General features: G+C 33.0%; 2 non-coding genes across 2 annotated transcripts; both read left to right on the top strand.

Annotated features, from left to right (window-relative positions):
• Positions 1 to 39,354: 39,354 nt before the first annotated feature.
• LOC141503786 (U2 spliceosomal RNA) lies at positions 39,355 to 39,540 on the top strand. The gene has a single exon (XR_012473094.1). It is a non-coding gene; the product is annotated as a U2 spliceosomal RNA (small nuclear RNA).
• An 8,220-nt stretch (positions 39,541 to 47,760) lies between these two features.
• On the top strand, positions 47,761 to 47,865 carry LOC141503788 (U6 spliceosomal RNA). The gene has a single exon (XR_012473095.1). It is a non-coding gene; the product is annotated as a U6 spliceosomal RNA (small nuclear RNA).
• Positions 47,866 to 72,089: the final 24,224 nt, after the last annotated feature.

Genomic DNA, 72,089 nt, shown 5'->3' with positions numbered 1-72,089 from the left:
GTGGCCTTGGGCAAGTCACTTAACCCATTTGCTTTGAAAAAAAAAAACTAAAAAAAACTAAAGCAAAAAAAGAAAGGTAGCCAAAAAACTGTCAACCAACAAAGAAATATTAATATACTATTATTTTATGGTTGCTAAACACTAGCTACATCTTCACTATCGCTTATTTCAAAGGACCGTAAGCAATAAACTGCAAATAGTTAATACTTCAGACTTGCCCATAGGCAAACCTTGAAAAAATCCATCTGTTCTGGTTTGCCTTACTTTGGTAGATATCAGTTTGTCTAGGTTGTCTCTAAACTGGTTTTTCTTTAAATTGAGTTGTTTCCAAACTCTCCAACCAAATTATATTTAATAACTATTCTGAGATTCACAATCTTTCCTTGAGGACTACACACACACACACACACACACACACAAACATATATATGTATATACATATATACATATATATATATATATATCTATATATATCTTTGTTCTGATGTTCTAATAGTACTTTTGCTTAAAGGAAATTTTGTAAATTCTACAGTTTTATTTTCTAATATTTTCTTATATTCTTTGCATTGATCTAGCACATTTTCCTAAATATTTTGATAACATTTCATTATATATTTGATAGAAATACTTATTCTTACTTTAACTCAAACTCTGTTTCATACCATTCAAATATGAACTGATCAAAAACAGTGAAAAAATTTAATATTTACTCTTAAAAATTGCCATTTTTGTATTGTTCTTGTGATTTCCCACCTAAGAAAGCAAAAGTCACACACTTGAAGATTAATCATTACTAAGTATAAATCAGATCACATTCATTTAAAAATATCATTTTTCATTTCAATTACTTTGAACCCAATAATATTAAGTTAAATATAATTCATTAAATGAATAAGTAGAAAAAATATTTGTACCAGTAGTTCTACTGATTAAACATATTCAATTTAATATACTGCTTTCAAAGGCACATTTAAAAAGTCATACAAATATTGATAACCAAAACCCTCCCTGAAAAAGAAATTTCCTTAAAAATCTCAAAAATGTTATTTAAAATTATGATTCAAGATAATCAACTGTGATTAAATTGAAAGTCATTTAATTCTTGAGTACAGTATAAATTTTGAGATATTTTATAAATATATAGATTATATATAATCTATAACTTATAAAACTATATTTTAAACTTTATATAATATTCAATAAAATAAAAATTTCATCATCAAAATAGAGTCAGACCCTTGCATTCATAAGCTTTGAGGTTTTAATGAAGATTAAAAATCCTCCTCTCATTATCTAATGGATATATTTTTCTAACCCGGGCACTTTTATGTATATTTAATAATGATTTATTTTACAAGAACTCAATGGTGAAATAGTTCTTTACTTTACTGAATAAAGCCATTTGGAGAGCATAAAGAACTTTGCAACTCATATTTCCAGCTCAATTATTGCAAGCTATCTTCAGCCCATGTAGAAGCTAATTATAAGGCAGCATGAGTCAACAGATTGAGTATAAATAATATCAATGGCTCACAGCATGATTCAGCTTAAACACATAAACTATGAACAACCAAAGAGGATTTTTAATATATATAAATATAAATAAATATATATATATATATATACATATATACATATATATATATATACACATACATATATATATGTATGTGTATATGTATATATGAAACACCAGAGAAAGGGTAACATTGTTTATAGAATTACTTCCTGGTGTAATAAAAATTCCATCTAAATCATATTACCCTTTCTGTACGCTGTATTACAAACATTCTCCCCATATCAAAGCCCTCTTTCTCCACCTCTTGGTAAAGCACAAAAATTTATACTTATCTTTACACCAAAGAAAAGGTGTAAGTATTCAATACGTTAGACATTTTAAAAAATACTAGGAGCCTGAAGAAAGATATCCTGATGAATAATAAAAATGTTTCTTCAAAAATCCTGAAAGTTATAAAATTTGAAACATTTTAAGATTAAATAAATGATTATAAAAATCTTTAAAAATGTATATATTTTATGTATAATTTGAATATTTAGCCATGCTCATTATTAGATATAGTGTTGTTCTGGCAAGTTATTTGAACAGGGATTTAATTCTAATGTTGCTATCAACCTTTTATGTTATCTGAAGTAAGCCAGTGGCTATGAGTGACTAATTATCTGATTTCAAAAATAAGAGAGTTATACTAGATCATTTTTGTCAAATTCACATCTACAAATTGATATTATCTATGTTTAATTACATTTTATTTATTTTATTAGACCTTTCTCAAGTACATTTCATTCTGGTGTGGCAATAAGTTTTATTTTTGCAGACTAGATGATCTCAACTTTTTTTCCTCTAAAATTCTGGAAATCTAACTTTATCATTCTTACTAACTGAGGAAACAAAATATTACTAGGCATAAGGGAAAAAGTTGAAATTTTTAAATGTAAAATAAATGGTTTTCATTTATGTCCTTATAATTGATAGTGATCTCACAGAGTTTCCAAAAGAATGATGAGATTTCAGTGCATTAATTGAATGGAATTTCAGGACAGAATGAATAGTTGTAATATAAAATTCAAATAAAAATTTCCAAAGCCTATTTGTCCCAGATGTTTTAAACTCAGAACTTTCCACAGATTCTAACAATAGTTTAGAAAAACAAATGCTAAAAAATATCAGAGAGTAAAACAATAAAAACAAAAAGCATGGGAAATAACATTTTCACAGAAATGAACATTATCTGTTTGTCTCTAAATATATTTTAATCATCTTTCTTTTTTCACAATTTGAGGAGAAAATCTTTGTTGTCATTAACTATTTAATTCTCTGGAAATTATGGTCTCAAAACGTTATTCAAGTTTTCTTTTGGAGTTAATCCTGTAACTGGGAATACATTTTGGACCTTGGAAATTTGGAAAAGACACACAGACAAACATACACACACACACACACACACACACACACATATACAGACACACACAGAGACAGATAATTATCCACCAATTGACCTAATTTATTTTTCAAAGACATTAAATTAAGGGCTACTTAATTCATCAATTGCAATGAGAACTTTCTGTGTTTTTTAGGAGTTTCAAAGGAAAGAGATAATACATTTCTTCTAATTTTTTCTCCTGAAACTGGTTACAAATTCCTCTTGAAATGCATAATTATAGAATTATACAACCTTCAGCAAGAGTGAAAAAATGAGAAGAATCAATGACTCTTCCTACATATTTGCAGTACATTTATTAGAATATATTCTTTGTAGTGAATTGGAGGTGAGAGTCGTGGGGAGAGAATTATGCTTTGCTGCTCCAAGGTTGTGGATAGATTGTAACTAGAGTGGAGTGAAAGTGGGGTAGTTTTTCTAAGATGGTTTTCCAACATTTAGAACTAAAGTGCTATTTTAGATAAATATCTATTTTGGGGACTGGTTCAATGATTATAATAGATAGGGACTGAAGTTACTTATCTATCACTCTTTTTGGATTGCAAAGAGCAGTAATTGAGTAGGATGAGCAATTGGGAGTGAAATTTTTTCCTTTCTTTGAAGTCAGAAAACAAAAGAAAGAATAGGAACTTATGACTATATATTATGGATTCATTGGTCCAGTTGGAAAACATTTTTATATAAATTAATAACATAGAAAAGCAGGTAGGGAAACATTCTTGTTTTCATGATAAAAGCAAAAGAAAGTAGTAACAATGAAACATGTGTATCAAATAGCAGCCAATTCGCAATTGTTTGCCCACTATCAGTAAATTAACCTCAGTTTATGGATCAAAGAATTTATGAAGATTTTTGTGGCCCTCTTCAATCTAATCTACCACCTCCACATTGGAATTAGTCATATTAATGCTAACTCAGAATTTTTTAGGGGAAAAAGGAATAACACAACAATCAGAGATAACCAAAAAAATCAGTAGCCACTATTTGATTACTTCTTATCATTCATTATCAAAGATGACAAAAATGACATCACTATGTTAGAGATAACAGTGGGTTGGTCTGTGACTGATCAAACCTATAGAGCTTGGAATACTGTAACATAGATGGGGCATAAGGAGCACATGTGAACACTTCTAAACTTACTTTAAACTTACATACTCTAAGTTTACATATTTCATCTTTGCTTTGAGTTGCTTCAATTCTGCTTTGCTTATGGAACACAATATTTTTTCAAATGAGGGCACATCTTGCTGGGTGGTCCTGTGCCTGTATCTTCCATGCTGTACAATTAATTTCAAAGTTCTTCAGAGAGACATTAAGGGTGTGCTGATATCACTTCTTCTGACTCTCCTGTGAGTGCTTGCTTTGGATGAGTTCTCCATAAAATAGTCCTTTTGGCAAGCATACACTTGGCATTCAAACAACATGGCCAGAACATCACAATTGTTCTTTGCTTGGAAGTTTAGCCTGAGAAAGGATATCAGTAGCTGGTTTCTTTTTCTTCCAGGTGATCATCAGAATCTTACAAACCAAATTTAAATGGAAGCTATTGTTCCCTGGCATGGTGCTGATAGACTTTCTGGGTATGAAATGCATACAGTAAATGAGTTTAGCACAACAGCTTTATAGACCTTCAGTTTGGTAGTTGGTCTAATACCTCTTCTCTCCCACATTTTCTTTTGTAGCCTCACAAATACTAAGCTAGCTCTGGCAATAAGCATGTCAATCTCATTTTCAATGTGTACCTTCCTGGAAAGTACAGTGCCAAGGTAAATGAACTTATACTGAAGTTATTCAGAACGAACTTGAGTACATTTTTGTACCACTTCGGAACTCCACATGAGCACTTGCCTTAGGTGAGTTGTTCATAAGATAATCTTGTACCTAAATGCATTTGGATTACATGGCCAGTTCACCGGAGTTGCTTTCTCTCTTGTAGTTTGAATGCTTGACAGTTGAGCTCAAAAGAGGACCTCAATTCTTTATTCCTTATGTGCTGTATAATCTTAGAATCTTCTGAAAGAGAATTCAAATGGAAGAAATTTGATATTCTTCCATGCTACTGGTAGATTGTCCAAATTTCACAGATATACAACAATAAATTAGCACAATGACTATGAGACCTTCAATTTGATAGATAGTCTATTACCTCTTCACTCCCATATTTTCTTTCAGAGACTAACAAATGCTGAGTTAGCTCTGGCACCTATCCATATTATTCAGAATTTCCCCATTTGTTAAAATCTATAGTTCCATATGTGAAAGGGACAACACTGGCTAATGGAAATTCACATTATTCTTGGTATTGATTGTCAGGTCAAAATTAGCACAAAATTAATGCTAATTTTGAGCTATAATCTTTTGTTTTTCAGCCTCAGAAGCAGCATATAATTTACAATGCGTCTGTAAACCAAAAATCACATAATAAATCTCCTTCCACTTTAGTCTTTTCAGATTAAACATTTTACCATCAGTGCAGTAGCTACCTTGACATCATTCTCATCCTCACTAAAGGCACCTGTTTATGTTATATAAAACATCCTGCTAAAAAAAGCATGAGAACAAGGGAACAGTGCTACTTCATTCCATTGGTGACTGGGAAAGTATGAGTGAACTTTTATCCAGAACCTATCTTGGAAGTGAAGTACAATAGTAAAAAAAAACAAAAAAAAAAAAACAAAAAACTTCAAGTGATCAAATTTTTCCATGATCTCCCACATGCCCTCAAAACTGACAGTATAAAAGACCTTGGTTAGATCAAAAAACAATGTATATGAACCTCTATTCTGCTCCTGCAATTTCTCCTGGAATTATTGCTTGACATATGTTATATTATCTATTTCTTAATCTCTCTGAAGTTGCACTGGATCTCAGGTAGCTAGCTATCTTCCAGGTCAAGAATCAGATGATTAAGGATGGCAAGAATTTTTGCAGTAAAGACTGAAAGAGACATTCTGCCCACCCCCAGTGGGTGTCGCAGAACAACCTACTTAAATTTCCTTCATAATGATGAAAAATGGAGGCATCCTTGATCTTCTGGGAGATCATTTCATCTGGCTAGATAATCCAGAATATTTTAGTCAACTTTTGTATGAGCAATGGAGCTTCTGCCTTATAGATCCATGCTGGGATGGATTCAGTGCTAGATACTTTGCCATACATGAATAGCCTAATTGCGCTCAATGCCTCTTCTTCAGTTGGATATTTGGTTGGAGATTGATATTGAGCAAAAGGATATGGAAAATGTTTTTAACATTTTTGATGAAAATCTGTTGAAAACAATAGGGCAGTGTTCACCCCATCTCTCCTGAATCATTTCTTTATCATTTATTAATGTGATTCCATCAGTACTGACTAATTTTGATGTAACAGAGGCCTCTGACCCATAAATCATCTTACACCATCATATATTTTCGATCAAGAATATCAACATAAAACTTAATTTAATGTTCCTTCTTGCTAAGCTAAGAATTACTCTATTTCTTTTAGAATTTCTTTTGGAATTAAATGCTTCCTTCTTAGAGAAGGATAAACTATCCTGCTATAAACCTTATGGAATTATTATTCATGTCGAAATTTCTGAATTCTCCCATCATTTTTGTCAAACTAGTAATGCTATTTTTAGTGTTCTGTCCCAGATGAGAAAATGCAATGCCAATGTCTCTGAAAACTGCCCATACTACTTTTAACATATTCCATCCCACACTTACCATTTCCTTTTCTTGTCATATTAGTCAGTCTGATGGTAGTTACATGGTACCTCAGAGTTGTTTTAATTTTATTTTCTCGAGTTTATAATGATATCTAGCATTTTTTCATTTTCTTTTTTATTAATTTTTCAACTATATATAAAGATAATCTTCAACATTCATTTCTATGTTCAACATTCAACACTCATTCATTTTTGAAAAATATTATCTCTGAACCTTCCCTCATCCCACACTAAGATGTGTTATACATATGAATTCATGTTACATATTCTTTCATAATGTGTCATGTTGAAAGAAGAACCAGAATAATAGATCCTGGACAATACTCTAGGTAAAATTTCCTATTACCTTCATAGGGCCTTAATAAAATAGAAATGTACACTTTGACCTAATTACATCACCTGGCCACTTCATCATGTTTAGACATGTGGCAGAGGTCAGCAAATAAGAATTGAACAAAAGGAAATGGACTCAGTCTCAGAATCATAATTCCCAGAAAGGACATTCTCTTGATTATAACATACATACCATTCTTCTTTGCCATCTTTGGGTGAACTTATGACAAAATCAAAATAATTATAATATCATTATCAAGCATATAATCCCCTCCCCCTCAGTGGAATTTTTTTTAGGTTTTTTTTTTCAAGGCAAATGGGGTTAAGTGGCTTGCTCAAGGCCATACAGCTAGGTAATTAGTAAGTGTCTTGAGACCAGATTTGAACCCAGGTACTCCTGACTCTAGGGCCAGTGCTTTATCCACTGTGCCACCTAGCCACCCCTCAGTAGTATTTTTCAATGCATTCTGTGTAGCCACATGTGCATTTCCTCCTAACATGGTATCCTGAGAGCAAAAAACACCTCCTTCTGTTGTAAAATTTACATATCATAAACACAACACTTCTTGCCCTATATAAGCCCCTAGTTTCACACAGCTCAAAACCTTGTCCCCCTTAGGAAGTAGAATATGTTATGGAGCATGAACCTCATCTCTTTCTCCCCCAAAAGGTACCAACCAAAGCAGGGATAGCACCCTACCTCTCCTAGGAAACAGAATCCACAGTGGAATTCATGTGGGAACGTTGCAGTGAGACTGGCTCATTGTGTCCCTTGCTACTGGACAGAATGTTATGAGGAGAGTGGCTATAGAATGGATTCCTCATACTCAAGGCAAAATGCGTCAGTATTCCTTTATCCCATGGAAACACTCCACTATTTGAAATGGAAACAGCAAGTTTTAGGGTTATTGTTATTGTTGTCGTTGTTTCTCTCTGAAAATATTCTCCATGAATAATAAAACCTGAGTTACCCTGAAATCTACAGGTATTTCTGTTTATGGTTATGTATCTGTGCCATTAATTCTCTCTCTATGTATGTTTTGAGGGTTAAATTTTGAACTGTGGTTAAGTACAGGTAGATAGATGAAAGTCATTTCATTAATTATAGAGAGACAGATTTGGGGTTTTTCCTACTGCTTGCACTTCAACACTCAGGTAGTCTCTTCACTCCTTCCTAGCTTATGAAAAGCAGGGCAAGTCTTCTATGAAATCTAATAGGGTGATTTGTACTAAAAGGAATTCAGCTAATAGGATCTGCTATTACTTATGAAAATTATGAGGTATTTAAAACTGACATTTTAAAGAAATTTCATGCTTAATTTTTCTGTTTCTGTAGACCATTCTTAAATACATATATTGAGAGAAAAATAATAAACAGTCAAGGAAATCAATAAAAGTAAAATGTTTGATCTAAGGCTAAAAATCTTGGTGTTTCATCTGATTTTGTTATAAATCCAGGATTTAAATAATATTAAAATTAGTGCTTGTAATTATTACACATATAATTTTGAATTCTTGAAGAAATTCATTTTTCTGAATGATATGAGTTGCAATTAGAATATATGAAGTAGTAGCAGCAGTAGTTGCCACCTAAAGATGTTCTTATTGTGTAAAGTTATTGTGAGAGTAGTTAATATTTATGTCTATTTTAATATAATTAATAACTGAACATGTTTTCCTACAGATAATCTTTTTAAGATCTGTTCTCAATATGCAATTTGAGATCATTGTATTTTATGTAACATCTTAAAACAAGATAATTGGGTTAAAATTGACAAGATAAAATGAGATTTTTCTGTGAACCTCAGGCTGTTACTAATGTTAGATTATAATTACTCTCTTGGATATTTGATTCTTGTGTACTGGAGTCATCTGAACGATTATTGTAACTTGATATTTAAGACCTTATGAGGTTAGACTTCCAGGGTGGAGCCAAGATGACTATGTGAGGCTAACATGCTCCCAGAACTTTCCCTACCAGAGACAAATGAAGTCTCTTCTCTGACATTTACACTACAGATCCCACCAAATAAAAGAAAAGATTCAAAAATATTTTCAACTGTAGACATCATGAAATATCTTCATTAAAGGTCTATCTCTTTGGGGCAAAAGGGGAATTAAAGGAATCCAGAGAGAAGGAAAGTCGGCAGGAGGCTCTGAGTCACAGTGCAATACAGGTCCAGACAGCTTAACAATAGCAGAAATTCCTGCAACTAGATAGAAAGTCAGCAGGGAGACTCCCAATCCCAAACAAATTCTGAATCCTGAAAACACCAAGGTAAAAGACAGTACTGGGTTGGGAACAAGCCACTGTTAAGTAAGAACCTGGAAATAAAGGAGAGAAAAAACTTCTGCAAAGGCAAGGCCAGGACAGCATGGGCAAAAAAACCCCCAACTTGGATCTATACTCCCTACAACCCAGGAATATAACTAAAACAACAAGGATGAACAAAAAAATGAAAAGAACATTCATTATACAAATGAAAGTCATGTAGGAGAATTATGAAAAATTGACCAAAGAAAGCAAGTCCATTAAAAGTAAAAATAACCAACAGGAAAAGGAAAGACAGAAGCTAATTAAAGAAAATAAAACTCTAAAAATTGGAATTGAACAAATAGAAATCAATGAATCCACAAGACTACAAGCTTCCATCAAACAAACTGAAAAACCTGAAAAAATTGAAAAAATTTAAAGTACATTTTAGGGAAAACAAATTAGGTGGAAAATAGATCCAATAGAGACAAACTATGAATCATCAGTCTACCAGAAACCCTGGACCATAAAAAGAACCTAGAAAACATCATGCAGAAAATTATAAGGGAAAACTGACCAAATATACTAGAACAAGATAACAATATAAGCATTGAAAAAATCAACAGCACCCCTCTAGAAAGTGACCGCAGAATTAAAACTCCAAGGACTGTAATAGCCAAATTTCAGAGCTCTCAAATACAGGAGATAATATTGCCAACAACAAAAAGATAACAATTCACATTCAAAGGAAACACAATAAGACTCACATAAAACTTATCAGGGTCAACACTGAGGGATAAGAACAAGTGTAATATCATATTTCAGAGAGCAAAAGACATGGGATTTCAAGCTAGAATGTACTACCCTTCAAAATTCAACATATGCCATCAAGGGTAAAGATGAATGTTCAACAAAATAGAGGACATCCAGAATTTTCTGACACAAAGACAAGAACTGAACAGAAATTCAATTGCCAAATACATGACTCAAGCATTGCATAAAAAAGTTGAATGAAAAGGAGAAGGTTAAAACAAAACAAAACAAATGTTCAGGAACATCAAATTGCATAAAATACTAAAAGGAAGAAATAATACTTCTAATTATTTAGAAATTTACTACTTTTAGGATAATTAAAGGGTAGAATATACCTGAAGAGAATGAACCCAAAGGTTATGGGTATAATTGGATCTTATCCCTCCATTGAAGAGGTCCAATATGGTATCACTTTTTGTGACAAAAAGCCCTGAAGAAAAACAGGGGTGTTACTTTTAAACTTAAGTGCCTCCTTATCCTTTGCCCCACTTTAATGCTACTGTGCTTAGTACCTTATCTAATGAGGGCATCATAAACTACAAGGTCCTGAATCAATGTCTCTGTAACTTACAATCTTTTGTAATGCTCTCAGCTGAGACCTCCAGAGCCTCCCAGTACTTAAAGCACTTTAGGTATCATAAAAGTGGAAGACCTGAGTCAGGATCTCTGTAAATTGCATCATTTGTAAAGCTCTCAGTTGAGACCTTCAGAACCTCCTGGTACTTAGAGATCTTTAAGATTTTTGTAGTTAATCAGATCAAGATTGGACTTAACCCTTTCCTCACATAACAAAGAGTTAAATACACTGGATGGGGGTGGAGAGGGTAAAGTGTGAGAGAGAATAGGCCTTCCTTCACTTAAAGAGGTGGTAGTACCCTGGAGTGGGAGGTTTACATAAAGTGTGAAAGAAAATAAGCCTTGTATCACTTAATAAAGGGTTAAATACCCTGATCCTGGGTGGGGAGGGGAGAAGGGAGGTAATGTGTCTCTCCCTGGGGGGGGGGAGGACACAAATGGTTAATCTGAATAAAACAAAGAAAGAAAATAGTCAATTTGACAGTATCAAAAATAAAAAGGGTGAACTAATCATCAATGAGGAGGAAATTAAAGCGATAATTAGGAGCTACCTTGCTGAAATCTATGTTAATAAACTGGATAACCTGAGTGAAATGGATGAAGTTTTATAAAAATACAACCTACTCATATTAATAGAGGAGGAAATAAATTGCTTAAATAACCCCATTTCAGAAAACGAAATCAAAGAAACCATCAATAAGCCCCCTAAGAAAGGTCTCCATATCCAGATGGATTTACAGATGAATTCTACCAAACATTTAAGGAACAATTGATTCCTTATTATTCTGTTATTATTACAATTATTCTCATAAACTATTTAAAAATAGGAGTGGAGAGAGATCTGAAAATTCCCTTTTTTATGATACCAGCATGATGGTGATACCTAAACCATGAAGAAGCAAAGCAGACAAAGAAAATTATAGACTCATCTCCCTAATAAACACTGATGGAAAAATCTGAAATAAATTTTAGCAATGAGGCTACAGCAAGTTATTACTAGGATACTACCCAAAGCTAAGTTAGGATTTCCACCAGGGAGGCAGGGATGGTTCAACATTAGGAAAATACTCAAAATAGCAAAACCAACAGAAATCATATGATTATCTCCATAGATGCTGACAAAGCCTTTGATAAAATATAACATCCATCCTTTTAAAAGCACAACAAAGTTTGGTAATAAATGGAATTTTCCTTAATCAATAGTATCTACCTGAAACCATCAACAAATATTATATGTAATGGATATAAACTCAGAATATTTCCAATAATATCAGGGGTGAAACAAGGTTGTCCATTCTCACTATTAATATTAAATATAATATTAGAAATGCTAGGTGTAGCAATAGGAGAATAAAAAAGAAATGGAATCAGAGTTGGCAGTGAGGAAGCAAAACTTTCACAGTTTGCAGATGATATGATGGTATACCTAGAGAACACGAGAACATCATTTAAGAAACTACTTAAAATAATTAACGTATCCAGGAAATTACAAGGATATAAAATAAATCCACACAAATTATCAGCATATATATATATATACATAACAAAAAGCCCAAGAGCAAGGGAAAAAATTCCTTTTAAAAATAACTATAGACACTATTAAATACTATTAAATACTTGGTAATCTACCACCCAAGACAAACCCAGAAACTGTATTAACATAATTATAAAGCACTTTTCACACATATGAAGTCCAGTGGAAATAATTGGAATAATGACAAATGCTCATGCTTAGATCGAGCTAATAAAATAAAAATAACAATTCTACCTAAAGTATATTACTTATTCACTGCCTTACCAATCAAACTACCAAATAACTACTTGGTCAGATAAGAAAAAGTGGTAACAAAATTCATCCAGAGCAATAAAATGACAAGAATAGCAAGGGAACTGATGAAAAAAAATGTAAATGCAGGTGGCCTAGGTCTACCAGATCTAAAACTAATCTGTAAAATGGCATAGATCCACATCTCATACTCTATACCAAAATAAGGTCACATTTTGACATAATGGTACCATATATAAATTAATATAGCAAGAAATATTCTCTCAGGATGGGAGGAGCCAAGATAGTTGTGTAAAGGCAGGAATTTCCACAAACTCATTCCCCAAAAACTCCAAAAGCCATCACATTATGACCCTAGCCAGAATTTAGAGGGGCAGAACCCACAGAGAAATTGAGTGAAACAATTTTCCAGTCCAAGATAACTTAGAAGATCTGCAGGAAAGGTCTGTTTCACCAGGACCTGAGGGTGGAAAGAGCCACAGCCACAGTGTAGCCACTACACAGCACAGATGGGTCGGGAGCCTGTTTCAGTGGCAAAGAGAGCTGTTTCTAGATCTCCTGGCCCAGGAATCACCAGGGACAGCTAGAAGGAGTAATGAGAAAACTGTGCCACACCAGAGTGGAGTGCCAGTCTCAGAGGAGTCCTGAGGTTATAACCTGCAGTGGGAATTATCAGAGACACCCAGCACTTCCAGAGTTCTCAGCCCACAGATGGTAAGGGGAGAGTGAAAAGGAGCAGGATTTTGATGTTTGTTCACCCTCAATCCAGGTCATAGTCTGGGTCCCCATATTACCATAACTGAGCAGGAACTCTCCTTACAGCTCCAAGGCAGAAGGGAGGACCTGTGGTCATCCACATCCCAGAGCATAGTCAAGAGAGCATTCAGAGACTCTGATAAGACCTCGGAGGAATTAAGGTCCTGTAGATTGTTCCCTAAAACCTCCAAAAGCCTTGGAAGTATCGTAAATCAGTCAGAGACTGTAGAAATGAGTAAACAACAGAAAAAGAAGAATCTGATCATAGAAAATTATTTGGTGCAATGGAGGACCCAAATATACACTCAGAAGATGACAAAGTTGAAGCTTCTGCATCCAAAAGTTCCAAGAGAAATAGAAAAATGGCCTGAGACTATGAATGCGGTCAAAAAAAATTTTGAAAATTAACTAAGGAGGGGGAAACAAGGTTGTGAAGTGAATAGAATACCAGTCCTGGAGCTAGGAGGACCTGAGATAAAATGCAGCCCCAGAAACGTAATAATTATCTAGCCATGTGACACTGAGCAAGTCCCTTTGCCTTGAAATAACATAAAAAGCAAAAGCAATTGAGGGAAGTAGAGGAAAAATTGGGAGGAGAAATAAGAACAATTTGTATAAATCATGATAATCAACTCAAAAACTTGGTGAGAGAAATACAGAAAATACTGAAGAAAATAAAAAAGTTAAAACCAGTTTAGGTCAAATGGAAAAAGCCATACAAAAGGCAATTGAGGAGAAGACTACCTTAAAAAGCAGAATTGGCCAGCTGAAAATAATTCCTTCAAATGCAGGGTAGAACTAACAGAAGCAGATGACTTGTGAGAAATCAGGAAACATAAAACTATGCCAAAAAGACAAAAATTAGAAGAAAATTTGAAATATCTCATTGGAAAAACAACTGACCTTGAAAACAGATGCAGGAGAGATAATTTAAAAAAATTATTAGAATACATGAAAGTCATGACCAGGAAAAAAGCCTATATTTCATTGTTCAAGAAATAATACATGGGGTGGCTGAGTGGTGGAGTGGAAAGAGCAGCAGCCCTGGAGTTACGAGTACCTGAGTTCAAATCTGGATCAGAAACTTAATAATTATCTAGCTTTGTGGTCTTGGGCAAGCCACTTAACCCCATTGCCTAGCAAAACCCTAAAGAAAAACACAACAAAATTGTCCTGAGATCCTAAAAGCAGAGGGTAAAATAGAAAATGAGGAAATTCACCAAACATATCTTGAAAGAGATCCCAAAAGAAAAATGCCCAGGAATATTAGAGCCAAATTCCAAAACTCCCAAGTCAAAGAGAAAATACTAAAAGCTGTCAGAAACAAACAGTACAACCGTACAACTACCACAACAACATTATCCAGGGTCTGGCAGCATCTAAATTAAGGGACTGTAGGGCTTGTAAAATGTTAATTTTGGAAGGCAAAATCTTTTCGTTTACAACCTAGAATCAATTACCCAGCAAAACTAAACATCCTCTTTCAGGGAAAAAAGATGAATTTTCAATGAAACAGGAGACTTTCAAACTTTCTTATTGAAGCAACTAGAGCTGAACAGGAAGCTGATCTCCAAGTATAGGACTCAGGTGAACCATAGAGGGGGTAGAGAAGAAAGACTAAGTCTGAGGAACTTAATGATGTTGAAATGTTTGTATTCTTGGATGGGAAAAAGAATATTAACTCATATCATCTTTCTCATTTACAAGAGCAATTAGAAGGAGCATATAAGAGACAAGGCATAGGAAAGAACAGTATAATGTAGTAAAAAGATGGAGTCAATGGGTGATAAAGGAAATTCTGGGAGGAAGAGAAAGAGGAAGAAGAAGCTAAGATATTTCACACAAGAGTCAAGGAAAAAGCTTCTACAATGAAGTGCAACTGGGGAAGACAAGGGGGGATGAGTGGGCCTTCATTCTCATTAGAAATTGTTCAGAGAAGAAATGACATACACACTTAATAGGGTATAGAAATCTGTTTTACCCTAGGGGGAAAAGGAGAGGAACAGGATGGGATAAGGGGGAATGGGGAAAGGAAAGGGGGGGGGAAGTAGATGATAGAAGAAAGGAGACATCATGGGAAATGGTACTCAAACATAACACAATTCTGGACAGGCACAAGATGAAAGAAGAGAGAGAATGGAATAAATGAAAGTGGGGAGGACTAGAGTAGAAGGAAATACAATTAGTAATAGCAACTGTGGATGAATACTTCTCTGGTGGATTTATGATAAAGAAGAAAACTCATCCCAGAGACAGAGCTGTTGGAATCTCAACACAGACTGAAGGACACCGTTTTTTTTTTTTCTCCCTCACTATTCTTGAGGTTCCAGAGGGGAGCGGGGTTTATGTTTGCTCTCACAACAAGATTATTATAACATAAAATAAGTAAACCAAAAAAAATGAAATACTCTATCATATCTAAGAAAGGGGATAAATTTATGACTAAACAAGAAATAGAGCACATTATTAATTGAAAAATGAATGATTTGGGTTATATTAAATAAAAATGTTTTTGCACTAATAAAGTCAATGCTGCCAAAATTAGAAGGAAAACAGAAAGCTGAGAAGCAATCTTCACAACCAGGAGCTCTGATAAAGGTCTTATTTCTAATATATAGAAAATCGCATCACATTTATAAGGTTACAATCATTTCCCAATTGATAAATGGTCAAAACATATGAACGAACAATTTTTAAATGAAGAAATTAAAGCTATATAAAATCAAATTTAAAAATGTTCCAAATCATTATTGGTTAGAGAAATGTAAATTAAAACAACAATTAGGTATCATCTCACACCTATCAGATTGGCCAAGATGAGAAAAACAGAAAATGATCAATGTTGGAATGGTTGTGGGAGGATTGGGATATTGATATATTGTTGGTAGAGTTGTGAACAAACCTAACATTTCTGGAGAGCAGCATCGAATTCTTCCCAAAGAACAATAAGACTGTTCATACCCTTTGATTCAGTAACAGCAGTTCTAGATCTCTATCCAGAAGAAAAAAAAATAAAGAAATAGGGAAACATCCTACATGTTCCAAATTATTGATAGCAGCTCCTTTTGTAGTTGCAAAGAATTGGAAATTGTGAGGATGTCCATCAAGTGTGGAATGGCTAAACCATTTATGGTACATCAATACTATGGAATACTATCATTCTATAATAAACCATAAATGATCAGACTCTAGAGATGCATGTTATGCCTTATAGGATTTGATGCTGAGTGAAGGGAGTAGAACCAAGTGAACATCAACAACATTATGAGAGGAACAACACTGATGGAAATAGTTCCTCTCAGCAGTACATTGCACTAAAACAACGGTATTATATTTGTTATGACTTTATTATCCCCATCCAGACAAAAAAACAAAATAAAACAAAACACAAAAAAATCCCAACCCATCAAAATCTGATCAACACCATAAAAATTTATTCTAATTTGATTATGGCATCACCTATTATGCCTAATCATGTACCCTTTTTGACTTTATCTTTGTTTAGGGATTGAGATATTGATTTGTTTATTTTGTATCATTCAAGTTTCCAAATATCCCAGAAGATTTTTGTCCAATATTGAATTCTTATCTAAGAATTTGGGATCTAAAGTAAATAATATCATAGATCAATATAGTTATTTATTACTGTTTGGTAAATATAACCTATTTTTTCATCCATCAATTTCTTTTTAAATTTGTATTTATAGCTTTATTTACACATTACTAAAGTGGTCTTGTTGTATGAGTAAACATAATTCCATCTCCCCCTGCAAAAATAGAAATCCTCACAAGAAATAAAGTTAAAGAAAGAAAAAAAAAACATGCCTCAGTCTGTGTTTTGATACCATCTGTCTCTGGAGTGGATCACAATCTTGATCATAAGTCCATCAGAGAAGTTACTTTCAAAGTTTTCCACAGTTGCTGTTGCTGATTGTAATTCCCTCCATCCATTCTCCTCACTACCATTTATTATGTTTTTTCTCTGCTCTCATTCTGTCCTTCTTCAAATGTGTGCTATGGGTCAATTGAGTGGTATAGCAATCAGAGCACTGGCCCTGAGGCCAGGAGGCCCCAAGTCCATATCCCATCCCAGAGACCCAGCAACCTCCCAGCTCTGTAGTCCCGGAGATGTCACCCAATCCCACCACTTTGCAAAGAGTAAAAAAAAAATGTATTTTATCTGATTATTCTCTCCCATGAACCCCCCTCCTCTACCCCTGTCCACTTTCTCGCATTCCTTTTCTCTCCATTTTCTTCTAGATTTATATAATGTATTAAGTATGTATGTTGTTTGCTCTCTGAGCCATTTTTGAAGAGAATGAAGGTTCCCTCATTCCCCCTTGCTTTCCACCCTTCTGTACCATAGCAAAAGCTATTTCTTGACTCTTTTACATGAAATATTTTAGTCTATACTACCTCTCCTTTTTCCTTTCTCTCAGTGCATTTCCTTTTCAGCAGTTAATTTCATTTTTACAATATACTGTAACTTCAAATTCAGCTCACTCCGATGTCTTCTCTATATATGCTCCTCCTAATGCTCTAATAAATGAGAAGGTTCATATGAATGTTCTCAATATCATCTTCCCATGCAGGAATACATGCAGTTCATCATCATTACCAATCTTATCTACTCTCTCTATGCTTCAACTGAATTCTGTGCTTGATGATCAAACTTTCTGTTCAGCTCTGGTCATTTCAACAGCAACATTTGAATTTCCCCTGTTTCATCAAAGTCCATCTTTTCCTTTGAAAGAGGGCTTTCAGTTTTGCTGTGTAGTTGTTTCTCAGTTGCATTCCAATGTCATTTGCCTTCTGGAATACTATATTCCAAGCCCCACAACCCCTTAATATGGATGCTGCTAAGACCTATGTGATTCTGATGGTAGCTCCATGATATTTGAATTGTTTCCCTCTGACTACATTTAATGTTTTCTCTTTGACTTGGGAGTTCTGGAACTTAGCTGTAATATTTCTGTGGCCTTTTGTTGTTTTTGTTGTTGTTTTTGTTGCTTTTGTTGTGTTGTTGTTGTTGTTGTTGTTATTGTTTTTGTGTTGGATCTCTTTCTGGAGGAGATCAGTGGATTCTCTCAATTTCTATTTTGCTCTCTTCTGGAATATCAGGGAAATTTTCCTGTAGAAATTCTTAAAAAATGAAGCTAAGGTTCTTTTCCTGATTATGACTTTCAGGTAGCCCAATAATTTTAAATTGTCTCTACAGGATCTCATTTCCAGGTCAGTTGTTCTTTTTTTTTCCATTGAGATATTTAACATTTTCCTCTACATTCTTTCAGTGTTGAATTATTTTGTCTTGATTTCTTGCAAAGTCATCTGCTTCCTTTAGCTCCATTCTATATTCTAAGGAGTTTGTTTCTTCAGAGAGCCTTCTTATCTTCATTTCCAGTAGGTCACTTATGATTTTTAAGGCATTCTTCTCCTCATTAACTTTTTGAACTGCTCTTTCCATTTCAACCAAACTGTTTTTTAACATGATGTTTTATTCATTATTTTTGGGGATCTCTTTAACTAAGATGCTAACTTGGCTTTCATGTTTTCCCTACATCTCTCTCATTTCTCTTCCCATTTTCCCTCTTCCACCCTTACTTCATTTTCAAAATCATTTTTGAACTCTGCCATAGTTTGAGCCCAAGTCCTATTTTTCTTAGATGCTCTTTATATAGAAGCTTGGACTTTGACATCTTCTAAGTGTGTATTTTGATCCTTCATGGTACCAAAATAATTTTCTGTGGTCATGTTCCTTTATCCTCTTTACTCATTTCCCCTGCATGTGACCTGGTTTTCGGGTGCTTTCCAAACTTTTGAGTATTATTGGGACACCTCCCACAGAGACCTCTCTTCCTTCAAGGTCTTAAGTGAGGCTCTGACTGCTCTCCTGGCCTGTGCTCTGGTCTGTGGATAACGACAATCCCTCCCTTCTGCCCTGGAACTATGAGGAGCTCTATGGCAATGTGGGGTCCCAGACTGTGACCAAGGTCTGATTATGGGCAAAGTTCCAGTGTCCTATGTTAGGAACAGAGGAGAGATCTTGACAGTCTCTCCCCACCCCCTTACCTTCCATGGACAGAACACTCTAGAAGCACCTGCCCGGTGACTCCCTGCTGTGTGGCTCCGTGGTACTACTTATATTTCCCGGAATCTGGTCTGAACTGAGGGCCACAGCTGTGCTGAGGAGGATCACTCTGGCCTTGGTTTCATGCTCCCTTTAGCAGTGGTTTCCCCAGATGATCTTCCAAATTGTGCTTGATGTTACCTGGGTTGCCAGGTCAAGAAACTGCTTCTGCTGCCAGGAGCTAATGCTCCCAGGGATGCAGGCATTCCTAAAGAAATGGAACTACTTCCCTCCAGTGTGGTGATCCTAGTTGTGCTGCCACCCTCACTAATCCCACAGCCTTCTGACTGTCTTCCATGTTACCTTGGGCTGGAGAATTGCTCTGTGAGTTCTGTCTCTCAAAAATTTAGTCAGATTCATAATCATAAGGTTTTCATGCCAGCATCTTGTCTCTGCCCCCATCAATCCATTTCTTAGCCATTAGCAAATATTTTTGATAAATTTCTCTTTACAATATAATTTTACATATGGTAGGGTTGTCATAGTTTTGCATAATTTTTCACTAATTTCCTTAGTATTCTGGATCTTTTATTCTTCCAGATAAATTTTGGTATTAATTTTCTGGTTATATAAAATAATTTTGGGTTATTTTGAATGGCATGGCAATAAATTAAATTAGGTAAAATTGTCATTTTTATTATATTAGATCAATCTGTCCCCGAGCACCTGCTATTCTTTCAATTGCTTAGATAAGATTTTAAATGTGTAAAAAATGTTTTTGTAATTATATCCTATAGTACCTGGGTTTTTTCATGTCAGAAAGAGTTCCAGATAATTTATGTTGTCTGCAGTTATTTTTATTGAAATTTATATTCCTATCCTTTGTGGCTGGACTTTGTTGGCAAAGAAATGTTGATGTTTTACATGTTTTCCCCCTATGTTCTGCACTTTTACTAAAGTTGTTAGCTTTTCCAATTATGTTTTTATTTGATTCTTTTAGAATACCATCATATCAGGTACAAAAAATGATAGTTTTGTTTTGTCACTGCTAATTCTATTTCTTTTAATTACTTTTTCTTCTTTTAATGCTAAAGCTAATATTTCTAATATAATATTGTAAAATAGTAAGCAAGATTGAATTTGATGGAATAGTAAAACAAATTTCAAGAGAAATTAAAAGAATAAAAATACCAAACAAATAAATAGAAAAACATTGCACTTTTGTTTGATAATTTCTGTTTTTCTTTGTATATTGAAATAGTCATGTTTATGAACAAAAACAAAAAAATAAAAACAACATATATAATGAACACCAAACTCAGTAAATGTAATTTGTTTATGCATACATAAATAAATAGAAATTTATTGACTTTATTCTTACAGGGAGTGTTAATAGGACCATATAGAACTATTGTCTGTGCCACTTGCTACACTTTTGCCTATCACATAATCAGAATCATTCATAAAATCGTTGTATATTAATTCTGTTTGAAATCTCTATTTTGTTTTCTCTAGGTGGATAATTTTATATCAAGGATGAAGCACATTTATTGAACATTAAAAATTTAAAATGGTTTTAAAGACATTTTTACTGTTATAAAACTGACTTAGGAAAACTGTTATAATATTCAAGTTATAATTCTTTAAGCATAAGAGAGATATAAAATCACAATTTATTATGTTTTTTAATAGAAAAGCTGTAAAATCCCAAATTTAAGATGATAATTGCTATAATTTTGCTAATTGCAAATAGAGGAAACTTTAGAAATTCAGGAATAAAAAAAATTCAAAAATAAAACACGAAAAGAGCTTCAATTTGAATTATTTTCTGTTTTTTTCTTTAAGATTTATATTCGTTTTGAGTTTTACAATTTTCCCCCCCGATCTTCCTTCCCTCCCCCTCACAGAAGGCAGTCCGTTAGTCTTTACAATGTTTCCATGTTATACATTGATCTTAGTTGAATGAGAGAGAAATCATATGCTTAAGGAAGAAAAATAAAATGTAAAGGATACAGAATTATATAGTAAGATAATGGTTTTTTTTTTCCTAAATTAGAGGTAATAGTCTTTGATCTTTGTTCAAACTCCATGATTCATTCTCTTTATAGACATCGTATTCTGCATCACAGATACCTCCAAATGGTCCCTGATAATTGTACTGAAGGCCATCAATGTTGGTCATCATGCCCCTTGTTGCTTTTAGGGTGCACAAGGTTTTCCTGGTTCTGCTCTTCTCATTCAGCATCAGTTCATGCAAATCCTCCCAGGCTTACCTGAATTCCCATTCCTCCAGGTTTCTAATAGAATAATATTGATCCAGGATATACATATGCCCCACTTTGTTAAGTCATTCCCCAACTGAAGGACATTCACTTAATTTCCAGCTCTTTGACGCCAGAAACAGGACCACTATGAATATTCTTGTACAAGTGATGTTTTTACCCATTTTTGTAATCTTCAAGAAACAGATCCAGTAGTGGTATTGCTGGATCAAAGGGTATGTAGATTTTTGTTATGTTTTGTGCATAATTCCAAATTTCCAGAAAGGTTGGATGAGTTCACAACTCCACCAACAATATATTAGTGTCCTAGATTTCCCACATCCCTTCCAACATTGATCAGTGTCCTTTCAGAACATATTGGATAGTCTGAGAAGTGTGGGGTGCTATCTCAGAGATGTTTTAATTTGCATTTCTCGAATAAGTAGAGATTTAGAGCAATTTTTCATATGACTATGAATAGCTGTGATTTCTTCATCTGTAAATTGTCTTTGCATATCCTTTGAAAATTTCTCGATTGGGGAATGGATATTTTATTGAAAATTTGATTCAGTTGTCTGTATGTTTTAGAAATGAATCCTTTGTCAGAATTACTAGTCATAAAAATTGTTTCCCAATTTACTACATTTCTTTTGATCTTGGTTGCAGTGGTTTTCTCTGTGCAAAAGCCTTTTAATTCAATGTAATCAAAATTATCTAGATTGGTTTTAATGAAGTTCTCTATGTCTTCCTTGGTCATAAACTGCTACTGTTTTAGTAGATCTGACAGGTAAACTACTCATTGACCTTCAAATTTGCTTATAATAATTGTTTTTCATTTCTAAATCTTATATCCATTTTGATCTTATCCTGGTATAGGGTATGAGGTGTTGGTATAATTAAGTATCTTCTATACTAACTTCTGATATTCCCAACAGTTTTTATTGTAGAGAGAGTTTTATATCCCAATAGTTAAACTCTTTGGGTTTATCAACAGCATGTTATCATAATTAGTTCCTGCTATTGCACCCAATCTATTCCACTGATCCATGACTGTTTCTTAGCCAATACCGGAAAGTTATGTTTTTTTTTGTTTTGTTTTGTTTTGTTTTTTTTTTTTTTAGGTTTTTGTAAGGCAAATGGGGTTAAGTGGCTTGCCCAAGGCCACACAGCTAGGTAATTATTAAGTGTCTGAGACTGCATTTGAACCCAGGTACTCCTGACTCCAGGGCCTGGTGCTTTATCCACTACGCCACCTAGCTGCACCTACCAGAAAGTTTTGATGACTGACACTTTATAATACAATTTTAGATCTGGTAAGGCTAAGCCACCTTCTTTCGTACTTTTTTCATTGAATCCCTGGAAATTCTTGACTTTTTATTTCTCCTTATGATTTTACTTACCACTTTTTCTAACTCATTAAAGTACTTTTTTTTGGAATTTTGATTGGTAGGGTACTAAATAGGTAGCTTAGTTTTGGTGGAATTATCATTTTTATTATATTAGCATGGCTTATCGATGAGCAGCTGATGTTTGTCCAGTTATGTAAATCTTATTTTATTTGCGTGAAAAGTGTTTTGTAATTGTTTTCAAAATTTTTTGAGTCTGCCTTGGCTGAAAGACTCCCAGGTATTTTTATTTTATATTTTCTTAGGGTTCTTTGAATGGGATTTCTCTTTGTAGCTCTATCTACTATATCTTGGTAGTTTTATATAGATATAGATATAGATATAGATATAGATATAGATATAGATATAGATATAGATATAGATATAGATATAGATATAGATATAGATATAGGTATAGGTATAGGTATAGGTATGGATATGGATATAGATATGGATATGGATATAGATATGGATATAGATATAGATATAGATATAGATATAGATATAGATATAGATATAGATATAGATATAGATATAGATATAGATATAGATATAGATAAATATTGAGGATTTATGAGGGTTTATTTTATATCCTGTGACTTTGCTAAAGTTCTTAATTATTTCTAACACTTTTTAGATGATTTTTTGGTATTCTTTAGGTATGCCATCATGTCATCTGCAAAGAGTGAGAGTTTTGTCTCTTCCTTCCCAATTACAATTTCTTCAATTTGGTTTTCTTCCCTTATTGCTGAGGCTAACATTTCTAATATGATAATAGTAGTGGTGATAATGGGCACCCTTGTTTCACCCCTGATCTTATTGAGAAAGGCTCTTCAGTATTCACATTACATATAATACCTACTGATGGTTTCAGATAGATACTTCTTTTTATTCTGAGGGACAAACTATTTGTGGTTTTTAGTAGAAATGGGTGTTGTATTTTGTCAAAAGCTTTTACAGCATCTATGGATATAATCATATGATTTCTGATGGGTTTGTCATTGATGTAATTAAGTATACTAACACTTTTCCTAATATTGAACCAACCCTGCATGCCTGGGATAAATCCTACTTGATCATAGTGTATTATACTTGTGATAACTTGTTGTAATCGATTTGTTAAGATTTTATTTAAGATTTTGACACCTATATTATCAGGTAGATAGGTCTATAATTTTCTTTCTCTGTTTGAACTCTTCCTGGTTTAGGTATCAGCACCATATTGGTCTCATAGAAACAGCTAGGCAGAGTTCTGTCTTCACGTATTTTTCCAAAAAAGTTTATATAGAATTGGAACCAAACATTCCTTGAATATTTGATAGAATTCACTTGTGAATCCATCTGGCCCTGGAGATTTCTTCTTAGGGATATCAATAATGGTTTGTTGAATTTCTTTTTTCTGAGAAAGGGTTGTTTAGATATTTAATGTCCTCTTCATTTAATCTGGACAAGTTATATTTTATCAATATTCATCCATTTCACTTAGATTATCAAATTTATTGTCATAGAGTTGGATAAAATAATTCTGAATTATTACCTTAATTTCCTCCTCACTGGTGGTGAGTTCACCTTTTTCATTTATGATACTAGCAATTTGGTTTTCTTCATTCTTTTTTAAAAATCAAATTGACCAAAGGTTTATCAATTTCATTTTTTTAAAACTTTTATTTATTAGTTCAATAGTATTTTTACTTTCAAATTTATTGGCAATAATCAAACTGCCTAATAGAGGGTTCATGTTCTCTTTAGAAATACATTTAAAATGTGACTAAGTTCTATTCAAACTTATAAAAGTAGCTTTGAAAAATGACCATTAACAAACCATGCTAATTTTATCTGTAGAAGGAAAAGTTTTAAACTAGATTGCGACTCCATAGCCTCAGATTCAATATGCATGTAAGTTTGTATGCGTAAAATATGTAGGTTTATGTATAGATATATAAATATATACTTATACTCATACTTACATTCATATATTCATATATAAGATGATATATGTATGTATGCAATGTATTGCCATCTATCCCAAGTACTCTGATAGATATAAAGATAGATGGATAAATACGGAAAATAATTTCACTTGAATATTATTTTCTTTTGTAATCCCTTGTGTTTTATTTTATGTTTTTAAAACCATTATTCTGAAAAGAGATTATCCGAACTCACAAGATTGCTCAAGCAGATTATTATATGAAAAGTTTAAGAATTTTTATGGTAAATGATTTCTGAGAATTTTCTCAGTTATATATACTAGGCTTATCTAAATCTATTGTTAACATCTAATTTCTTCCTATACTGACACATTAGGCTTTGGTTCATTCTTGTCAGACATTGACAAAAAGGGGAAACAAAAGGATTTCACATCCTCTTTAGAAATTGTGAGAGAATCTGAAAATTTCGGAGCTTTTGTCTTTGTTGTTGTTGTTGTTGTTCTCAGCCCTACTCCTCACTCAAAAATGGCATATCAGAAGAAAATAGGTTGGTGGAATAACCTGATCTCAAAATTATATTCTCTAAGCAATTTCACAGTTAACTTGTCCTTTTATATATTCTTAATTGATTCAAAAGTCTATGGCTAAAAAGATTTTTCTAAAACATTTCATCCCTTTTGCCTGAAATTTCCCTTAAATTCCTTTTCCCTGATTTGCTTGCTCCGGTCACATAAATCTCATGTTGAGATATATGATCATGTTTCACTACTTGGGATCTCATTCTTAGCTCTAAAAATCTCAGATCATTACCCCATTCTTTCTCCTGATGCTTGCAATAATGTCTTTATCTCCCCTATCCTCAAAAAGAATTCATGATTAGTCCATAACATACTAATTTCTCACCATCCCTTTAGGCTTAAACTTCTTCAGAATATGGAAGAGATGGACCAATATTTATTAAATTTCTTCTATATACCAAACACTGTGCTAAATACTTAAATATTTTCACATTTGATATACCATCTATAATTTATTAATCTATTTCCGATATTCACAAATTTAAAAAATGGTCTTCTTCCTGATCTCATTATTCACTGAAAATGCATTTTCCAAAGTTACCAATGATTTTTTAATGACAAAATCTAGTGACTTTTTCCTCAGTTCCTATAATTCTTGATCTTTGGACACTAGACTATTAAATAAGCTTCTTTTCTTTGATATTATCTTCTCAGAATGTTTTTTTATGACATTATCTGTTTTAATTTTTTTTAGATTTTTCAAGGCAAATGGGGTTAAGTGACTTGCCTAAGGCCACATGGCTAGGTAATTATTAAGTGTCTGAGGTAGGATTTGAACCCAGGTACTCCTGATTCCAAGGCCGGTGCTCTATGCCCTTTGCCACCTAGCTGCCTGGTTTTGATGTTCTTCCCACCTGTTTACCTGTTTTACTAGAGTCCTTTGATTCATCTTTATACAGAGCATATTAACCAACCCTCTATGTATCTCAGGGCTCTATCCTAGAAGGAAAAAAAGAAGTAATGGGAAGAATCATATTTTATTAAGTTCCTATTATGTGCCAGTAACTATATTATGCTCTTTACAAATATTGTTTCATTTGATCCTCACAACTACTCTATGAGGTAGTGCTAGTTTATCACCATTTTAAAAATGGGGAAGTTTAAATATCTTAACCAGAATCACAAAGCCAGTTACTAATTACTATTTGAACTCAGGATTCCCTGATTCCAGGAGCAGACATTTATTCATGGCACCTGGATCCTTTGCTCTTTCTCCTCTATATCTTGGTCTTCTGAAGTTCATAGCAACATCCAATTACCAGTTTTGTTGAAGATTCCCAGATTTTATTCATGACTAATTTCCTCTGATTGCAAATATCTCATCAATTCAATATTCAAGATATCCCATACTAAATGCTATGTATATCACCAATTCAATATGTTCTTAAGTCATTATGTCTTTCAACACCATGCTTTCTCTGTTAAACTTCTTTTAAACCTAACATGCACTAAGTTACCCAAGAATTCTCTTCAGAGTCATCTTCAACTTCTAATTCCTTCTTAAGCCCTGATATCTCATTTGTTGTAAAATTCTTTCATTTCTTCTTTCTTAGATTATACAAATACATCTGTATATGTGCGCACAAATGTGTGTATATGAGAATGCACATATACATAAACTATAGGTACATATATGCATGGTAAATACATTTATTTGCGTTTGTATTTAATGTATATAGACAAATGCTTAGATACATATCTACATAAACAAATTAATACATATGTATGCATGTAGATATATGTGTGTATATATTTGTATATCTGTCTCTATCTCTATCTCTATTTATATCATCTATCTCCTTTACTCTTCTCTGTTACTGTCACCATCTTGATGTCATTTCATCTCTCAAGGTAAGGACTCCTGTATAGTCTGTTTGGTCTTCCTGCCTTATCTCTGACCAGTCATAAATGCTTCAATTAGTTATGAAAATCATACTTCTAACCATTAAATCATCCACCCTTCTCATGCAAGTACACTGTTTGCTTCAAGATCAAAAGATAAAATCTCCTGACAATTTTAAAAATCTTCATAGCAGGTTTTCCTCTTATATTTCTAGTCTCTTTTAAATCTCAGCTTAAATCAATCTTTTGATAGAGACTTTTCTCATGTCCTATAAAAAATTTCAGATAAACTTCAATTTACCTGGTATATCTATCCATCTATCTGTCTATCTATCTATCTATTTATATATCTACCTTTCTGCCTATCTGCTGCTCCATACATACATATATATATATATATATATATATATATATATATATATATATATATATATATAAAATAGTTTATATACTATCTCCTCCATTACTTTGAGGGCTACTAGAGTATTGTGGTTTTTTTTCCCTTTAATTGCATCCCTGATGCTTAACACAATTCATAGCCCCTTAATATATGGACAAAAGTTGTTTTTTGACTTGAAAATCAGTATTTGCACTGCAATGTATAAGGATTTGAGGGTTGCCTAAGGCACTTGGAGGTTAGGTGACGTTACCAAGGTCATAAGTAAATACATATATATTAAAAGTGTAACATGATATTTCCCTTCAAAACGAAACAGTAATAACCAAAACCATTAGCTTCTGGGATAAGAATTCTCTATTTCACAAAAATTGTTAGGAAAACTGTAAAATAGAATGGCAAAAACTAGGCATAGACCCACATCCCACAGCCTTTATCAAAATAAGACCATAAAGGGTAAAGGATTTAGGTCTACATTTCAACACCATAGATACATTAATAGAGCAAGAAATACTTAATCAGATCTATAGAAAGGAGATAAATTATGACCAAACAAGAATTAGAGTACATTATACCTACAAAATGAATGATTTTAACTACATTAAATCAGAAAATTTTTGGACTAGTAAAAATCAATGTTGCCAAAATTAAAAGGAAAGCAGAAAGCTGGGAAACAATCTTCACATCTAGAAGCTCTGATAAAGTTCTCATTTCTAAAATATATAGAGAATTGCACCAAATTTATATGGTTACAAGTCATTGCCCAGGTGATAAATGGTGAATGTATATGAATAGAGAGTTTTTAAATGAATAAATTAAAACTATACTTAAGCATATGAAATATATTCCAATTCATTATTGTTTAGATGAATGCAAATTAAAACTATAATGTGGTATCATGCCACTGCTATCAGATTAACTAAGATGATAAAAAAGGAAAATGATTAATGGTGGAGAAGCTGTGGAGGGATTGGGGCTTTATTGCACTTCTGGTAGAGTTGAGAATGGATCCCACCTTTCTGGGGAAAAATATGGAGCTATGCCCAAAGAGCAATGAATTTGTTCTTACCAATTCTAGGTCTATATCCAGAAGAAATTGTTAAAAAATGGGAAAAGTTCTAAATTTTCCAAAAGAATCATAGTAGCTTTTTGTAGTGGCAAAGAATTAGATATTGGAGCAATGCCCATCAATTGGAGAATGGCTAAACAAGTTATGTTACATAAATACTATAGAACATTATTGTTCTAAAGGAAATCATAAATGGTCAGGCTCTAGAGAAGCATGGAATGCTTTACAGGATCTAATGCTGAGTGAAGGGAACATAAACAAGAGAACAATGTGCACATTAACAACAGCACTGTGAGATGATCAACTTTAATGGAAGCATCTCCACACAGCAGTTCAGAGAAATAGATCAACCATATCAGGCAAGCTATGGACAATGTTCTCACCATCCAGAGGAAGACAAAAAAAAAACAAAAAAGAAAGCAAAAAAGAAAAACCAACCCTTCAGAATCTGATGAATACTTTATAACAATTATCTCTTCTATGTCTCTTTCCCTGAAACCTAATGACTAAACCTAAATGACTAAAATGTAAACATGTTTATCAAAAATATTTATGAATACTATGGAATACTATTGTTCTATAAAAAACCATAAATAATTGGACTCTAGAAAAGCATGAAATGATTTACAGGATCTGATGCTGAGCAAAGGGAGTAGAACCAAGAGAACAAAGTACACATCAACAACAATGTGAGAAAAACAATCTTGATGAAAGCAGCCCCTCTCAGCAGTTCAGAGAGCTGAGACAATTGTAGTAGACCAACTATAGACAATGTCATCCCCATGCAGAGGAAGAAAAACAAACCAAAATACACACACACACACACACACACACACACACACACACACACACACACACACAAACAAAAGCAAAAAAAATAATCCTTCAGAATCTGATGAACACTTTACAAAATTGATCTTATGTATCTCTTTCCCTTAATCTTAATTCCTTACTCCAAAAATAACTATTCTACAAAAATGTTTATCAAAATATGTATGCACAATGCTCACTTGACTGTTCTTCACTGAGGGGAGAGGAGTTGGAAGGGAGGGAAGAAGGAATCTTTGTAACTTGAAAATATGCATATGTGAATGGATGAAAATAAACAAAAAAAAGATGAAAGAAAGAAAAAATGAAAGAACAAAGAGTAAAAAGGAAAGAAGAATAAAAAAAGGAGAAAATGATATCTTTACTATTCTTTACCAGCCTAAGCTTATTCTATGGCCTGCAAAACAGTGTTTTTATTTATCTTCCAACATATCATTTTATTCATTCTTCTACATATGAATTATAAATCTAAGATAGTACTCTACATTGATATCTCTATTGTCATTTGTCCTTTTCTCATCAGGATTATTTGATTTTGTGTCTCCACAATCCCATTGAAATACTATTTGATGCAATCTTACCTCTTGTTACTCTGAATTTTTGGAAAAAAAATTATTCTGTTGTATGTTATGTATGTTATATAAAGTGCAACAAGTAAGTTGCAGAAATCTAAATTTGAGAATAGTTTCCCCATTCAATGACAGTGAAAACAAAATTTTCACCACATCTCTGAATGAAGACTATTTTTATCTGGATATTCTGTGAGTAACTTCCACAAATTCTTTTGCACAGCTGTCATGAGAACTGTAGCACTTCCTTCTGCCTGCCTGTTTATTTCTAAATCTGTTATCTTATTCTGCCTAATGATCTTTTCAGTCAACCACTGGTCTGACAGCTCATCTTGGGGAAGGATTCAGGGAACTAGTTTCTTCCTAACAAGGAAAATTCTTTATTGCTTTGATGAGTGACTTTTTAATTTTGTCAGAGCAAGTCACTTTATTTTAAGAATCTTCTCTCCTCTGTAGAAGAAGGTTATAGGTGCTGGTATACAGCAGGGATCCCTATTGAATTTCTCTAAGTCAGTATGGTGTTTTTTATTTTATAATTTCTTATTTAGCTATAAAAGTCTGTATTGAAATTAATGTAAAGTCACTGTTAAGGAGGTTTTGATTAATCTTATTCTCTAATTATAATATCAAATAATTATATAACTTTTATAATATTCAGAAATTGAGATCAAATTCCATGAAATCTTACCTGCCCTTCCTCTGAATTTTGAAGCATTTTTTTACGAATTAATTTTCAGCAGCAAAAATGATAGTGACTTCCACATTTAGGGAGATCACATTCAGAAGTCCACTCTGAAAAGAAATGTCCAAAAATCACAGAGGCTATGAAAGAGCTATTAATTTTAAAAATATCAGTTACTACAACCACAGTTTACTCTGTAATCAAATCAAATCCACTTAAAGAGCCAATATGATAATAAACAGCTTTCTTTATTCTGTTGGAGGACAGAAACTAAACATGGGATTGGGTCTCCTCTGGTGTCAAGGAAACTCTCTTTAGTAAATCTTATTGCTATATAATAATAACTAGGCTGTGAGCTGTAGCCTTTATAAGAAGGGATAATAGAACCAATGAGACTGTTTGATCCATTTTATGAATGGAACATTTCTTTTGCTGTAGGTACTTATCCAAGCTCAGGCACTACTTGGTGTTGGTGTGAAACAATTATGGAAATTTGTTGTGACTGAGTTCATTCAGAAAGTGAGAGCAAAGGATTGTTGTGAGGACAAACTCAGGGCACAGCTAGCTTCCTGAATCTTAGCTCTGTAATACAGACGACCTCCTAATAATAAATAACTGAAACCATGGAGATTCTGCTAAACACAATAATAAATAATTTCAAATAAATTTCATAAAGGACTTTGAAATTTGTATTTTATTAAGTTGATGTGAATTTTGATAGAGTTATTTTATATAAGGATATTAACTTTTTCCTCCTATACTAGGAAATGCAATATAAATATATATAATATAATATTTCTGTTGTATTTTTTCTTTATATTTTTCCTCCTCCTTGACTACTCAGTTTACTCTTGGTTCATCTTTCTTGCCAATTTACCTTTGGGTTTACTTGCATAGCTAAAAGAACTAACCACTTTGAATATAGTCTTTAACAAATCAAAAATTCTGTCTTTACTTTATGGCCATTAATTGTTGCTGTGTAGTGATACCTGACAGATAAAAGGGCTTACTCAACACTAACAAATTCTGGGTAGCCACAAATGAATCAGTAAAGTTTCTATAATGTCATTTTGACCCTGATATAAAACTACATTTTTCAAATATGTATAACATATACATATTGTATTACAGATATTACTATATTTTTAATTGATCATTCCAAAAACTTCACTTCCTTATTTATTTTGAGATGAATTAGGACAACATTTCAATTATTACAATGTGATATTAGCTTCTTTAGGCATCTTTCTTGGTTCATATTTCTATACACTTTGTTTTATAATTTTATATTATCAGCACCAAAATTAAATACTACTTAAAGTCATTAAAACATTTAAATATTTACTATAACATTTATATAATTATAAAACATCATGAATTTTAAAATATATTTTAGATCTAATTATTACATATGATATGTAATTTCAATGAACAAGAGTTTTTATTATATTTTAACTTCAATAAAATGACATTTACAGAAAAATTTTGTACAAATACAAAAAGACTGTTATTTATTTATTTATTATTTAATAAATTTATGGATTAATCTTTTCTCTGCAGATACTGATTCAAATGTCTTCTCAACATACTGCTCAACTAGGAATAAAGAATCATTATAAGTATTTATTACTTTTTCTTTTTCGTTAAGCAATTTCCATGGATTTGACAGAAGTGATATTGTAATTTGGTGCTTACTGCCAATATGGTCTTCACAAGTCAGATTTTCAGCTTTAAAAATGACACTCAATGTCTTGTAGATTTTTTCCAAACAGAAAATTCTGAGATGAAGAATTTAATATGAAGATGTAATTGATAGGTTTAACAGACAAGACCCTAATGTTTTAAATGTTATTCTGACACAAGTGTAAGAAGTTCCCTCTTGCCCCTTTCAGCTATTGTTTCCTGAATTTAAATTCATGGATAGATATCCTTTCTGAAAAGCTTAACTTTTAAAAATCACAATGCATATCTCCTTGGTAAATAGCTACAGCTCATTAAAATTAGACTAATTGTTTTCATATAAAGAGCAAAAAAAAAAAAGAAAAGGCAAATAACAAAGTCTGCTTATCCCTTGTGTTTTCCATTATCTTTGCACTGATGGGAAAAAAAAAACTAATCAATTTCCTGTATTTTTATTGATACTTTCAAAATATGTTGTATCAGTTTCATTCCTATTTCAGAAATATGCAAAACTAAAAGATGGTAAAAAAGATAAATTTATAGTAAGATTGCTCAGCATGCCATCAAGAACTCAGGTGGGGGAGGGGTGGTGGGAAACAGATTAAATTCAAAGTATATATAGATTTTAAAAGAAGCTACAAGAAGAAAATATCTATCACCTTGAAACAGATTCAGAATATTTGAATATGTATATATATATATATATATATTTATACATATAAGAGCCAACATATCAAAACTGATACACTTTTACGTTGATTAAATAGGGAGACACGAATCAATGACTTTTGTCAACATAGGTCTTCTATCTTCTTGTTCTTTTCCAGTGGACACAGATAACAGCAATCCTATGTGGTAATTTAGCAAGTTATAAAAAGCAAGTGATGAAAAGTTTATGAGTTTAAAATAAAGATCAACTTCAAAAGTCTGATGTAACAGTACTTTGAATATTTTATCTAGTTTTATTTAACAGATTTTGCAACTACCTAAGTGAGGTATTGGCTTAAAGTATGCTATTAGCAATTAAAAGTTTTAGATGAAATCACAATGACAGTTTAGGTAAATGAAATTTCATCATCTTATTATTATATTGTTTTATAAATACTACCTATCAGATGCTACCTCTATGAATGCAGGGCTTTCAGGATTTAACATTGTAGTTGCTTTAAAGTTAAACGAAAAATAATAAGAATCAAAAGACATAAAGATTTGATTTCCAGAGGACACTCAGAGATAAACAACATGAGAAAAGAGACAGCAAGGTTAACCACAATGTTCAGAAACAACAACAACCAATATCCAGACTACTAGGGTGTAAGAAAGGCATCATAAAATAAGCTCAAAACCAAAAAGAACATCAATACCAAGGGTAAGTTCCCTCTATTAAAAAGAAAGAAAACGAAGTTTTGCTATGACTTTTTGAAATTTCAATTATAAGAACACACAACCTTAGGATTTCAGCCCATTTGAACCAACTCAATCTGGTATACAGAAAGAAGCAGTTACATAAATAACATCAACTTGAAAGAAGTTGCTGTAGGAAAGACACAAACAAATGGGTAATTATTGTTAGACTCCTAAAAAAAGTGAAAGATAAAGAAAAAAAAAGGAGAGAAAAATAATATTCCAGCATGCTCAAATTGCAGTTAACACTCTTAAGGTGGCATCATTCAGATGATAGACAAACTAACAAATTACATAGAGTTCTTGATCACTGTAAATCAAATCAATGAAAAATAAAAATTTCTCAAAAAGATCAAAATCTTTTCTGGTTCCCAAATGAACTAGACAGTAGTCAGCAAACATCTTTAATCCATTATCTTATAGATTTGTCTCCCATAATAATCTAAATTTTATTTTTCTGCCCAACAATCATCTCCTAGTTACCAGGTAAGAATACTGCAATTTCTAACTTGCCTGACCTGAATAAACATGTCAGGAAGAAAGAAAGAAAACTTTTTTCATAAATTCCTCCTGAACATTTTTCTTCTGAATATCTTTCATAGACACTTCCAGATGGAAGGTAAGATAACTTCTGGGGGAGGGAATTAGTAACTGTGAGTAATCTTAAGTTTGATAAGAAAATATGAGTGCTTGAACTTTGGAACTGCAGAAAAGATAGAAGAATCAGAAGGATGAGAAAATGTTTAAGTGAAAATAGATAGACTACAAATTGTAGTCAGAAAGACGTCAGTCATTAGTAGGGAGGTACCTGGCAAGAAGCAAGATCAAGAAGCTTTTTTGAATTTTCCTTCATTCGTTATGCTATCCGTCTACTTGTCTGTCTGTCTATCTATCTATTTATCTATCTATATTTCTAGCTATCCTCTAGCTATCATCTAGCTATCTATCTAGTTATCTACTTGTACTTCTAGTGATTAGATTGATTTCTCCATTATGCTATTATAAATTGGATCTCTTTCCTGGTTTGGTGGTCAGAGACTACTTGGGACATTGGACCATTTATGCTACATATTTCCTATCAGAATTTCAAAGGGAAAGATTAGTATAGAATTTAGAATTTATCTTCTCTCTGTCAGTCAATGAAATCTATTTTATATTCCTATTGGTTGTAATCATTTTTTTTTCAATCCTTGTCTAGCAGCTATAAGGTGAGGTGGTAATTCTGTCTCTCTTTAGAGAGAGGTAGAGAAAGAGTTTGAAACCACAGTCTGTAAGAGAAGGTCCACCAGGACTAGGAGGCAAAGACAGAGTATTCTAGAGGTTTTAAACTCTTTTCTTTTCTTGGTTGCAGAAGCTAAGGGAGGACAGTCAGACAGAAGTGATAGAACTTTGTAGATATAGTTTTCATTATGGTTCTATATGAATTTCATAGAAATCCTCTAGCAAACTGTAAGAAGATTATTTTTCATTATTGTCATTGATTTTTTTTTGTAAATGACTATAATAAATTAAAGAATAAAATCACATTGCCAAACAGTGATACATAAATATATCTTTTTGGCCTTTATTTCTAAGAAAATATTTAATAGGATTAATTGTAATAATATGATTAATTATAATAATTTTGACAAATTAATTAACTTTTGTTTGAATTTAAAAGAAATTGTATGTTACCAGTATAAGGTAGACAAGACACAGTTAGGAAATCATTTATCTAGGCATAAATAAAAGTTAATCTAAGAATATTAGGGTAAACCTTGTTGAATATGAGTAAAGAATGTAACATGATAGGCAAAAAGCATGTTGTGATCTTAGACTTCATTGATAGAGGGATAATGTTCATAATTGGGAAAGCAATAATCTTATTATGCAGCACCTGAATAATTCTTTGAAGACTTTGTACAACATTTAAGATTGGACTCTGATAAACCTAGAGATTATCCACAGGAAAACAAATAGGATGGTTCTTTATGTTGTGACAAATATGACTATGTTCACCACACTAGGCTACTTTTTTGGAAAAGAGAAGACAATGGGATCATAGGCAATGTCTTAAAAAGAAGGAAAATCTGCCCTTTGAAAAAGAAATTAGACATATGCTTTCCCCTTGAGGTTTAGACCAGATACAATTGGTGAAAATTGCAATGAAGGATTTTTTTTATTTGAAGAAAAAATGTACTTACTCATTATAACTAGACATCATAAAGTAATAATTTGCTGGATACACTGTAGAGGGTTTTCATAGTCAGTTATAATTTCACCTATGTGACCTCTGAAACTCTGAATGATTCTGAGATTTGATGGTTCATTTTAAAATTCCCTAATCTCTTTAATCATAAGATTACTCAGTATTAGTCTGTTATTTCTATATTTTCTTATTACCTTATGATTTATCTTTTATTGTTACATTGCAAAGAATCCATCAGTCAGTTATGAACCTAAATCTGTCTTATAATCAAAACCTACAACACATTCAAATTTGAGTATGCTAATAATTCCACAGATCCTTGAACACTATCAATACTTCTACAAGATAATGACAATCACTCATTCACTCTACCAACAAAAATGCAGATATTGCAGTAGAAACAGAATTTTACTAGAAAATAAGAGACCTGAATTTCAATCCTAAATAGGAAGCAAAATTGTTATGTTGCTTTGTGCATTAGACTTCACCTCTCTGAGTCTCTTGCTCCTTTTCTATTTAGAAAAAGGTGGGCTGCTAGGTGGCAGAGTAGATAGAGCACTGGCCCTGGACTCAGGAGTACCTGAGTTCAAATCCGGTCTCAGACACTTAATAATTACCTAGCTGTGTGACAATGGGGAAGTCACTTTACCCCATTGCCTAGCAAAAACCTAAAAATAAGAGACAGAGAGAGAGAGAATTTAGATTCAATTATCTCTACAAGTTTTTCATCTTTAGCAGTACATAATCTCAATAGTAAGACAGTTGTTAATTGTTGAATTTGTTTTGTGACTTTTTAAATGTTATTTTATTTTTGTTTTTTGTTTTGTTTTTTTGGCAAGACAATGGGGTTAAATGGTTTACCAAAGGTCACCCAGCTAAGGAAGCATTAAGTGTCTGAGACCGGATTTGAACTCAGGTCCTCCTGATTTCAGGGCCAGTGTCTATTCACTATGCTATCTATTTGTCCCTGTGACTTTTTTAAATTACTATTTATAGCATAGCTCATGGCACAATATACCAAAACTGCCCAAATATATATATATATATATATATATATTATATGCATGTAAAAATATATATATATATATTTTATTATATATGTATATTGAAGCAGTGAGCAAAATTTAGGTTCAAACAAATATTTAAAAAGAGAAAAAAGCTTAAGAAAAATAAAAGGAATTAGGCATTTAAACATTTTACAAGGAAAATAGACATTGAAAAAATAGGAAATATTATGGTCACTTAAAGAAAGATATTATGGCCATTATTATTTAGTTAAGAAAAATATTTCTGCCATAGTTTATGTCATCTATATTTTATTAAAAAAAGAAACACCATCCTTTGTTTTATATGGTGCTTTTTAGGAGCATACTCATTGGCCAAATGTGAGAATAAATAGCTCAACAAAAATTTTATCCTATTCAAAAATATTATTATTAAATATTTGATAGCTCTCTAAAAAGCAAAAAGATACTTAGGACAATGGACAATGTGAGTGATATTTATAATTTCTTTTTTCTTCTAGTTTAACCTGTGTGTTTTAATAAATATAAATCCAAATCTGGTTTTAAATAATAATTTAGAATTTCCCTCCTCCTCCTCCTCATCCTGTAGTACTTAGAGCAGTAAAGTGTTTGTCTCAGTGAAACCCTGATAACATTTTGTAATGACTAAGAAGGGAAAATGATGTATTCCCAGCACATAAGTCATTATGATGAAATTAATTCCATGACAGAAAGATACAGATTTTCTCATTGTTCTGAATTTGCCATGCATTATCTGAAATCCATTGAAATTCAAGTTCTATGGATCTTCATCCTTGAATAAATTACTGCATCATTTCAGACAACACTTTGACATAATTGAATAATTCTTTATTGGAGGCAAACCAAGCGATTGGAATGTAGATAACAATGAAATTATGTGATCAGTATTATAGATTGACTAAGATATTTTTTCTATTTCATTCAAATCATTTAAATTCACTAAGATATATTAAATCCTTACAAAACCCAAGACTGATTATTAGAAGCTAGAGATGCAAAGGAGAAAAATTTCCTAATCTCTCTCTTCTTTTATCTCCTCCTCATTTTCTCCTCCTCCTCTTCTTTCTTCTTCCTTCTTCTTTCTTCAGAAAACAATTGAAATGTATTAAGGAATTTTAATTCTATTAAAATAAGAAATGAGAGGAAAGTAATTCCTAAATATATTAAACTATCATTATGGGAATATACCTAGTCATTTCTTTACTATTGACTGCGGACTGGACGCAATAGTAAATGAGGAAGAAGCTAGATGGTGCAATAGTTTGAACACGGGGTCAGGAGTCTGGAATACCTATCCAATTCTGACTTAAAACTTGCTAACTTTGTGACCATGGGTAACTCTCTTAACCTCTGTTAGCATCAGCTTCATGAATTGTAAAATACTGCTAATAGCACCTACCTCCCAGTGTTGTTATGGAGATTATATGAAATAATTGCAAAATACAGCACAGTATCTAGAATATTTTAGTTACTCTATTAATACTATTTATTGTAATTATGTGGCTGTAATCATTAAAGAGCAGCATAGTTAGATGGAAAGAAAAACTTGACCACTTTTGCTAGCCTAAAATAATAAATATTGTATATATGTGTTTAATGAATCTCAGCAATAATTAGTTGTTGTTCTTCATTCACTAAGAGGACAAAATGACCAGTATAATAGAATCAAGTTTCAGTATTGTCTGACTGAGATATTCAGAACAAGAAGAGCTCAAAATATCCTATCATATTATATAATATTTAATATTTCAGTAAGTACTTCTTTATAGCCTCATTAGTTAATGGAATCAACTACTCAACAGAAATAATATGGTAAAATCACAAATGATTGAATTTTAAAACTAAAGATGACCAGCCTTAGAGATCATCTATTTCCACTCTCCAATTTTGCAGATAATGAAATGTAGAGAATGGAATTAACTTGTTCAAGGTCAAACAAGTAGTAAACACTTTTGCCTGTGCCACAGCTATATTTTTTTATTATTCTACCCTACTCTAGATTTATAATGACATGTAACCTTGCTGAATTCCTTTAATAAGCCATTTAATTTTGTAGAGGCAAAAACTGTTCTCCAGAAAGCTTAAATCAATTTTCCATGGGCAGAGAAATTTTTACTGGAACATTCATGTTTTGAATACAGGTCTGTGCATCCAACACAGCACTTTTGCTCAGGTTTCCCCTAAGCACATGACATTCTCATGGCCAGAATAGGACTCAAAGAAAGTTACTACCAAATATAAATAAGAAATTGGCTAAGATCAATGCAATATCTATTCTTAGCAGTTTAACATCTGATATGTCCTCTATCTGACGACAATAACTTAAATGGATTTTTGTAGCAGAGAGATGGAATAGTAGATTGCTCCTTCTACTCTATACATTGACCTGGTTTTTCAGTTCTTCCAAGAATGGTGCATCCCCCTCTGGGAGAAATATAAAATAAAATGAATGAGTCCTTTTATTAGTAAAAGCATAATAATGAGTAATATATGAAAGTATGGAGGAGAGGAAAAGGAGGAGGAGAAGAAAAAAGGAGGAAGAGGAAGAAGAAAAAGAAAGACAAGTAGAAAAAGAGCAACAAGAACAACAAGAACAAGAACAAGAAGAGGAAGAAGAGGTTAGAATAAAATGAGGAAGAAAGAAGAGGAGGAATAAAAAGAGAAGGAGGAGGAGAAAAAAGAGTAGATAAAAGAGGAAAGTGAAAGGAGGTTGAAGAGGACAGAGAGAGAGAGAAAGAGAGAGAGAGACAGAGAGAGACAGAGACAGAGACAGAGACAGAGACAGAGACAGAGACTGAGATAGACAGAGGCTACTCTATCTATTACTATTACTCACAAATATTTCACTTCTATTTTTATAATTCTTAAATTCTCTTATTTCACCGAATCCATTATCATTCTCCCTCTCCATCTGTCTTGCAATACCTAATTTGATTTTTCATTCTAACACAACCTCCAATCCTTCTACCTATCAGTTCTTTTCTAAGCAATTATCCCTGACCTGATTCAATTTTCCTTTCTTCTTTATCTTTACTTTTTGATGATGTAGTCTTTTCATTGTTCACCTCTTCCTTCTTTTCCTATAACTGATATTTCTTGGATACATGACAAATTCCCTCAGCATAAATTTCCCATTTCATACACAAAAGTACAAGCAGATTTCTCAGTTGCTCTGAAATAGCACTACCCCAAATCCAAATCTTTTGTGCAATGATAATGTATCCCCACACATTCTTCATTAAAATACTTGTACTGTGTCAAATTTGCCTTATCCTAATGATTCATAATATCCAGATATTTTTATTCACAATATATTCCCCATCTCAATTGACTGGTCCTTTATTCCTATTTTTTTCATGCTTCCCAACCCTACCAAATAGGCCAGTATTAGCTAACAATTCCACTGTACTCTCTTGTATACCTTCTCTAAAGAAAACAAACATTGTCATCTTAAAATTAGCTTTTTTCCTTCCCTCTTTCTTCTGAAAACTCACTGAGTCTGGGAATCCTTTTACTTACAACCTCCCTGGTGACCCTTTCCAACCCTAGGTATCTTTTCATTCATTCTTCAGAATCATTGAAAATAATGGAAAAATTAGAATGCTACTTGTGCTCTGGTTACATTTCCAGGCTTCCTTCAGCATCTTTCCATAACTTCTCTTTTAAAATATAGTCAATGTATAGAAAGCTGTGTTTATTAGTTAAATAGGAAGCTAAGAATATTTTGGAATTTAATAAATGCTTTAAAATGTTGTCTTATAGAGTAGATATTGAACCAAAAGGAAAATTTTCAACAGTATGATTATTTGAGGAATAAAAAGAATTGAATGGAATATATTATCATTTATAAATCAGCTAAAATTCAACCCTGTTGTTTGAAAAATAGACATATTTTTGCATTTTTCCCAGGAAGAATCACTTCCTAGATGATAGGTCAGTGGAACCATGAGCTTACAGATAAATTAACAAATAAAACCATGAAGTCAAGCATATAATTAACACTTTTATTAAAATAATTTTGTTTCATCTAATAAAATGCCATAAATGGTATAAATATTTAATAGTTTAATATTTTACTCTATTATATTTCAGAACTTTGAAAAAATAAGAGATATGTATTGCTAAATAACCAAAAAAACTCCCTTTAAATTTACATAAGCTTAATTAATTAAAAGGACTTTAGCATTTTGTGCAAGAAGATGTTTTAAAAAATTGTTCCATGGAAATTTGCCATTTTAAAAATCAAAAATTGGGGCATCTAGGTGGCACAGAGGTGAAGAACACAGGCCTTGGAGTCAGGAGTACCTGAATTCAATTCTGGCAACAGACAATAATTACCTAGCTGTGTGGTCTTGGTCAAGTCACTTAACCCCAGTTCCTTGCAAAAAAATATGCACTTTATTTATTGACAAATTAAAAATTTATATGACTTAGGTGAAATAATTCAAAGCATAGGTCTTTGAATCATTTCATTTTCACATTGTATTTAGCATTATAATTATTTGTAAATATATATCTACATTATTAAATTGTCAGCTATATAGGGATAAAAAAGATTTTTGTTATAATTTTCATATTCCCTTGTAGATAAATAGTGTAGGATAACTGATAGAGACTCATCCCAAAATTCAGAAAAACCTTAATTAGATTCCTTCTTACAAATACTGGGTGAGTGACTTTGGAAAGTCATGTAACCTCTTTGTACAATTCTTTTAATTGAATTGAACTTATTGCTAAACTTCCAGGAAGTAGAATTTCCACATAATTTGCTTTCTTTTCTACTCTCTGTTTACTCTTTAAAAGCATATGATCTGGATTTCTTCCCCCCATGTCTCCCCTCATTTCATTTTCCCCATATATCTATTTTCTCCAATGTTGTTTCTACTCAATTCTCATTTTTACCTAATCCTTTCAATTGTATTTGGTATTATTTAATAAATTAATTTCAATTCTTTATTATCTCAACTATTATTTCTTGATTTCCTCATATTAGACCCAACATTCCTGATCTTAAATAATTACACATCATCCTTCATCTTCTGTTTACTTAATCTCACAAGTGTCCCCCACAGATCTTTTACTAGCACTCTTTCTATCTATTAGCTATCTCTTATATTTTTCTGGCTTCAAATATAATTTCTAAAAATGAGTTTCAAATCAACTGTAAGTGATATTTTCTTTCCTGTGTATGGAATATAGTTGACATTTACTAAATTTATATTTATAGATTATTTGATTAATGTCCAGTTTAACATTTGCGAAGGATTAGGTATATGTAGCTAAAACAATATATGTAAAATAAAATTCTTCATCTTCCCATTATTTTTAACTTACTACCAGTTGTGTTGATAGTATTACCATCACCTTAGCTATTCTAATATAAAATATATAACTTATGCCTAATTAGTTTATTTCAGTCTTTCATTTCTTCTAATCTGAACATTTGAAATAAAGAGCTAAATGTTCTCCTTGTCTTTAATTTCTTCCCTTTTCATCTTATTCTTCAAACTAGTCTAACTCTGAAAGCCTTATGACAAAACATGATTCGGTTTGTTGGCTATAAAATAAAATACAAACTCTTTAGATAGATAAAAAACAAGTTCCAACCTATCTTTCTAACTCTCACATTAATTCCTTTGTCATATAATATCCTAGAAAACAACTCCTCAAACTCATTTTTTATTCTGTATAGGAATCTAGGCCTTCCTCCAATACAGTATATATTCCCTTGACTGTGCATGCTAAATATTTTTTTCCTGTTATAAACCTCTTTGTCTGAGCCCAGATCACATTCAACACTTGAGTATAGAAGTAATGTGAAAATTACATCACATATACACATATAAATACTATAAAATAAAATTTTTTAAGTATTTAAATATTTCACTAAAATAAGTCTGGTAGACAAACACAAATAAAGGAAGCAAATAAGAATCAGTCTTCCTAATATAAATGAATTTAATATTTTCTATTGTTTAATAAAACAAATAATGAATTTTTCTATTAGTTAAGAATGGCAGAAACTAGTTAATATTTTTTTATTTTTACATAATTCTTCCTCCGTATTACTGAACTGTTAAAAAAAGAGTTTACTATATGTCAATATTATGTATTTTCGTTGTTTTTGTGAAATTTTTGAATGTAGTAATATATTTGTGGTACTAGTTAATGAATTTATAATTTCTAATGTAAGTTTTATAATGAAACTGCAGATAAAATATCCATGTGGTTTAGCTTTTGTTAATGAAAACTATATTATTTGAGACTAAGTTTTAGCTTCAGATTTGCAGTTTCCATAAATGTTTAGTCTTACAAAAAGCAACTTTTATGCACAATATTTTCCTTATGATTTCTCCAATTAGCTAATGCTCTCCTCATATTCAGCTAGTTTTCATAGGAATATAAGCATCTTCCTATCACAACTGCATTCTGAAAAAAAATCAAGAAAAATATATTTTAAAAAGATACACTGGGGCAGATCACAGAGGAAATTATTTGAGGTAAAACTTTATTAGCTAATGTCTATTTCTTCACCTTGTGTTAATCCCTTTTCCTTACCCTTTCCTTTTCTCTTCCTTCAGCTCTCTTATATTTTCTTGATATTTCCTGTCAAGATAGAAATCAAAACCAAATTCATTCATATTGACAAATTATCAACATAAATCTTTTCGACTACTTCAATTTCCATATCTACAAAATACAGGGATAGGACTAAATTATATTTGAAAGGCTTCTTTGGGATAGTTGACTAAATTACAAAAAAATGTATTAAAATAAAAGATGAATTGTAATTAAGGGTTTATGCTTAAAAGATCTGGATAAATTGATAATTTAATTCAATTCAATAAGCATTTTTAAGTGTTGGCTATGTGAATATGTTGTGCTAGGCACTGAGGAAATCCAAGGACAGATATTAAACAGTTCTAGTTTCAAGGAGTCTACAATCTATTAGTTTAAGCAACAGTAACAGGAGAAAATATCATGGGTATAGGAATGCTCTTTTTGTTTTCCAAAGGATAGTACATAGATGTTCAGTTAATTCTTCTTGAGTACAAAATCAAGTCACGACAATCATTAAATTAAACACCAACTATGTGCTAGTCACTTTTGCAAGCACATATTTATGAGGACAATGTCATCAGTTTCATAATTCTTTCATGGTCACTGACTAAATTGGTTAATCTTGCTGTTTGATATTCAGAGACGCTAAGCTAATTTATTTCAAATTTAGAAGTATTGTTCCATACTCTTTTCCATAAAGTCTTCATGTATGTGCTCTATCCAAACATTTAACTGATTTTTGTAAATCTCCATTCCTTTAAGATGCTTAGTTTACATATAGACTTAAATGCAATAATCACTTTTCAGTTTCTACTTTGTAGAGAATGATATACTGCTTATATCTCTGTATGTAATGAATACAAATTATGTATGAGGAAAATTGTTTTTAGAGAGTTTTGTGATTTTAACAGAACATTTAAAGGACAGATGGTTTGGGGATGAAACTGAAATGACCTAAATTTAATCTGGATTGGTAAATGTCATCTGTTCTGATTATGTGTGAAAAAAACAAACTTTGCATTGCCTTATTTATAATAGCCTTGTAAGTATGTTCACATTTACTTAAACCTCACAAATAAATACCAAATATAAGACTTTTCTTCATATTAGTTTTTTTCTGTCCTCTGATAATCCTTGTCTTTGACAACTTCACTCTTAATTCAATGAAATTCAATTTTAAGCTGAGTACATTACAATTAGCTATAAATTTGCAGTAATAGTAATGATATTGGGGCAGCTAGGTGGCACAGTGCATAGAGTAGCAGCCCTGGAGTCAGAAGTACCTGAGTTCAAATCTGGCCTCAGACAATTAATAATTACCTAGCTGTGTGGCCTTGGACAAGCCACTTAAACCTATTTGCTTTTCCAAAAAAAAATACCTAAAAATAGTAATGAAATGCCTTTATTGCTATTTTTATTTTTTTTATTTTATATTTTTTAAAAAGACATGAAACACAAAGACCATTCATTATTAGTTCATTACTAGTTCTGAGTAAAGTTAAACTTCTCCTCTGAGACAAGAAGCAATGTTGTTGGCATTTGTTTCCCCAGTCCTTACAGTTTAGTGATTTTATAATAAATTATTGAAGTTTTGATAGAATTCTATTGAAAATTAATTTCATTTTTTTGGAAAACAGAACACTTATTGTTTATTAATATGTAAATGTCATAACTTATATAAGTGATGCCCATTTAAAGCAAATTGCATCTAGCCTCTAGAGAATATAATTAGATGATACCACTGCAAAAAAAAGATAGAAAATATCAAGGATTCCCAAGGGAATTAATTAGGATATATTATCAATTTGGTAAATATTCTATGATCACAAAACAAATAATTGCTTTTGTTTTGTTGCATTGTTTCAACATTTCTACATTTTATGACAATATTATAGATGAAATTTCAAATTCACTTATTACTTAAGAACATTGTAATTGTTAAATATCTCAAGGAGAACAAGTACAACTAATGGGCCTTCTACATAGCTTGAGGTTTTTCTTTCATGTACAATCATGATTAACTGAATATTAAAATGAATATGAATCCAAAGTCTTACATTTTAATTATAATCATTAGTTAAAGTGTATAGCCTTCACAGACTGCTTATTGGAGGACTTACAGAAGATATATAGAAGCCAACATAATCATTCCCAGTGCTTTGTCTAAAAATATAATAGTCCTAAGTGAGTTTATTTGAAATAAAGGGAAACTGGTCAACAGTCTCACCAATGTGAAAGTTTAACATTTTGTTGACCCACTAGCATTCCTCTTTACGAAGCAAAATCACTCAGTTTTTAACAACAATTATATTATACCTCTCAGATAACAATAAAAAATATTATAACAATTGAATATTCTAGAAACAGCTTAAAGCAAGAATTAGGACAACATTAAAATAAACTAGACCCAGGAAACCTATAAATGATCAGAATAAAATTATGAAAAGTAAACTGTATAAAACTGTACTGTAAGTTGCTTTAAGTATTGCCTTTCCCTAAACCTTCCACAGTAAATTAAACTGTTTCCTTATAAGACTGTAATACCCAAATGCTCTATACTGCTCTTTTGCATTGTGAGTGTAAGAAAAGAAATAACATTGCAAGGCCCGCTAGAAGACAATAAAAATATAAACTTGAAAAATAATAGAACAATATCTTTATTTATCCCATGTGAAATCAAGGAAGTCGTAAAATATGATCTTTTTGCATTTTTAAAAAGGAACATTTCATATATATCATATATATATATATATATATATATATATATATATATATATATATATATATATATATATTGTTGACTCTTCTCTGGTACAAAGAAAGCATCTGATTTAGCTAATTTTGATTTTGGGGAAAATGATATACCTTACTTTTTATCCTTGAGTTAATATTTTTTCCAATAAAATCAATAAGTATGTTAGTTTCATATACTTATTGATTCTGTACTTTCTAGATAGTCTATAACCATACATTTCAAAGATGTAACTGTGTATTAATTACCAACATATTTCATTATATCAGGACAAACTATGTCCCAGATTAAAAAATATATACTTGGACTCAAGGATGGTCCTAAAAATTTTCCAAAGCATTCTGAGCAGTATGGATTAAGAGAATAAAGTGGATTCATATCATTCATTAGAATCAAATAGTAGATTCAATCCTAGAAAGACAGTCAGGTTTTGTCTCCCTACTGCTAGTAGAAGAAATGAATCATTACTAAAATTGTGAAACTCCCCATTATTAAATAATGAAAATCCCAATGCTAAGCAAACAAAAAGTAAGAAATCCCAAATGGTTCACTATTGAAATAGTAGAGGTAAATGCATGCAATGAGTGCTTGTATATGTATGTTTTTATGCATATATTCATATATATGTCACACGTAGAAATGCTAATTAACATGTTGTCACAAGATTTATCTAAGTTATGAGTTTCTTCCATTCTAGTCCTGTCTATAACACATTCCAGCATTCAGATACTGAGCAAGTCCTTAAAATTATCAGAGGACTAACAAATTTCCAAGATTATAAACTACAAAGTAATTGTTAATCCATAGGAATAGACAATACATCTTTAAAGTAATAAAATCATAAGACTATTCTCTATATGTAACCTTATAAATGCTAAAATGCACAAACCCTTACAAGAATAGTATGAAGCATCTTCTTTGGAAACATGTTGTAACCTTCATAATAATACATACTAATACTAATAACATTAAATAATATAAGATTTTTGCTGCTTAATTCCTTTCTAATGTTGTCTGATATTTTGTGATTCCTTTGGGATTTTCTTGGCAAAGATAGTAGAGTAATTTGCCATTTTCTTTAGTTCATTTTACAGATGAGTGGACTGGAGTAAACAGGGTAAGTGACTTGCTCAGGGCCTCACAATTAGTAAGTGTATGAGGCCAGTCAGGTTTGAACTGAAGGAAAAAGAATCATCCTAAATTCAGGTCTAGTACTCTTTCCACTGAATCTCTAATGTTACCTAAATTACAAGTGTATGTATAGATATAATCCAAATATTAAATAGAATATTATGATCATAAAGGCTACTAGTAATAATAATAAAAACTAGTTTGCTTCAGTTGCACAGATGCTAAAATTGCAATGATAGAGTGATGAATAGCATGACCCCAGAGAAAAGGTGGCATGCAATTTCATTAATCACTTTATGTTTTGGGGATGTTCAGGTGTTCAGAGCAGACACTAATGTGAGAGCTGCCTAGAACTTTTAGGGATTGACTTCCATTTTTGGTCTCCCATACATTCACTCAGCTTTCATATGTAATTACAGGAGACTGTGGCTATACATAGCAATCACACCCAATTGACATATGGACTAAATCAGGGTGATGATAGCTGATGTTCCACTAACCGTTTATTCATTATGGAGATGTCTACTCCAAACATGTGAAGACATCTCAATGGATGATAAAAATTTGTTCCAATGGCTATGTAGGCAATTGAAGCAGTTACTGTTTAATACTTAAGGTTTGTTCAGACAATCAAAGATGCTAAATTTATCCACTGAATCTCAAGATATCACCATTCAACTTGAATTCTGTTTGAGTTCTGGAATTTTTTGACTGAAAGAAAAAGTGAGGCATTAAATCCAATTGATTAGTAATCTAAAAAACAAAACAAACAAAGCAAAATGTCAACCATAAAATTTTAAAATCTTACCTACTTTAATTTCCTATAAAAAGAAGTAAATGATGAAGCAGCCGCTATGGACAATTTGGGAGTTGTCACAAGCCTTCACACAAGCAACCCTGGCCAAAGGGCTATCATCTCACTGAATTTAAGCAGCAGTGGTATTTGTTGTCTCATGGGGGTCTGGGTTGCCTTTTTAATGAAAGACAAAGAACACCTTACTTCCATGAGGAAAAGGGCAAAAAAGGTATCCCCAAAACTGTTGCTTCACATAAAGCAGACCTTCTTATCTGAACAAGTGGGAATCTATGTGGGGATCCTATGATCGAAACTCCCCCCAAAGGTACAAAAATTTTGAATTTGAGTTCACTCACCACTGGTATATGGAATGTGTACATGATTGTAGACAGCAAGAAATTCTTCTATATATGAAAGAAGAGCAGCTTTTCTTGTGAAAGAATTCATCAGTTATCACATCTAAAATGAAATCTTAAGTGCAAAAAGGAAAAAAAAAAGATCACTTCATAGAAGTCAGTTTTTTTTTTCCCGTAGTGGTTATAGCATCAAGTGAAAGCATAAAGCTGGCATAGATTTCACAATCAAAACTAGCCTTGTAAAAAAAGTTTGTATATCTTCCAAATGAGTGAACTATAAGCCCATGAAAATGCAAGTGTCACTTGCAGGAAAGCACCAAGTCAGAATTATCTATGTTTATGTATGTGTGTGTGTGTGTGTGTGTGTGTGTGTGTGTGTGTGTGTGTGTTTGTGTGTATTCCCACAGTGATCAACCCTGGTGCAGTCAAAGAAAAATTTTAAGAAGACCTGGAGACCTACTTGTTCAATGTGTCCAAAGTACACTTATAATTATGGTTGATTTTAGTACCAGGGTCTGCACAGACTATCAGACATATCAGGATTCACATGAGAAAATGGAGTCAGAAATAACAGTAGGAATAGTCACTTACTCCACTCTGCTACTACATATGTGTCTCATGATTTTATCTTCATCAAACCCATTTCACCTTCACCTAAACACAGTAAAACTTCCTGGAAGTACCTTCAGAGTAAACATTGGCATTTGAGATATGTCATTGTAAGGATGTGATGAAAGCAATGAATGGGGCAGAGTGTTGAACTTATCATTGTCTTATCCTATCCAAGCTAAACATTCACATATAACAAAAGCAAAATCTCCAAGATTAGACTTCTCCCAGTACAAAAAAGTTAGTGTTGCTAATATAATATTGCCTATATATTGCCCATGGTACTTATTTTAGCTTCTTTCCTTATCCTTTTAAATTAGATTTATTTTTGCTTTTTCTTTGTCTAAGATCAAGATTGTTATCCCTGCTTTTCTTTTTATTTATTTTGGGTGAAGTATAATATATTCTATTCCAACCGTTTACTTTTAGCCTGTGTGTATCTCTATTTCAAATATGATTTTAATAACATATTCTAGAATTCTGCCTTTTAATTCACTTTGTTATCTACCTCTTTTTCATGGGAGAATTAATCTCTCTTTTACATTCACAGTTATGATTACTAACACTGTATTTCCCTCCCTCCTAACTTTCCCCTATTTGGCCTTTTCTTTGTCTTTTCCCTTTTTTCCTACTCATCATGTTTTGTCTTCTCATTGCTGCCTCCTTCAATCTTTCCTTCCCACCTTTTCCTTCTACTTCCCTTTAGAGGTAAGAGAAATTCCTTTAGGAGTAAGATAAATCCAGGGTTCAAAATTTGTCTTCCATACTTTAGCTGGGGCTCCTCAATCCTGGACTACGGTAAGACTGAACTGCTGTGTCAGGGTTCAGGTGGTTATTACTGGTTTGCACTGTGGATAAGAGCATCCTGTTGGCTCCCCAGCTTCCCACAGACCTTACCTGAGACTCCTCCAAGATATCATGAGGTAAAAAAACATTGTTTTCCTTTATCTTTTGTGAGTTCTATAGCTTTAGGATCTATTTAAAGATTTAATTTAAAGTTTCTTCAGAAGACTGGCTCTATTCAAGAAGTAAAAATGAACAATTTGTCAAAAGAATCAAAAAAATGAAATGAATAGATCTAATATAATACAATACCAACAACATCCAATAGCAAACAATCCTGAAGGGTATAAGAACCCTGATCAACACAATGATTATCCAGGAGGCAAGAAAACTTCATTACAACTGAGTTAATGGCTTCAGGAAACAGGATGAGAATGTTTTATATTTTTTTAAGGGAGGGAGCCTTCCAATGAGGAAATTTATCTTGTTGACTAGGCATTTTTTTGTTTTAAGTAGTAAATTTTTCTTTGCAATGACGTAAGAGAGAGAGAGGGATTAAAAAATTGTTAATTTTTTTAAAAAAGCATTTATTTTTATAAAAAAGAAAACATTGAAGAAACTTTTAAATACTCAAAAATGTAAGTGTTTAAAATTGCAATTCTTTCTAATATAAAAGAGAACACAAATATAATAATGAATGTCTTTTTTGAAAGTTTAACCTTGCAGTGAGGTAGCCTGGAAATATAGATAAAGAAATAGCCATGGAGTCACAATGAACTGTATTAAGTAATTGTACTTAGCAATACCCCTAGATAGCTGTATAAAACTAGAACTTTCATAGGAGTTACTGTACAGCACTTCTGTATAGAGGTTCCCCATAGCATGGTGGGATGAGGGGCTATGATAGTGGTAAGCACTGCTTAAACTCATGAAATCACAAGTTTGAAATCTCTCCGCTTCCACCCACTTTAACAAGAAAATAAACAAACAAAAACCTTATACATCAAATCTTTGGCCAAATGAATACTATTTGAAGAAAAATATGAAAATTTGCATTTTCAAGATTTTATCATTTTTGGCAACTAGTTGGAGCAATGGATAGGTCACTGATCCTGAAGTGAGAACCTAAGTTCCAATCTGTCCTCAGGCACTTAATACTTACTTAGCAGTGTGGCCTTAGACAAGTCACTTAATCCCATTGTCTTAAAAAAAACCAAAAAGAAATTAAAAATGTGTCATTTTCTATATAGTTTTTGCATTTTTAATAATATTATGAAGATTATTATTATTTTTGTAAGTAGGGATTACACTAGAACACTGCAGAGACTTATGGTGATTTATTTTGTTTTTATTTTTATACTTCATTTTTCTATCTCAAGATATAATTCAAATTATTATGAGTGTACAATATCTCACACATTGCTACACATGTATATGAGGAATATAGATTTTAGACTTTCCATTTCTGCTTTTTCCTCTGTTCCGTAATTCTAAAACAATACATCTATTTTAGGGGAAATAAAGCTGAGAACAAAGCCTGTATTTTTTTTTTCTTATCTGATAAACAGTAGAAACGAACACCCCTTGGAATTGCATCACAATTTATGTCAAAAAAACAAAAATGATAATAACCTCTCCTGGTGTATAGCAACTCTTTTAAAATGTCCCTGAGGTTGTTTTCATGATTTGAAAACTCTTCTAGCCAGACTGTTTAAGTAGAATGGACATTCTGACAGCTAGGTGTGTCTAATGTTATTTATCCTTGGAAAAACCTTGAAATTGTTTCAAACAGCTTGTGATCAACAATAAACTTTTCTCCTAATGTTCCTATTATCTACTTGATGTTCAAGAGTTTTGTAGAAAAGATTTTACTCTTATGGCAATGTATTTGTGTTTTTAGAGAGAAATCAGACATCTAGAAACAAACAAAATTCATTATATTAAATTATTTGCATTTCAAATAAATCTCCATACTATTTAAATTATATTTGAATAAAGTGGTGTAGCATTCTCTTTTGGCAAAGATTTCAAGAAAATTTTCTAAGTAAATAATACCGGTGAAGAGCCAAGGATAATCTCATATTCTGAGTCATTGAACAAGAAGACTGGCTGAATTCTAGTTTGAGAAAGAAATAATTTGCCTGTTTCTACAAGTATTTTCCAAAAACTATTGCTATTCCTCACCCAGACGCAATGCATACTAAATTGATTGGCATACCTTGGCCATTAAACTCCCAGATGACAATTTGTTATCCCTTGTCTCATTTTAATGCACAATTATGCACATTCTTGAGATATAAGTGACATTTCATAAAAGTCACTGTATGTGAGAAAGGTGTTAAGACTCAATTCTAATTCTAGTAGTGCTACTAATTGGATAGACGTTCTGTATCCATCATTTAAGTTTTCAGTGTCCAAATCTTCTCATCTTTAAAATTAAACATAAGTTGTGGGTACAATGTCATTACACTTCTATGATAATTATCAACTATACTTGGAGTTAAAGGGATCTGGGTATAGAATCTTATTTTGATATTTACCACCTGTGACCTTTAGAATTTCACTTAGTAACTTGGATTAATATCTTTTTCAAGTGAAAAATATAGGAGTTGGATTCAGTCATTTCTAACTAATTTTCCAATTGTAAACTGCAAGACTCTAACAATCCCAAGTATATATATATATATATGTATATATATATATACATATATATATATATATATATATATACATGCATACATATGTATGCAGAGAGACATACATATACATATATGTATACAAATAGTCACAAACTCATAAGTAAATGGGAGGAAAATTCTCTCAATAGAAATAATTTACTCCAGGAATTATATGGAACCAAGCTCAAGTTTCAAGACAGGAACATACTTAGAATTCTGTATAAAATAGTAACTGATTTAACAAGCTTCGTTGTCTGTTTTCCCCCTAGCAATCTCAAGTTCTTCTTTGGCTAGAATTGATTAGAAACCATGATGGGAAGTATTGAAAGGAACTATCACACTAAGAAGTGACAGCTGACAGAGAGATAGAAGACATCAGAATCAGGACCAACAACATGTCATATGACATACAGCAAAGCAAAGAAATTGAGCATAGGAACTTAGAACTAAAAAGGGTCTTAGAAATCATTTAATTCAAGTTCTTCATTATATAAAAAAAGAAACTGAAGATGAGACAATTTATTCAGTTTATCAAAGATCACACAGGGAATAAAACACAAAATTCTCTGACATCAAATCTATTCTTCCTTTTTATAATATGGGTTTCTGTTTATGGTGATGACACAATCAACAAAGAGTGTTGGACTTTGGTCAGTTTCATGTATTTCTTATTTTTTTTAAGATTTTTTTTTGCAAGGCAATGGGGTTAAGTTGCCTTCCCAAGGCCACACAGCTAAATAATTATTCAGTGTCTGAGGCTGGATTTGAAGCTAGGTACTTCTAACTCCAGGGCCAGTGCACTATCCATTGTGGCACCTAGCTGTCCTAGTTTCAAATATTTCATCAGATACATTTAAAAATGTAAGGTACATTTAAAATAATTGACAAGAGAAATCCATCTAATTGTTGTAGACTTACAAGGATAAAGAACTTAAGTTAGAAATTTTAGTGGAGGTCCCTTCCCTAAGGGTTGCACTTAAAATTTTTCAATATTAAAAAAATAATTTCTTAATTTTTATAGAATACTGTTAAGCACTGAATGGGCTTAAAACTTAAGATAAAGCACAACTTCTGACCTCAAGGAATTTACATATTTGTTTTTCTTCTTAAAGAGGTATGTTGCAACACTATAGACAATTTTAACATCCAATTGAAGTTTGACAATTAAAAAGAGTTCAAATCCTTTATAATCATCATTAGATAAATAATCCCTTATAAATGATTTGTTTCAATTAGTGACTTAATGAGGAACTCATCTAAATTATCGATTCATTAGAATCATTATTCTTTCTAGGTTCAGAGGTTGTTGCATGATATAAATTTGTTCTACTGTTCACAAAATTAGGTTTATCCTGAAGCACTAGTTTCTAAAGAAATTGCAAAATTTTTCTAGAAAAATGTAAGTGTTGGACTCACCTCACTGCCAAGATGGTAGAGAGAAGACAGGCACAGTACTAAAGTCTCCTGATATCTTCCCCATCTATCACATGAAACAGACCTCTTAAAAGAAATCTGACCCACAAAACCCAGAAAGAAAAGCCAGGAGAAAGACCATCTACCTCAGGATTTTTCTCCAGCAGTAGCTTTGGCCAAATTCGGGCAGGTGAGTCTGGGCTCAGAGGGAGGATAAACCCTGGATCAACCAGATTAACAGCTGAATTGGAACCAGGAGTCTGAGGGCCCGACAGCCCCACCTATCATGAGTGGTGGAACTGGATGACAAGGGCTTGGGTCCGTGGGGGAGCAGAGGCACTGGTGTTGGTGCTGTTCCCCTGGAGCTTGGGGATGAGGCTGGGGGAAGAGTTCTGGAACTAGAATAATTCAGACACCATCCTGGGCTCCTCTGGTCCCATTACAACTCAGACCTCCTCCTAAACAAACCAATGAGAACTAATTCTGCCTCAGGCCCAGGTGTGTGAGCAGAAGAACAAACTCAGCTGAGGAATGACCCCAGGCCAGGGTAAAGCACACCATTGATTGAAGGCAAAAGAATTCAATAGCTCCAACTCCTCCCATCAAGAAAAGGGAGAAGGCCTCAGCCAAGGTCACAGACACTCCAGAGAAAGCAACCAACACCTCTTACTGGCTATCCAGAGAAACTGCACTCAGGAAGTAAAGTCTTTAGCTTTCCCAAGCCCCGGTTAACCAGCCCCTCCACAACTGAAGGTCTTAGCAAAATGAAGAAGGGTCAGCAGAAAGGTGGATCCATAGAAAAATTCCTGGAACGGAAAGAAGCTAACTCAGAGAGACCTGGAATCTCTGAGGAGAATACAGTCTGGTCTCCAGCACAGAAAGACTTGCTTGAAGAAATAAGGAAGGAACTTAAAATTTTGGGAGAGACAATTAATACCTTGCAACAAGAAAACAAAACCTTAGAAAGTACAATTGGACAAATACAAAAGGAGAATAATTCTCTCACATCCTCAGATGGGCGAATGCAAAAAGAAATTAATCCTCTCAAAACCGCAATTGGTCAAATGGAAAGTTCTTTCAAAAGTAGAATTGACCAATTGGAAAAGGAGTTGAAAAAGGCTAATGAAGAGAACTCCTCAACCAAAACAAGAATGGAGTCTACAGAAACTAATGACTCCATGAGAGAGCAAGAGTCAGTTAAACAAAATAAAAAAATAGAAAAAAAAACAGAAGAAAATGTACAATACCTCATCAACAAAACCACTGACCTCGAGAATAGATTGAGGAGGGGCAACCTGAAAATTATAGGACTTCCTGAAAACACTGAAGAGAAAAAAAAAGCCTGGACTTAATATTACAGGATCTAGTGACGGAAAACTGCCCTGATATCATGGAACTAGAGGGCAAAGTAGTTATGGAAAGAGTACATCAAAACCCACCAGAAAATGATCCTAAAATGAAAACACCAAGGAATGTTGTGGCCACACTCCAGAACTATCAGATAAAATAGAAAATCTTGCAAGCAGCCAGAAAGAAACAATTTAAATATCAAGGAGCCACAGTAAGGATCACACAGGACCTGGCTGCATCAACATTAAGGGATTGAAGGGCCTGGAACGAGATATTATGAAGAGCAAGGGAGCTTGGAATGCAGCCAAGAATCTACTTTCCTGCAAAGCTGAGCCTTCTCTTCCAGGGAAAAAGATGGGCATTTAACCAATTGGAAGAATTCCAAAAATTTCTGATGAAAAGACCAGAGCGAAAATGAAATTTGGACATGAAATAGGAGGTTCAAGAGACACATGTAAAGGTAAAACAAGTGGGTGGTAAAAGGGAAATAAATGCAATCCAGTAAGTTGAAACTGGAAATAAATGCAATCCAGTAAGTTGAAACTGGCTATATCCCAGAATGGGAGGGGGGCAAGATTCTCATAAATCTTGAGAATTGTAATTCTAACAGAGAGAATACACCTAGCCAGAAATGATGGACATTCATGACCTATCCATGAAACTGCTGTCTAATGGGATGTAAATGGAATTAACCCCATTTCGGAGAAAGACTCTAATAACTCTCAGGCATTTTGACTCTATTTGATAGGATATACTGAAGTAGAAGGGACAGACACTCAGAATTTTCTATGACTTAGAATGATCTAAAAAAACACTAAAGCCTTAAAAAGGGGGACATGAAAGGGACTGGAGGAGGGAGGGGATTGAATGGGGTAAATCTCATTACACTAAAAGGTAGAAAAAGCTATGGTAATAGAGGGGAAGAAGAGAGCAGGGGAGGAAACACCTGAATCTTCTTCTCATCAGACTTGACTTAATGTCAATCTACACATACTCAGTTAACTTATAAAACGTCTAATTTTTCAAGTATTAAAAGGGGAAAAGGGGAGGGGGGCAGAGAAATGGAAGGGGAGTGGAGGGGAAAGGGGAAATAACAAAAGGAAGGGAAGGGAAAAAGGGAAAGGGGAAATAAAGAGGAGAGTGTGATATATGAGGGCAAATACACTGCTGGGGGTGGTATTCAGAAAAAAAATACTGGGGAATATGGATTAAGGGGGGAGGGGGAAAAATACAAACAGATGGCATGGAGGGCAATAAAGAATTAGTAATCATAACGTTGAATGTGAATGGGATGAACTCTCCCTTAAAAAGTAAGCAAAGAGCAGAGTGGATTAAAAACCAGAATCCTACAATATGCTGCTTACAAGAAACTCATTTGAATCAGAGAGACACATATAGAGTAAAGGTAAAAGGTTGGAGCAAAATATGTTTTGCATCAGCTGAAGTAAAAAAAGCAGGGGTAGCAATCCTTATCTCACACAAAGCAGTAGCAAAAATAGATAGTGTTAAAAGATATAAGGAAGGAAACTTTATCCTCCTAAAAGGTTACATAGACAATAAAGTCATTTCAATATTGAATATATGTGGAACCAGTGGGACAGCACCCAAATTGTTAGAGGAGAAGCTGAAAGAACTACAGGAAGACATAGACAGTAAAACTCTAATAGTGGAAGACCTCAACCTCCCCCTATCAGATCTAGATAAATCGAATCATAAAATAAACAAGAAAGAACTTAAGGAGGTAAACAGATTGTTAGAAAATTAGATGTGGTAGACCTATGGAGGAAACTGAATGGTGATAGAAAGGAATATACCTTTTTCTCTGCAGTACATGGAACTTATACAAAAAATGTACTAGGTCATAAAAGCCTAATGATCAACTGCAGAAAGGCAGAAATAGTTAATACATCTTTCTTAGATCACAATGCAGTAAAAGTCATATGCAATACTGGGCCAAGGAGATATAGCCCCCGAACAAATTGGAAACTAAATAACCTCATTTTAAAAAATGGGTGGACCAAAAAACAAATTATAGAAAGTATTAACCATTTTATCGTAGATAATGATAAAAATGAAACAGCATACCCAAACCTATGGGATTCATTCAAAGTGACTCTCAGGGTTTGTATTATAACTCTAAATGCTTACAATAATCAATTGGAGAAAGAGGAAATCAATGAACTAAATATTCAACTAAAAAAATTAGAAAAAGAACAAATCAATAATCCCCAATTACATACCAAACTAGAAAGACTAAATATGATAGGAGAAATTAATAAAATTGAAAACAAAAAAAACTTTTGAATTAATAAATTAATTTAATTAATAATAATTAATAGTAAATTGAATTAATAAATTAATAAATTGAATTAATAAATAAAACCAAAAGCTGGTAGTATGAAATTGATAAACATCTGGTCAATTGGATTAAAAAAAGAAGGAAGAATAAAACCAAATTGCTAGTATCATAAATGAAAAAGGTGAACTCACCAACAATGAGGAGGCAATTAAAGTAATAATTTGAAATTATTTTGAATAAATCTATGCCAATAAATTTGATAATCTAAGTGAAATGGATGAATATTTACAAAAATATAAGTTGCCCAGGTAAAATGAAGATGAGATTAAATACCTAAACAATGCTATCTCAGAAAAAGTAATTCAACAAGCCATTACTGAACTCCCTAAAAAAAAAAATCTCCAGGGCCTGATGGATTCACAAGTGAATTCTACCAAACATTTAAGGAACAATTGGTCCCAATCCTATATAAACTCTTTGGAAAAATAAGGAAAGATAAAACTCTGCCTAACTTATTCTATGAAACCAATATAGTTTAAACCAGGAAGAATTAAAACAGAGAAAGAAAATTATAGACCTATTTCCTTGATGAATATAGATGTAAAAATGCTAAAGGAAATCTGAACAAAATGATTACAAGTCATCACTAGGATAATACTTTATGATCAAGTAGGATTTATCCCAGGAATGCAGGGTTGGTTCAATATTAGGAAAACTGTTAATATCCTCAATTACATCAACAAAAAACCTATCAAAAACCATGTGATCATATCAATAGATGCTGAAAAAGCTTTTGACAAAATACAGCATCCATTCCTATTAAAAACACTAGAGAGTATAGGAATAAATGGACTGTTCCTTAAAATAATTAGCAGTATCTATTTGAAACCATCAACAAGCATTATATTCAATGGGGAGTGGCTAGAGGCTTTCCCAATAAGATCAGGGGTGAAACAAGGGTACCCATTATCACCACTACTATTCAATATTGTATTAGAAATGTTAGCATCAGCAATTAGAGAAGAAAAAGAAATTGAAGGAATTAGAATTGGGAAGGAAGAGACAAAACTCTCACTCTTTGCAGATGACATGATGGTCTAAACACTACCGGAAACAATTAGCAATTTTAGCAAAGTTGCAGTTTATGAAATAAACCCTCATAAATCCTTAACTTTTCTATATGCGTCTAGCAAGAAACAGCAGGATGAGCTAGAAAGAAAAATCCTATTCAAAGTAACCTCAGACAATATAAAATATTTCGGAGTCTATTTGCCAAGACAGACTCAGCATCTTTTTGAAAACTATTATAAAAGACTTCTCACACAAATTAAATCATATTTAAATAAGTGGGCAAATATCAACTGCTCATGGATAGGTAGAGCTAATATAATAAAAATGACAATTCTACGAAAACTAAACTATCTATTTAGTGCCCTACCAATCAAAATCCAAAACTTACTTTAACAAGTTAGAGAAAATTGTAAGTATATTCATGGAGAAATAAAAAGTCAAGAATTGCCAGGAGCTTAATGAATAAAAAGTGCAAAAGATGGTGGCTTAGCCCTATCTGATCTAAAGTTATATTATAAAGCTTCAGTCATCAAAACTGTTTGGTATTGGCTAAGAAATAGAGTGGTGGACCAGTGGAATAGACTAAGTGCAAAAGCAGGAGATGATTATACTAATCTGCTGTTTGATAAACCCAAAGAGTCTGGCCATTGGGATAAAAACTCCCTCTTTGATAAAAATTGCTGGGATAATTGGAAGTTAGTATGGAAGAAACTTAGATTAGACCAACACCTCACACCCTTTACAAAGATAAGATCCAAATGGTTACAGGACATAGACATAAAAAACAATACTATAAGCAAATTAGAAGATCAAGGACTAGTCAACCTGTCAGATCTATGGGAAGGGGAGCAGTTTATGACTAAGCAAGAGTTGGAGAACATCACCAAAAACCAATTACATGATTTTGATTACATTAAATTAAAAAGCTTTTTTCACAGATATAAACAATATAACCAAGATCAAAAGAAATGTAGTAAATTGGGGAACAATCTTTACAACTAATGATTCGGACAAAGGACTCATTTCAAAAATATACAGAGAAATGAGTCATATATTTAAAACAAAAAGCAGAGGCAGCTAGGTGGCGTAGTGGGGGAATCTAGGTGGCATAGTGGATAAAGCACCGGCCTTGGAGTCAGGAGTACCTGGGTTCAAATCCAGTCTCATATACTTAATAATTACCTAGCTGTGTGGCCTTGGGCATGTCACTTAACCCCGTTTGCCTTGCAAAAACCTAAAAAAAAGCCATTCCCCAATTGAGAAATGGTCAAAGGATATGCAAAGGCAATTTACAGATGAGGAGATCAAAGCAATCCATAGCCATATGAAAAAAAAATGCTCTTAATCGTTAATTATTAGAGAAATGAAAATTAAAGCTTCTCTGAGGTACCACCTCACACCTCTCAGATGGTCCAATATGACCAGGAAGGATGATGATCATTGTTGGAAGGGTTGTGGGAAATCTGGGACACTACCACACTGTTGGTGGAGCTGTGAACTCATCCAACCCTTCTGCACAACTATTTCGAACTATGGCCAAAAGGCAACAAAAATGTGCATGCCCTTTGAGCCAGCAATACCACCACTGGCTCTGTACCCTGAAGAGTTGATGAAAAAGGGTAAAAACATTACTTGTACAAAATTATTTATAGCAGCCCTGTTTCTGGTGGCAAAGAATTGGAAATCCAGTAATTGTCCTTCAATTGGGGAATGGCTTAGCAAATTGTGGTATATGTATGTCATGGAACACTATTGTTCTATTAGAATCCCAGAGGGATGGGATTTCCAGGAAACCTTGAGGGATTTGCATGAACTGATGCTGAGTGAGATGAGCAGAACCAGAAAAACACCATACATCCTAACAGCAACATGGGAGTTATGTTCAACCTTGAAGGACTTGCTCATTCCATCAGTGCAACAATCAGGAAAAATACTGGGCTGTCTGCAAAGGAGCCTGCCATCTGTATCCAGATAAGGAGCTGTGGAATTTGAACAAAGTGCAAGGACTATTCCCTTTAATTTAGAAAAAAACCAGATATCTTATTTTCTGATCTTGTTACCTCTGAGATTTCTCTTTTCTTCTTTAAGGATATGATTTCTCTCTCATCACACCCAATTTGGAACAAGGTACAACATGGAAACAAAGTAAAGAGTGACAGAGTGCTTTCTGTGGGGGTGGGGTGGGGGAAGGAAGTAAGATTGTAGATAAAATTGTAAAACTCAAATAATATCTTTAATAAAAATAAATTAAAAAGAACAAAAAAATGCAAGAGTTATTTGGGACAAACACACTGACTACATGTTCTCAATTCTTAATAATTCAGAAATTCAATAGATTTATGTTCTTATCCCACTCCAAAGTACAGATTTCAATTATTTTATGTTCTTATCCTATTCTATACCTATCAGCCTCTTGCCATATAGAAATGTTCCAGAATGAATCCTTGCCAAATATTGAAGATCTTCTGATCATTTAGAAGTATGGGTATGCCATTGTATCCGTGAACTTTCTATTCAGCAGTACTTTCATTCACAAGATGACCTACTCTTTCTTTTTCTTAAGGTGCCTTAAGAAGCCATAGCTGTATTTATAAATTGAGTATTACGTGGTACCTGAAGGACACCTATAACTATTTTAATATACTTTTAGAAAACAGAAGTTTGAGACTCATTTCCATATGACAATAGTTAGTCTTTTTTTCCCAAAACAAAATAAGTCCAGAGGAATAATACTCACAAAATTATTCACTTATCTGGCACCGGAAGTAGTACAAATAGCTTTACAATCATTATTTCATTTGATCAGAATAATTCTCATCTTTTGATTTTACTTTTTAAATTATGTTCTTTTTTTTTTCCAATTAAACACAGTGTTAGTGACCACCAATCATTTTTATGGAAAGTTTTGAGTTTTACAATTGTTCTCCCTCACTTCCCTCCCCATTTGTCCCAGAGAAGGTACAGGCTTTACATTTGAAAGGATAATGAACATAGATAAAAATTGAATGTGATATGATAGAACAATTGGATCCTAAAGGAATAAAGAAAACATTAGAGATAAACAAATTACATGATACCTAAGACAACTTTTAAAAAGTGAAAATAAAAAGCCTTGGTCTTCATTTAAACTCCACAGTTCCTTTTATCATGCAAATGGAAATTTTTATCATATCTGTCCCTGATTATTACATTAATGTAAGGAAATAGTTCATCATGGTTGATCATTACCCCATGTTGTTGTTAGTGTGTATAATTTTCTTCTAGTTCTACTCATTGAAGAATTCTCCTCTTAAAGGTAAAAGAACTGAGGCTTAAAGGGATTGACTCTACCTAGTTTCTCTAGTCAGTCACTACTAGAGGATTTGGAACTTTGCTATCTAAATTCTAATTTTAGAGTTCTAGGCAATGTAATGTCCACAGGATTTACAGAGATACCCTTTTCTCTGTTCATAAAACAGTTATAAATTTATGTGTAGCAAATAGCTGGCTTATAGGAGGAGTACCTTTTTGGAGTAATGTTGCTGTCAGGTAGTAAATATTAACCAGTACGGCAGGTGATAATATGAAATATAGTGTAGTTATCCTATTCATCAAATTGGCTATTTGTGACCCTAGAAATTAAAATAAATGTATACATAATACATTCTTGGATAATTGTGCAAAGAAAGAATGTAACTCTTCTTTCCAAGGAGTAAGTATTTCAGTTCTATTGACAAAGTTTTAGGACTGAAATGATAGCTCATAATGAAGAAAGTTATGTCTTTCAAGAGGAAATACAAAGATATGGTAGAATGGTTTGGGGCTTCAGGACAAAGAAAAAACTCCCTATGACCATTTCAAAAACAAGAAAGAACAAGTCAGTCAGTCAGACAATTCATAAACATTTATCTTCCTGTTATGTGCCATTCACTGGGGATCAGCCAAAGGTGGAAAACCATTATTACTCTCACAATCCAATGGGAGGATATCAAAGAAATATATGGGGCAAATTGGAAATGTTCTAAAAATCGAAGAAAGAAGCATTCGATCTCAGATTATTGCTAGGTGTCCATGGGCAGTTTAACCCCTGTTTAGCTCAGTTTCCTCATCTGTAAAATGAGGCTATCAATCTGTAAAATGATAATATAACATGAGATATTTTAAAAAGGCCATGAAGTTAAGTAATTATTAAGTGTCTGAGACCGGATTTGAACTCAGGTACTATGGACTCCAGTACCTATGCTCTATCCACTGCATCACATAGCCGCCCATAAAAAAAAAATTCATACCAAGCAACCATGGTAAGGATTACACAGAATGTGACCACAGCAACATTAAGGGATTGAAGGGCCTGGAATTATATATTCTGAAGAGCAAGGGAGCTTGGAAAGCATCCAAAAATCCACTATCCAGCAAAGCTGAGCTTTCTTTTCCTGGAGAAAAGTTGGACATTTAAGAAAATGGGAGACTTCCAAGATTTCATGATGAAAAGGCCAGAGCTAAATAAATAAATTGAACAACAAACAGGAGGTTCAAAAGACACATGAATAGGTTAAAAAACTGCTTTCCAAGAAGATGAAATTGGCTATATATCCATGTGGGAGGAAGAGTCTCATAATTCTCGAGAATTGTAAATCTATTAGAGAGAATATACACAACCAGAAGTGATGGACACTCATAACTTTTCTGTGACTCAGAAAGAATGATATAAAAACAATACCTGCTTAAAAAGGGGGACAGTAAGCAGAAGGGAAGATGAAGGGAGACTGAATGGGGAAAATATCATTATATCAAGAGGTACAAAAGACCTATTGTAATTTCAGGAAAGAAGGGAGGAGATGAGGACCACCTGAATCTTCACCTCATCAGATTTGGCTTAAAGTCAACTTAGACACACTTAGTTAAGTCAAGAAACTTATCTTGGCTTTCAAGTATTAAAGGGGGAAAAGGGGAGGGGGCATGGGGAGGGTGAGAAGGGAGCAAAGAAGGGGAAAGGGAAAGGGGAAAGGGGAGGGGGTATGATATAAGTGGGCAAACACAGTGAAAGTGGTGGGAGTCAGAAACAAAACACTTGGGAATATTGATAAAAGGGAAAAAGGGGGAAATAAAAACAGGAGAAAGATAGCATGGAGGACAATAAAGAGTTAGTAATTATAACATTGAATGTAAATGGGATGAACTCTCCCTTACAATGTAAGTGAATACCAGAATCCTACAATATACTGCTTACAAGAAATTCATTTGAAGCAAGAGAGATACATATAGGATAAAGGAAAAAGGTTGGATTAAAATGTATTTTGCTTCATTTGAAGTGAAGAAAACAAGAGTAGAAATCCATATCTCAGACAAAGTAGCTGCAAAAATGGATAAAGTTAAAAGAGATAAGGGAGGAAACTATATCCACTATCAGAGACAATAAAGTAATTTAAACGCTAAATATGTATGCACCCAATGGTACAGCATCCAAATTCTTGGAGAAGTTGAAAGAGCTACAGGAAGACAAAGACAGGAAAACTCTACTAAGGGAAGAACTCAACCTCACTTTTTCAGATTTAGATAAATCTAAGAACAATATATACAAGAAGGAAGTTAAGGAGGTAAATTGATTGTTAGAAAACATAGATATTATAGACATATGGAGGAAATTGAAAGGGATTAGACAGAAATATATTTTTTCCTGCAATACATGGCACTTACACAGAAATTGACCATATACTAATATATAATAACCCAATGATTAATTGCAGAAAGGCAGAAAGAGTGAATACATCTTACTCAGTTCATAATGTAATAAAAATCAAATGCAATATTGGGCCAGGGATATATAGATGCAGAACAAAGTGAAAACTAAATGACCTCTTTTTAAAGAATGAGTGGATCAAACAACAAATTATAGAAATAATTAATTATTTCATCCTAGAAAATGACAATAATGAAACACAATACCTATTCCTATGGGATACACTCAAGGTGGCTATGAGAGGATATATTATATCTTTATATGTACAAATTAGAGAATGAAGAAATCAATGAGCTAAATATGCAAATAAAATAATTAGAGAAAGAACAAATTAAAAACCACCAATTACATACCAAATGAGAAATTCTAAAAATTAAAGGATAAATTAATATAACTGAAAGCAAGAAAACTATTGACCTAACATATAAAAGCAACAGCTGGTTTTATGAAAAAACCAATAAAACTGATAAGCATCTGGAAAATTTGATTAAAAATAAAGAAAGAAGAAATCCAAATTTCTAGGATCATAAATTAAAAGCTGTACTCTCCATCAATGAGGAGGAAATTAAAGTAATAATATTGAATTATTTTGCCCAACTATATGCCAACAAATTTGACAATTTAAGTGAAATTGAGGAATATTTTCAAAAATATAAGTTGCCCAGGTTAAATAATGAGTAAATTAAAAATCTAAGTAACCCTATTTCAGAAAAAGAAATTCAACAAGCCATTATTGAACTCTCTAAGAAAAAATCTCCAAGGCCAGATGGATTCACAAGTGAATTCTATCATTTAAGGAATGATTTTTTACAATTCTACATAAACTCTTTGGGAAAATAGATGAAGATGGTAATCTGCCTAACTCTTTCTATGACACCTTACATATGGTGTGATATGTAAACCAGGACGAGTCAAAACAGAGAAAGAAAATTATAGACCTATCTCAATGATGAATATAGATGCAAAAATCTTAAATAAAAATTTAGCTAAATGATTACAACAAGTTGTCACCAGGATAAAACATTATGATCAAGTAGGATTTATCCCAGGAATGCAGGGTTGGTTCAATATTAGGAAAACTGTTAGTATAATTAATTGTATCAATAACACACCTATCAGAAATCATATGATCATATCAATAGATGATGAAAAAAATTTTGGCAAAATACAGCATCCATTCCTAACAAATAAAAAACACTAGATATTGTAGGAATAAATGGTTTGTTCCTTAGAATAATAAGTAGTATCTATATGAAACTATGAAAAAGCATTATATACAATGGGGATAGTCTTGAGGAATTCCCAATAAGAGCAGGATGAAACAAGATGCCCATTATCACCACTATTTTTCAATATCATTTCATAAATGTTAACCTCATCAAGAAGAAATGAAAAAGAAAATGAATGAATTAGAATAGGGAAGGAAGAGACAAAACTCTCACACTTTTACAGATGACATGATTGTAAACCTAGACAATCCAAAAAAGTTATCTAAAAATCTACCAAAAATAATTAATAACTTTACCAAAGTAGCAGATTATAAAATAAGCCCTCATAAATCCTTAACATTTCTATATATGCCTAGGAAGATACAGCAGAAAGAGATAGAAAGATAAATCCCATTCAAAGTAACCTCAGACAAAATAAAATACCTTGGAGTCTACCTGCCAAGGCAGACTCAAAAACTTTTTGAAAACAATTGCAAAATACTTCTTACACAAATAAAATCAGATTTAAAAACCTGGCCAAACATCAACTGTTCATGGATAGGTCGAGCCAATACAATAAAAATGACAATTCTACCAAATCTAAACTACTTGTTTAGTGTCCTACCAATCAAAATTCCAAAAAAATTACTTAAATGAGTTAGAAAAAGCTGTAAGTAAACTTATATGAGAAATAAAAAGTCAAGAATTCCCAGGCAATCAATGAAAAAAAGTTAAGAAGGTGGATTAGCCATACAGATTTAAAATTACATTATAAAGCATCATTCATCAAAAGTGTCTGATGTTGGCTAAGAAATAGAATCATGAATCAGTGGAGTAGACCAGGTGCATTAGTAGAAATGTTTATAATAATGTACTTTTTGATAAACCCAAAGAGTTCAACTTTTGGGATAAAAACTTTGTTTTTGAAAAAAACTGTTGGGAAAATTGGAAGTTAGTATGGATGAAGTTTAGATTACACCAACACCTCACACAATATAACAAGATAAGATTCTAATGGACACAGGATTTAGACATAAAAAACCATATTAGAAGCAAACTAGGTCCAGGAGTATTTTTACCTGTCAGATCTAAGGAAAGGGAAATAGTTCATGACCAAGGAAGCAATGGAGAACATCATTAAAAGCAAACTAGATAATTTTGATTACATTAAATTAAAAATCTTTTGCATAGACAAAACCACTATAACCAAGATGAAAAGAAATGTAATAAATTGGGAAACAATGTTTGCAACTAGTATTTTTGAGAATGTACTCATTTCTAAAATATTCAGAAAATTGAGTTATATTTTCAAAAAAAATATGTCATTCACCAATTAACAAATGGTCAAAAGATATGCAAGGGCAATTTACAAATGCGGAAATCAAAGTGATCCATAGTCATATCAAAAAATTGATCCAAATCATTACTTATTAGGGAAATGCAAATTAAAGCATCTCAGAGATAGCACCTTACACCTCTCAGACTGGCCAATATGAATAGAAAGTACAATGATCAATGCTGGAAAGGATATGGGAAATCTGGGACACATACCTTGTTGGTGGAACTGTGAACTCATCCAACCTTTCTGGAAAGAAATTTGGAATTATTCCCAAAGTTCAATAAAAATGTTCATAAGGTTTTATCAAGCAATACCACTACTGGGTCTATTCCCTGAAGAGATTATGAAAAAAGGCAAATACATCAATTGTACAAAAATATTTATAGCAGCACTATATTATGGTGGCATAGAATTTTTATTTAAGTGATTGTTCGTCAATTGGGGAATGGCTTAACAAACTGTGGTATATGTATGTCATGGAATACTGTTGTTCTATTAGAAACCAGGAGGGATTGGAATTCAGGGAAGCCTGGAAGGATTTGCTTGTACTGAAGTTGAGTGAATGAGCAGAAACATAAAAAAACTACTGTGCACCCTAACAGCAAATTGGGGGGTCATGATCCACCTTGATGGACTTGCTCATTCAATCATTGTAACAACCAGGGACAACTTTGGGCTGTCTGCAATGGAGAATACTATCTGTAATCCAGATAAAGCAGTATGGAGTTTGAACAAAGACCAAAGACTATTACCTTCAAAATAGGTGGAAAAAGTTATATTATCATGTAATTTTGCTATCTCATACTTTAATTTTCTTCCTTAAGGATATGAGTTCTCTGTCATCACACTCAACTGACATCAATGTATACTATGGAAACAATGTAAAGACTAAGAGAATGCCTTTGGTGGGGGGTGGGGGCAGGGAAGCAAGAAAGTGGGGAAAAATTGTAAAACTCAGAATAAAATTTGTAAAAAAAATGAAAAACTGCCCTAATATCTGAGAAGACTGCATATACCTTGATGGAAAAAGATGGATTTTAAAGAAAATAGTGGACTTTCAAATTAACCTTATAATAACACCAGAACTGAAAAGAAAATTTTATCTTCAAATATAAGATTCAAGGTATATGAAAAAATTAAATGAAAGGGAGACAAATATTAGTAAATAACATTATACTGTTTGCATCCCTATTCAGGAAAAAAATGCTTGTAATTCAAGGATTGTATTTATTTTAGGATAGTTGAAAGAAACATACTTAGAGAAAGGATATGGGTTTAGATTGATCATGAAAGTGATGATGCTTTAGCTGATACTTTAGTTCATGAGGCTTGTATTTCTATTGGGATAGATGAAGGGAATTTCCTTAGAGACAGAGTATAGATGGATGTTTAAGGGATTTTGCTTTACAGGATATTTTAGCTCTTGAGAATTATATTTCTCTAGAGGTTAATTAGGAAGATGGTGTATAATAAATTGATTATAATTTGAATGCTAAAAAAAAAGAATTTTTAAACCTTAAAGAAATATCTAGGCTTCCGGCCAAGATGGCGGAGAGAAGACAGGCATAGTTCTAAAGTCTCCTGATCGCTTCCCCATCTATTACATGAAACAAACCTCTTAAAAGAAATCTGACCCACAAAACCCAAAAAGAAAAGCTAGGATAAAGAACATCTTCCTCAGGATTTGTCTCCAGCAGCAGCTTTGGCTGAATTCAGGCCTGTGAGTCTGGGCTCAGAGGGAGCATCAGCCCTGGATCAGCCAGATTAACAGGCGAATTGGTACCGGGAGTCTAAGGGCCAGAGAGCCAGACCTGCTGGATCAGCAGTGGGGTTGGATGAAAGGGGCTTGAGTCCGCTGGGAAGCAGAGGTGCTGGTATTGGTGCTGTCCCCCTGCAGCTCAGGTACAAAGCTGGGGGAAGAGTTCTGGTGCAGGAGAGCTGCAGACACCATCCCTAGGCTCCTCAGGTATGAGAAACTCTGAGGGCATGCCTCCATTGCACAGAGGCCTCTTCTCAAACAAATGCAAACTACTTCTGCCTCAGGCCCAGGTGTGTGAGCAGAACAACCAGCCCAGCTGAGTAATGATCTCAGGCCAGGGTAAAGCCCACCATTGATTGAAGGCAAAAGAATTCAATAGTTCCAACTCCTCCCTTCAGGCAAAGGGAGAAGGCCTCTCAACCAAGGTGACAGACACTCCAGAGAAGGCAACCAGGACATCCTACTGGAAAACCAGAGAAAGTGCAATCAGTAAAGCCTTTAGAGATCCCCAGCGCAGGTGAACCAGCCACACCCCCCAAATCAAGGACTTAGCATAATGAAAAAGGTTCAGAGGAAAGGTGGATCCATAGAAAAATTCCTGGAAGGGAAAGACCCCAACTCAGAGAGAACTGGAACCTCTGAGGAGAATACAACCTGGTCTCCAGCACAGAAAGTCTTCCTTGAAGATATAAGGAAGGAGCTTAAAAATTTGGGAGAGACAATTAATACCATGCAACAATAAAACAAAACCTTAGAAAGTACAATTAGACAAACACAAAAGGAGAATACATCTCTCAGATCATCAATTGGACAATTGCAAAATGAGAATAATTCTCTCAGATCCTCAAATGAAACTAATGAATGCACAAGACAGCAAGAGGCAGTTAAACAAAATCAAAAAATAGAAAAAAAACAGAAGCAAATGTAAAATACCTCATCAAAGAAACCACTGACCTTTAGAATAGATTGAGGAGGGGCAACCTGAAAAATATAGGACTTCCTGAAAACATCAAAGAGAAACAAAGCCTGGACTTAATATTACATAATCTAGTGATGGAAAACTGCCCTGATATCATGGGGAAAAAAGGCAAAGTAGTTATTGAAAGAATACATCGATACCCTCCAAAAAAAGATCCTAAAATGAAAACACCAAGGAATGTTGTGGCCAAATTTCAGAAATATCAGATAAAAGAGAAAATCCTGCAAGCAGCCAGAAAGAAACAATTTAAATATCAAGGAGCCACAGTAAGGTTCACGCAAGACCTGGTTGCATCAACTTTAAGGTATCAAAGGGCATGGAAGAGGTTCAAGAGACAAATGAAAAGGTAAAAAAAAGGGGTGGGACAGTAAAAAAATGCAATCCAGTAAGTTAAAACTAGCTATATCGCAGCAAGGGGGTAAAAAAGTAGATTCTCATAAACATTGAGAAATGAAACTCTAACAGGAGAATACACCTAGCCAGAAATGATGGACATTCATGACTTATCCATGGGACTACTATCTAATGGGATTTAACTGGCTTTAACCCCACTTGGGAGAAAGACTCTAATAACTCTCAGGAATTTAGACTCTATTCAGTAGAATATACAGAATTAGAAGGGTCAGACACTCAGAATGTTCTATGACTTAGATAAAATGTTCTAAAAAAAACACTACTGCCCTAAAAAGGGGGACAGGAAAGAGACAGGAGGAAGGAGGGGATTGAATGGGGTAAATTGCAATACACTAAGAGGTACAAAAACCTATGGTAATAGTGGGGAAGTAGGGAGCAGAGGAGAAACACCTGAATCTTCTTCTCATCAGACTTGGCTTCAGGTCTACCTACACATACTCAGTTAACTTATAAAACATCTAAACTTTCAAGTATTAAAAGGGGAAAAGGGGAGGGGGGATGGAGTAAGGGAAGGGGAGTGGGGGAAATAAGGGGAAATAACAAAAGGAAGGGAAGGGAAAAGGGAAAAAGGGAAAGGGCAAAGAAAGGGGAAGGTGTGATATAGGAGGGCAAGCACAGTGAAGGGGGTGGTTTTCAGAAACAAAAGACTGGGGAATGTGGATAAAAGGGGGGGGACAGGGAAAATACAAACAGAGGGAAGAAAGAACGGAGGGCAATAAAGAATTAGTAATCATAACCTTGAATGTGAATGGGATGAACTCTCCCTTAAAATGTAAGCAAATAGCAGAGTGGATTAAAAACCAGAATCCTACAATATGCTGCTTAAAAGAAACTCATTTGAAGCAGAGAGATACATATAGAGTAAAGGTAAAAGGTTGGAGCAAAATATATTTTGCTTCAGCTGAAGTAAAACAAGCAGGGTTAGCAATCCTTATCTCTGACAAAGCAGCAGCAAAAATAGATAGCATTAAAAGAGATATGGAAGGAAACTTTATCCTCCTAAAAGGTACCATAGACAGTAAAGTCATTTCAATATTGAATATATGTGCACCCACTGGGACAGCACCCAAATTCTTAGAGGAGAAGCTGAAAAAATTACAGGAAGACATAGACAGCACAACTCTACTAGTGGGAGACCTCAACCTCCCACTATCAGATCTAGATAAATTGAATCATAAAACAAAGAAGAAAGAAATTAGGGAGGTAAATAGATTGTTACAAAAATTAGATATGGTAGACTTATGGAGGAAACTGAATGGGGATAGAAAGGAATATACCTTTTTCTCTGCAGTACATGGATCTTATACAAAAATTGACCATGTACTAGGACATAAAAACCAAATGAAAAACTGCAGAAAGGCAGAAATAGTAAATACAGCTTTTTCAAATCACAATGTGATAAGTCATATGCAATACTGGGCCAAGGAGATATAGACCCAGAACAATTTGGAAACTGAATAACCTCATTTTAAAGAATGAGTGGACCAAAAACAAATTATAGAAAGAATTAACCATTTTATCCTAGATAATGATAATAATGAAATGACATACCAAAACGTATGGGATTCAATCAAAGCAACTCTCAGGGGATACATTATAGCTCTAAATGCTTATATGAATAAATTGCAGAAAGAGGAAATCAATGAACTAAACATGCAACTAAAAAATTAGAGGAAGAACAAATCAAAAATCCCCAATTAAGTACCAAACTAGAAATTCTAGGAATTAAAGGAGAAATTAATAAAATTGAAAGGA

This window comes from Macrotis lagotis, chromosome X (assembly GCF_037893015.1).
Source record: "Macrotis lagotis isolate mMagLag1 chromosome X, bilby.v1.9.chrom.fasta, whole genome shotgun sequence".
Lineage (NCBI taxonomy): Eukaryota > Metazoa > Chordata > Mammalia > Peramelemorphia > Peramelidae > Macrotis > Macrotis lagotis.
This window is presented reverse-complemented; position numbering and strand designations above follow the sequence as displayed.